Source organism: Marmota flaviventris, chromosome 2 (assembly GCF_047511675.1).
Source record: "Marmota flaviventris isolate mMarFla1 chromosome 2, mMarFla1.hap1, whole genome shotgun sequence".
In the NCBI taxonomy this organism is placed as follows: domain Eukaryota; kingdom Metazoa; phylum Chordata; class Mammalia; order Rodentia; family Sciuridae; genus Marmota; species Marmota flaviventris.
In genome coordinates, this window is record NC_092499.1 from 160,939,251 (window position 1) to 161,011,339 (window position 72,089).

At 45.5% G+C, this 72,089-nt stretch overlaps 2 long non-coding RNA genes across 2 annotated transcripts; one reads left to right on the forward strand and one right to left on the reverse strand.

Moving 5' to 3' along the window:
- Positions 1 to 3,127: 3,127 nt before the first annotated feature.
- LOC114080021 (uncharacterized) lies at positions 3,128 to 15,698 on the forward strand. Its single transcript, XR_003580561.2, has 6 exons — positions 3,128 to 3,548; positions 8,395 to 8,518; positions 10,250 to 10,356; positions 10,508 to 11,634; positions 12,703 to 12,842; positions 15,558 to 15,698. It is a non-coding gene; the product is annotated as an uncharacterized lncRNA (long non-coding RNA).
- A 9,510-nt stretch (positions 15,699 to 25,208) lies between these two features.
- Positions 25,209 to 30,922, reverse strand: LOC139704582 (uncharacterized). Its single transcript, XR_011706457.1, has 3 exons — positions 30,871 to 30,922; positions 29,409 to 29,577; positions 25,209 to 25,255 (listed from the first exon to the last, which is right to left on the reverse strand). It is a non-coding gene; the product is annotated as an uncharacterized lncRNA (long non-coding RNA).
- Between the last annotated feature and the right edge of the window lie 41,167 nt (positions 30,923 to 72,089).

Genomic DNA, 72,089 nt, shown 5'->3' on the forward strand with positions numbered 1-72,089 from the left:
GCCAGTGAGCATAAAGAGCCAGGACCAGGGCCTGACCTGAGGGAGAGGTCCTTCTGGCTCTGACATTTGGAACTGGTGCTATTATATTAATTATCTCACTTCCCTCTTCTTCCCTCTTTCTCCCCTTGTTTGCTCTCCACAGATGCTGCTTTCTTTCTCTTTTCCCACAAAGTGAGAACAACTGGGGGGAAATGTGACAGGGGCATTGTACAAAGTTTCTCCTTGCCCCAAGTCACTGTCCTCTGGCACTCAATAGGCATGTGACAAACATTTGTACCACACATGAAGGTACAAATTGGAAAATGCTCACTGAAGTGCGGGTAAGCTCAGAGGAGGACCCAAAGCTGGAGAGAGGCAGCCACAGCTGTGGAAGGGGATGAAGCTGCATCAAGGATGAAGGAAAAATAGTCTTTTCAAGTGAGACTCATACTGAGCTCATGTTGTGTACACAAAGACAGTAGGACTTATGTACTGAGCACCTGCTGTATATACGAAGGCAACAGGACAAGGAACCCAGTCTGCATAAGTTCAGAACCCAATAGGGGAGCAGAAGCTATTGAGTGAACCACCTCCCAGGTCTGGAGGCTCTAAATTCAGAGATGCTAGATGCCATGAGACCACATAGATGAGTCTGTGCCTGGCATGTAGTAGGTACTCAATTAAGTTCATTAAAGGAACATTCCTTGTAGTGGAAGGGTTTGAGGAGACTGTGGAGAATGGTTTGAATGGTTGAGAAGAACTTTAACCATTTGTGGAAGGAGTTTCTGGTTCAGCTCAATCCCAGGTTTATCTTGGGAGAGCTCAAATGCAAATGAGACTGAAGCTGCAGGTGCCCAGGATGGGGACAGATGGATGGGAAAGTGGATTTGAAAGCGAGGGCATGGGGTGTGAGGATGGGTGTCATTGTTTTTGTCGGCAGACAGCTCTTGGTACCCATCACGGTGTCTCATTCAAGGTGGGTTTCAGGATGTGGGAAGGCTGGTGGCAGGGACCCTGATTAGGGAAGAGCAGAATGAAGGTCTTCAGCTGCCTAACTGCAATTAGAGGGGTGAGGGGCCTTCTGAGAGTCTGAAGGATGCCCGCATACTGCGTGTGAGCCCAGAATGGCCATGGCTGGCTGGACACCCTGGAGTCCTGCAGGGACACTGTGGGCTGTTAGCCGGGCATCTCTTGTCTCCTTGGCTGCTCAGCCAGTCTGGCAGCCTCCTGGGAGACTCTGATGACTCGATCCTAGTGCCTGGCAGAGGAAGGGAGGCTGTGGGCCTACCAGGCCAGGCCACACAGACCAGCCTTTGTGCCGTGTGGCCTACGGGAGGTGTAGGCTGTCTGCACGCTCAGCGACTGTCAGGCTCCAACACAGGCGCTCTTTGTGGTGCCCAGGAGGCAGGAGGCGCGTGGGCGGGTGGGATGGCAGGAGGCACAGAGGCAGGTTCCTGTGGAGCAGCTCAGGGGTGACATGTTGGAGTGATGGCTACAAAGGAGATGTGAGGGGAAGGTGCAGGCTGGCGGGTGGGAGGTCCTGAGAGAAGTTTCCTTTGAGCCAGTGAGGGGATTCCATACAGCGGGCAGATTCCACTTCCAGACTCACCAGCTTGGCCTGAGCTGAAGGCCTCTTGCTAATTAAGCTACCCAGAACCCGGGTGGCTTGGAGTCATCTTCTGGGCCTTAAACATCTCAGGAGCCATTGTTTCACATGTGCAATCACAAATGTTGAGCATGTTTGCTCTGGTGAGATTCCTGGTCAGCTGATGGGGTCTATGGTTCCATTTTTCACTCAGGACCTGGCCTCTCAAGGCCCAGATTAACTCTTGCTCAACTTTTCCCGGCTTTGTTCCCAGCTATTTCTCTGATGGCAAAAGCTTCATAATTTGCTCAGCTGGTCTCACCATGCACCAGCCTGATAGTCTCAGGACCTGTGGAGTCACACAGGTCGTGTGCTCAGAAGGGTCCTACATTTGGCTTTATGATCTTCTGTTATCATCTTGAAATTCATAATACTTTTTTGAACAAGCATTCCCCCCATTTTTATTTTGCATTGAACCCCACAAACATTTGCTGGTTCTGTCGTGAGTCACAGCCCATGAGAGCCCTTGGCTTACCCTTCCATCTGTGAGGTCTCTTCCCTTCCTCCCCTCAGGCTCTGTCTGGAGCAGGCCTCTTAAGCATGCGGGGATAAGTGACTGTCCCCTCACCATCTCAAAAACATCAATTCACTTTGAAACCCACAAAATTACTTTTTAAAGATAAGCTCATTAAAATTATACATAGTTACTGTGAAAAAATTTAAATGATATAGAAAAATACCAAGCAGAAAGTAAAAAAAAAAAAGAAATCAACTTCTGTTATGGAGAGACCACCATTATTAGCATATTGGTGAACACTTTTATGGTGTTCTCTGTGTGTGTGTGTGTGTGTGTGTGTATCCATTTACCTACATGTAATTTTGTGTAAATGTATCACTATATATATTATATACGTATCTACATATATGTATATGTGTGTGTACATATTGTTATGGGTGTATGTGTGTGTGTACACATGCTTTATATTTACTTTTGGGCAGTTTAAAATCCAGAACAGGGCTGGGCTGTAGCTCAGTGGCAGAGCACTTGCCTGGCATGTGTGAGGCACTGGGTATGATCCTCAGCACCACATTAAAAATAAACAACTAATATACAGGCATGCTGTTCATCTACAACTACAAATTTTTTTTAAAAAAAATTCAGAACAGATAGATTTACCTTATGAATTTTAGACAGCTACATGGAATTCCATTTTGTTTATAAGTCATCATAAAAGACTTAACTAGTCCCCTGTAGATGCAAATTTTGGTTGTTGCCTAATTTTTATTCTTATTTATTTATTTGGAGATGGGATCTTTCTGAGTTGCCCAGCTGGTCTTGAACTCCTGGTCTCAAGTGTTCTCTTACCTCAGGCTCCAGATTAGACTCCAGGATTACCATGCCCAGCTAAACTTTTACTCTTCGTACTGTGTTTTAGTGCACCATTGTCACAGATTTTAAGCCATTTTTTTTTGTTTGTTTGAAAAAAAGTGAGATGCAACCATTATGTGAAGCCTTTTTTTTTTGCATTTTGTGAACATTTTTTTTAAAAGTTTCCAATATTGGTTAAAAATCATTTATTACTAAACTGTCTTTAGTGCAATTTAGGATGCATGAAATACTTGTGAATATACGTTAAGATTGAATAGTCCAAATCACTACACATCATTTCTTTGTGACAGTTTAGTGAACATTTTTCCTGTCTGGAAAAAAAAGCTAGTGCATTAGTTGTTATTGATTTGTGCATTATAGTTGAAATATTACACTTGAGAAAATTTATTACAGTGTTGTGAAGAATGGACTTACAAAATTTAATCTTCTGTGTCCGAAGACTCTGCTCCATTTTCATTTGTTATCTGATGTGCTGTTCTGAACAAACCACACACTGCAGCTGTCGGGAATACACTGACAATGCGCATGCGGGGAGAATTCTGCGTTCCTGGCTCACAGTGCGGGAGAAGACAAATGTGCTTCCGTGTGCCACTGGTGAGTGCATTGCTGCGCTGTTTACCTTTTAAGCAGCATGATGAACAGAATAATACCTTGCAATGATCATGCAATGAAAGTTCATTAACCAATTTTTGGACTGAAAAAAACAACAACAAGAACAAAAAATCAGGGTGCAACAATTATGCAGTGAAATATGGTAAACAATACCATGGTGAACATCTCTCACAATACATCCGCGTGTGTGTACGTGCGTGGGCAGTTCTGAGTTTCTCAGTTCCTTGTTGAACAGACAGATGAGCTGGTACATTATTATTATTATTATTATTATTTTGGGGTGGGTGGGTATGGGGATTGAATTTAAGGGCACTCAACCACTGAGCCACACCCCAGCCCTATTTTGTATTTTATTGAGAGACAGAGTCTCACTGAGTTGCTTAGGACCTTGCTTTTGCTGAGGCTGGCTTTGAACTCATGATCCTCCTGTCTCAGCCTCCCGAACCCTGGGATTACAGGAGTGCGCCACTGTGCCTGGTGGACTGGCACATTTTTAAAAATCTCCAAACAGTGGGCAAATCAGGGGCGTGTTTCAACTCCTGAGGTTTAAGTGGTTACTCCCAAAGCGGACTGCATTTTCAGTCTCTTCAGTATGTGTTGCTATCCCAGGGAATCTCTGGAGGCCAGGCCGACCTTCTGCCCACCTTCCCCACTGGCACCAGGAACACATTTCTTTCAATCAGTTCCCAGCAGGCACACACATAATTTTTTTCCTTCATGCTAGTCTTATTTGTTGGCTTCTGGCACTGGGTGTCCTCCGTGAGGAGGGACAATGCTATTCTCCACTTTGAGGAGACAGCTCAGTGTGTCCTGCACTTGATGGCACCTCACCACACTGTGACCTCCATTTCAGGCTCAATTTGTTCTGTTGCCCAAGCTGACCTTAACTCCTAGGCTCCAGCCATCTTCCTGCCTCAGCCTTCAACTAACTGGGACTTCACTTCCAGACCGATATTAAATTAGCACCCCAAGTTTAAAAACGGAGCTGTTGGTTTGTCTTTCTAATCTGATCTCATTCCGCCTTCCTTTTCTGAGTGAAGTGGTCCTATTAATGACATAGTAGCTCTGGCTGGAAGCCTGAGTCCTCCTTAATTTCTCTCCTATCCTTGTCTCCTACATCCAATTCATCGTCAGTCCCTATAGAGACCATCTCCAACTTGAATTAAAAAAAAAAAAACCTCATTGAGGTATGATTGACATGAAAAAAAATCTGCAGATATTTAATATATAGGGCTTGATGTGTTTGGAGATAAGTATGCAACTGTGAAACCAACTGCATTAGTCAGCTTTTCATCGCTGTGACCAAAATACCTGACAGGAACAACTTAGAGGAGAAAAAGTTTATTTAGGCTCACTGTTTCAGAGTTCTCCGTCCACAGAGAACTATTGACTGTATTGCTGACAGTACTGTTCTGGGCTCAAGGTGGGTAGCCCATCATGGTGGAAGAGCACTGCTCAGGTTATAGCAGCCATGAAGAGAAAAAGAGAAAGGGAGAAGGGGCCACAGGGAAGATGCACCCTTCCCAGGCACACCCCCAGTGACCACCTCCTCCAGCCACCCCCACCTGCCTACGGTTATTATGCAATTCATTCTTTCAAACTAGGATAGAGTGTGTGAGATCATAGCTGTCACAATCCAATCATTTCACCTCGGAACATTCCTGCATTAACATAGGAGCTTCCAGGGTTCAGACATCTCATATCCAAACCACAACACCAACAATCAGCACCATAATTTTTTTTTTTTTAAAAGAGAGAGTGAGAGAGAGAGAATTTTTTTTAATATTTATTTTTTAGTATTTGGCGGACACAACATCTTTGTTTGTATGTGGTGCTGAGGATCGAACCCGGGCCGCACGCATGCCAGGCGAGCGCGCTACCACTTGAGCCACATCCCCAGCCCATCAGCACCATAATTTTATTCACTGCTTTCAAATTTTCCTCTTGCCTCTTTTGTGTTTTTTCCTCCCCTTTCCTTCTTTCTATTCCTTTCCTGGTAAGAGCACGGAGCATTTGATCTTAGCAATTTTTTTTTTTTTGAAGTGAACAAAATAGTATTGCTCATCCATAGGCCCTATTTGTGTATTAGATCTCTAGAATTTACTCATCCTGCAGAACTGAAACCTTGCACCCTTTGAACAGCATCACCTCATTCCTCCTACCTTAGTCCCCAGCACTCTCCATTCTACTTTCTGCTTCCTTGGGTTCAACTATTTTAGAGTCCATGTGTAAGAGAGAGTTTGTGTATGGGTCTTTCTGAGTTTTGCTTATTTTACTTATTGTAATGCCCTTCAGCCTCATCTGCCCAGTTGCATATGGAAGGATTTCTATCTTTTTAAATGCAGAATAATGTTCCACTGTATGCATATGCCGCAATTTCTTTATCCATTTACCCATTGATGGACATCTAGGTGATTTCCATATCTTGGCTGCTGTGAATACTACTGCAGAGAGCATGAGCACGCAGATATCTCAAGATCCCAAATTCAATTCCTTCCAAGTTAAATCTGTCCCTTTCTTGTGATCCCCATTGCTACCACCCTAGCACATGGGACAGATGGGCATTTCCCTAATTCATGAGGGATATGTTTCAAGACCCCTAGAGGATGCTGGAAGCCATGGATAGTGGAACCAAATCCCATTTATACATACATGTGATAAAGTTTAAATCAGGCACAGTAAGAGATGAACAGAAGAGAACAATCATAGTCATATACTATAATAAAAGTTATATGCTGGACACAGTGACACACGCTTATAATTCCAATGACTTGGGAGGCTGAGACAGGAGGATTTCAAGTTCAAAGCCAGCCTCAGCAACTTATCAAGGCCCTAAGCAACTTAGCAAGACCCTGTCTCAAAAAAATAAATAAAAAATAATAAATAAATAAATAAATAAAAAGCTGGGGATGTGGCTCAGTGGTCAAGCAACCCTGAGTTCAATCCCTGGTATCCCTTCCCCCAAATAGTTATGTAAATGTGGTTTCTTTCTCAAAATATACATTGTGTGTGTGTGTGTGTGTGTGTGTGTAACTGAACCCAGGGCCTTGCACATGCTAGGCAATTGCTCTACCACTGAGCTATACCCCAGTCCCCCAAAATATTTAATTGTGCTGTATATATCACTCTTCTTCTTGTGATGATGTGACAATGCACAATGCCTATGTGATGAGATTGAAGTGAGGCCTTGTAAGGGTCCAGTGAACCCAAGCCTGGTGATAGTGGACAGTTGATCTGATATCTAACATGGCTACCAAGTGACCAGAGGGTGGACCAGAACGCACACAGGCGAGACACAGTGAGGACAAGCTGGTAAAGGGGTGATTCATGTTCCAGGTGGGAGGCAGCCGGACAGTGTGAGATTCCATCACAATACTCAGAATGGCACACGGTTAGGAATTGTTTCTTTCTGGAGTTTTCCATGTAATATTTTCCGACTATGGTTGATAGAGGGTAACTAAAACCTTAGAAATTGAAACCAAAGGTGGACCTCTTCCTTGTAGTAAGAATTATTTCTGGTTGAGCTGTAATTCAAATGAAAACTGGGCATTCTTTTTTTTTTTTTTTAAAAGTTTTGTGAGTCTGAGTCTCCTACCTCCATCTGACCTGACTCCTGTTGAGGAGGAGGGTCCAGCCCACGAGTCCCCAAGTGAACCAGGAGCCAGGTTGCCTTTCCTAGGTTCGGCTCCTGCAGCACTTGAGCCACATCCTCTGCAAGCCCCTGAGTTGTCTGCTCAGCCTGGACAGAGCTGGTGTGTGTCCTCCTCCCATCCCAGCTGCTGCCCGACACAGATGTGTCCAAGCTGATTGCCGTCAAGGGTTGATTTTTAAGGTTTGAGAGGACTGGTATTCCTGACAGTCCCAGCTGAGGGCCTAGTTCACTCAGTGCTGCCCAATAAACCAAGTGTTTCCTGTGGCCTCCCACTGACCCAGTACTGGGCCAGCAGGCGAGGGAGTGATCTGGCAGGAATTGTCCCTTCTCTCCTTTTGCCGGCTCCTTTATAAATTACTGCGTGTTAAATCAGTAAAGAGTTCTGTTTCAGGGCAGTGCTGGGGATTCTGAGGACAAAATCTGGCCTTGTGGCTGGTGGAGCAATGTGGGGGTGTGGATGCTTGTGTGCCGACTCCCCTCGCCCACGCAGGACAAAGTCCAGACTGCTGCCCCAGGCTCGCGGCAAGCCACCTAGCCTATCTGCCTGGCCTTGTTCCTCCTCTTTCTTCTTTGTCTTCCATGCAAACTCCTGCCCAGTTTGGAAGCAGAAAGACCTGATGGTTTGGGGTGGGGAGAACATCCCTCACTAGAAGTTGGCTCCTTGGGGAAGCACCCGCCACTCATTCTCAGTTCCTTGACTTCTTCATCTGCTAAACAGGGCTAAAGAATTCTGCCTGCTTCACTTGCAGAGCAAATGGAACCACCACGTGCCCCTGAGCTGAGGAAGGGGGTGCCTTCTGTTAATGCAGGCACCTCCCTTGCAACCTGGAAGTTTTCCTAACTGCCCCCATCATCTCAGAGCTGTTCCTGCTCCTGTTCCCAGAGCACTTTCCAATCTCTTCCCTTACTGCCTTCAGCGTGTTGCCCGATAACCATTTCTTTTTATGATTCTTTTTTTGCCACTGGAATCTGAGCTCCTTGCTCTGCAGGAAGCTGGGGTTTCCTCACAGGGTACCTGCACACGATTGGTGCTCAATAAATGCCTAATGAAAAAAACACCAGCTGTAGAATTTGACTGCCTTTGAGGAATCTAGAATAGACAGACAGGCTCCTCCAGCCTCCTACTCTTCTGTCCCCATTCTAAAACAAAACCTTACCTCCTGTCCCTGAAAACAGGGTCCTCCTTGGCCAACTAATTTTGGGGAAGAGTAAGACTGCACACTTAGTCTATCTGTTTGTACCTGATGTGGACCAGCCTTGATTTTACGCCAGGCCCTTTCCTTGTGAATAACTTGATGAGGTGGGTATTGTTCATATCTTTTCCATTTCACAGGTGGGGAAACTGAGCATTAGAAATTAAGTAACTTGCCTCAATTCACATAGTTACTATGCAGCACACACGGGATTTGAACCCAGACCCTTCTGCTCCCTCTGGGCTATACTGCTGGAGGGTTGAGAGCTTTAAAGGGACAAAGAGAATAGAGCTGGGACAGGGCAGTGAGGGTGTGTGGGTGTGGGTGTGTGCGAGTGAGCCTGTGGGTGTGCAGGGAGGAAGTGGTTGCAGAGAGGCTGGGGACTGGAGGGGGTTCTGGGGAGGTGGAGAAGGCAGAGAGAGGAGACCAGAAGCGGTGAGCTGGGCTCATGATGGTGGGGCTGGGGAGGAGAAGACCTAGGCCAGGAAATGGGGCTCGGTGGGCGCCACGTCAACCTTTCCTCCTGACCTGGGCGCAGAGCCAGGCCTCACTTTTGAAGCTAATGAGAAGCAGACGGAGGAGTGGGACGGGCTAGAGCCGGAAGGCTGCCTATGCTACGTGGCATCCTCCAGCAAGCTCCACGGCTCGCCAGGAGCTTGCTGCCAGCCAGCTGGAGGAACGGGCCAGGGCCCTGCAGCTGGATGGCAGTTCTCCTTCTGGTTTTACTCCAGCCCTGACTTGCCAGCCTAAGAGGGTGTATTTTATTAAAAGCTGGATTTAAATCTTAGCAGCATTGGTGAATGATACAGGATGTGCTCATGGAGATGCCAGTCACCCAGCAGAGGGTGTCCTTCCCCCGGGGTTTCCCTTTCCTTCCCTGGCACCTGAAGGGTCCTGCCCCAGGCTGAGTCCCCCTGGGGCAGCAGGTTACAAACTGCATCAGCTCTTCCAGGGACCGGGGTGGGTGGGTGGGTGGTACAGATGCTTTGAAGCAGGAAGGGCTGCTCTGAAGGGGTCGCTGTGGCTCAACCTCCTGCGAGGACATAGGGGGATGGGGTGGCAATTCCAGAAGGGCCAGGACTAGGTGTGCTGATGACAGTACCTTGCACCTGGCATTGTGTACCTGGTACATGCATAATGAACATCCTAGCTGCATAACACCACAGCTCTGCAAACAGGTTCTGGAATCAGCAGTGGGTGTGAATTTCAGCTCCAATACTTACTAGCTCAGGAGAGGGTTTTTAACCTCTTTTTTTTTTTTTTTTTTTTGGTACCAGGGATTGACCCCAAGGATGCTTTACCACTGAGTTACATCCCCAGCCCTTTTTATTTTTTTATTTTGAGACAGGGTCTCACTAAGTTGCTCAGTGCCTCACTAAAGTTGCTAAGGCTGTCCTTGAATTTGTGATCCTCCTGCCTTAGTCTCCCAAATTGCTGGGATTATAGGCATGCTTCACGGTGCCTGGCAGTGTTTAACATCTTTTTTTTAAAATATTTATTTTTTTCTAGTTGCAGTTGGACACAAAACCTTTATTTATTTTTATGTGGTGCTGAGGATTGAATCCAGGGCCTCACATGTGCTAGGCAAGCACTCTACCGCTGAGCCACAACCCCAGCCCAGTGTTTAACATCTTTAAGCTTCAATTTTTCTATCTTTAAGATGGGAATAACAAGGGTATTTACCATATGAAGGGGGCTGGGAAGATTATATCTAATATTTATGAGCACTTAATATGTGCCGGGCTGTTTCCAAGTCCCTGTTCCTCTCTTCTGTATCCTTGAGGCTCTGCGCTTCTGCTCCCCAAAATGTATAATATGGTATGTTTTCACCACTCCAGGGTCATAACACCTGACTGAAGTTGGATCTCTCTGGGTCAAATTCTACTCCATCCAGGTCCACCTGTCTGCTCCTGCGTGCTCAGCAAGGAGGAGGGTAATAGGAAAGGTACATCAAATTGTCCACTAGAAACAGATTGAAGGACAAGCATCTCCCAACGTCACCTTCAGACCATGATTTCTATATTATTTTTATTTTTTTTAAGAGAGAGAGAGAGAATTTTTAAAAAAATATTTATTTATTTATTTATTTATTTTAGTTTTCGGTGGACACAACATCTTTGTATGTGGTGCTGAGGATCGAACCCGGGCCGAACGCATGCCAGGCGAGCGAGCTACTGCTTGAGCCACATAACCCAGCCCCAACTATTTTTATTTTATCCTTTTAATTTCTCTTTCTCTGGGACTCTCAATAAGCTGAGAGTTACAATATTAAGCCACAAGGATATCCCAATTTACATTTCCAAACTGCCACCCGCCAGTTTCCTTCACAAACCCGATTTTCTGGGCAGATGGATCCCCTCTGCCAAAGGAACATGACAGGTTTCTTGCCGCCTCCAAACTTACAACTAATATTAATATATTAGTTAATAATACATTAACTAATGACGATTAGTTAATGACTAATCGTCATTAGTTAATGACGTAAATAAAATCTTTATATTTTCTTACGAGCTTTATAACTTTACAATTTTCCTCCAACTTCCTAATGTTATTTAATGTAAAAAATTGAATTAAAGTCACTGATTTGGTACACTGTTTCAGTTGGTGTTTTGGGGTGCAAGCAACAGAAATCAACTGTAGCTAATGTCAAGCTTTTAAGGTAAAAAAAGAAGAAGAAGAAGAAGAATCTATTGGAAGATTATTGAATGGCTTGCAGAATCCATAAAAAGTCCAAAGCTGTGGGCTTGGGAAGTGGATGAGAGCCATTGTGGTTTGGTGGCAGGACTACAAGCAAAGACATGCCACAAGAATGGGCTGGCGTGGAAACCACTTCTGGGCACTGTCATTGTTGGACATCACAGCTGATGGCCTCTGGCCACTCTCTCAGTCATTAGTTGCTGCTGCCACAAACTGAACACCAAATAGTTCTTGAGTTTTTTTCAAAATTTGTTCAAGATTTGAAATCCTGGACAAGATTATCCAATGGCCTGGGGCAAGGCCTATGTATGCCCTTGCCCTTGGCTTCCTGGAACCTAAATCCCACGGAGATCCAGAGTGGGCACACCTCCAAAATAGAAAAGGAGCTTCCAGAATGTGAAAACCATCTACCAGTTTTGTTTTGGTGGTACTGGAGAATCAAACCGAGGTCCTTGCATATGTGCCAGAGAGGCACCTTACCACTGAGCTACATCCCCAGCCCTCCAGTCTTTCTTAACAACTAATTGTGAGTTCTTTAAGTGCTATGCCATACATTCCTTGTTTAAATAATAAGGGGATCCACAAGGGACTCAGTTTACTAGACCTTGTAGAAATATTGTACAGGAGACCAAGGGAGAATATGGCATTAGAGAATGACCAAGCTGCATGTGGCAACAGAAGTCACTTGGAGCAATTCTCTTGAAGATGTCAGGTAGAGGAGCTGGAGGGTTCTGTGTGGTCAGTAAGATGGTCACAGGATTATGATAGTCTCATGGTATGATTTGGGGATTGTCCAAGAGATATTCATGAAACGGGGCATGCCCATGAACCCCAAATCCTGTTATTGTCGCCATCTGGAGGGAACAGTCATGGACTAATTTTAAATAGCATCTTGAAGAGCCTTTGGCCTTAGAGCCATTTCCCAGTGGCCTAGGCAGCTGGCTTCTCTTGCCAGGTGTGTTTTACTGATGTGGGAACTGGGATGTACAGTGTTCTGAGGATCAGTTTGCAAAACTGAAACCCTGCCCTTGAGAACTTTCTGGGAATCATAGCTGCAGAGAGATGTGAGCACAGAGCCAAGGGCAGTCTTCCGGCAGGCTCTGGAGACTCACCTACATCCCCTGGTATGCCCCTGCTGGTTTGGGGGAATTCATCAGCCTGTGGCTCCAATGTGTTCCTTCCAACAGGCCCTTTGGAGGAAAGCTGGCTCTGGTTGTCCCTTTGCTTGGACTATTGACCTCCACTCTCCCTCTCCTACTCCTCCTCTTTTTCTCACTCCATATCCTGATTGCTGGAAGGTAGGGACTTGTACCTGGGACCCAGGGGTCCAGGTGCAACTGCCAGGGTTCCATTCCCCCTCTCCACTTTCAGGGGAGCAAGGGTCCCATGCAGGCCTGGACTGGGTGTTCCCCAACAAGGGTGAATGGAAGGGTTTCTGGTAGACAGGCCATATGGTCCCCCCCACTCCCCACTGGAGTAGGCCCTTGGGGTTGGAGGAGGTGCCTTAGAAAAGCACAGGCAGGAAGTCAGGTGTCCTGGCTGAACATTATGGGGGTTTTCTCTTTTCCATTCATGCACCTTCTCTCAACTCCAGAGGGACACAGTCTGCTCCACTGCACCTGACTGGAACTGGAAGAGGAAAGGGAGGGATGGTAGGAAGAAGGTGATAACACTGCTGAGCTCTGACTAGTGTCCATGTTGCACTCTACTTAATCTTCATCAGCACTCAGTGAGGTAAGGATTAGTGCCCATTTTACAGATGGTGGTACTGAGGCTGAGAGAGCTAGAAGGTGAGAACTCAGACCCTTCCAGCTCAAAAGGGCACAGTCTTCTGAAGGTACAAGGATGAATCCTGTCTCTCCCTTATGACCCTCTCCAGCTCATCAGTTCTACTATCAGCAAATACCGCAAGTGTGGTTGACTCATTAGCAAAATTTAAAAAATAGAAAGAAAGAAAGAAAGAAAGGTGGCATTGAGATTTTTCTGTTTTATTTAAAAAATCCTTTGTAGACATTTATTTGCCCATTTGAAATGGACTTAGTTACAGTTTTTAGAAGTTCCCTTGAGGGGGGACTTTCATTTCCTTGTAGAGGTTTTCAGCTGGAGTAATGGTGATTGCCTCTTGCTTCTCTAGCTCAGCAAAGTGAGAGGAGTAGAGAGAGGACCCTGTGAAGGCTGCTGAGCTGGCTGGCACTTTGCTGCCCTAGGAGTCTACCATCCAAGTCCATGAGCACAGCCCTTTCCCACAAGGGACAGCAGCATGGTGGAGGGGGTATGCACACCTCAAAGACACACCCACCACTGTCATTCCACTGCTCTTTGAGCTGCTTCAAAGCCTCCATTTCTCCATCTGTAAAATGGGAATGATGCTCTAATCCACTTCCTGGGTTGGTTGTGAGGATTAAGATGACTGCCAGAAGAACTAGTCGGCAGGGATATACGGTGACGTTCCAGGCTTCTCAGAAGTTCCCTGGGGAAAGAGCCTCTGTTTTCAATAGAAACCTCATGCACTCTTTCATGTTGTGGGGGGCTCTCAAGTATTTTATTTTGAACAACCTAGTGAGGTATGGGAGGGATGTGTTACCTGAAACAATCTCCATCAGAGGTGATTCTGGCCATTAACCAAGGTCATCTGAAGAAACTGCTCAAAAGGAGGTATTAGAGTTTGAAGGTGTCCCCTCTAAAGTTTCTATTGAAACTTACCACCACTGTGTTGGTAGTAACAGGTGGGGCCTCCCCCACCTTCATGAATGGATTAGTGCTTATATGAAAGAGCTGGAAGGGTGGGCACAGTGGCGCATGCCTGTAATCCCAGTGACTTGGGAGGCTGAGGCAGGAGGATTGCAAGTTTGAGGTCAGCCTCAGCAAAACCCTATCTCAAAATAAAAAATAAATAAATAAAAGGCTGGGGATCTAGCCCAGTGGTAGCACACCCCTCCCTTCAATCCCCAGGAAAAACACACACACACACACACACACACACACGCTAAGAGCCCATATTCCAAGTGAGGACACAGCATTTTTCCCTTCTGGAGACACAGCAGTCAGGCACCATCTTGAAAGCACAGAGAGAAGGCCCTCTCCAGCACCTTGATCTTGGACTTCCAGCCTCCTGAACTGTAAGGGAATTAGTTTCTGCTCTTTCCAGCCTGGAGCATTTTGTTACAATAGCACAAACAGGCTGAGATAGGAGGCTAGGAAATTGAACCAGATTTGGAATGGATTCTGAAGGGTGTGGTGGCTCCACGAGGCTGCACTGGAGTGTGAACAAGTCTTTTAAGGACACTTAAGAAAGCCTTACCCTGGGTGGTTACATTATGGAGATCAAGCTTTGGCACCTCGGTGCTGAATGGGACAGCCAGCTGCCCTAATGTTATGCAAATAGGTGCTTGAGGCTTGGGATAAAAATTCCAGCAAAAGCGTCCTACAGATTCCAAAAATGCTGTATCACCAAGAATGGGGAAGGGAGGGAAGAAAATGTGCTGGGGGAAACAAAAATGACTCAAAAGGTGCCTTCAATGATGAGAAAAGATGAGCTGGAAGAGTTGGAATAACATCGATTGAGTGCAAAGAAAGCGACTTTTTCTAAATTAATGTTATCATCGCACATAACGTGATTATAAGCATATGGGGCAGGTCATAAAGGCTATAAGGAGATTTTATTTTTTAACTATTTCATCTGCTTTAGAAAAGATTATGTATTCCATTAGGTCACAAATCCTTTGGATCTTTTAAGTGGGGAAGCAGGGAATCTTCCTATTTTGGGGTTGTCTTATATTTGGATGTTGAAGCAGATGCTGTTGGTGTTTTTCCAGAATGCCTGATTCCCAGCTGCAAGCTTCTGTGACTTTGCCCCAGGGTTTCCTCTGGCTGCCTGCACTGGGGATGGCTGGAAGTGCCGGGGCTGTGATACACCCCGGGAACAGACTGCTCTTAGCCAATATCAGATGGGACTTGGGGTACAAATTCCCCAGTTCCCTTGTGGCTGGATGGGATGCTGCTGAGGTGTCTATTTTGCACTGGCTCCCAAGGTCCCCTGGGGGGATGGAGCTCCAGTGGCCTCAGCCATAGCTTACTCAATCCCACACCTTTCCCGGCTGTCCTCCATTCTCTGTCTCCCCTCCTAGTGATTCCAGGATCCCCTCTAAATAAAGTGGATTGACCAGAATCCTGGTCTCAGTCTGCTTCTGGGGAAGCCCCACCTATAACAGGAGAATGATAATTATGATCACTCTTATTTTCATTTTGATAAAGATCAGCAAAATGATCTTCACTCTCTGATCTCTGGTGGTGTACTACCTACTCTCTCTGTCCCCAGGGCTTGTGGGAAAATTTTGAGGTTTGGTCAGGTAAAGGGATGTCTGACTGTATATTTGTCTTAAAGCAATCTCAAAATGATTTAGTTTCTCTCTCTCTCTCTCTTTCTCTCCCAATTATGTGCTTGAGCAGCTAAGCCAAAAATTGGTCCATCCAGAGCAATTAAAAGCTTCCTTTGCCAGACCTTGGGGATTTCTGTCTGATCAATGAGAAAAACACCATAGTTGGAAAACAGCCGAAACCAAGAACAGAACAATCATGCCTTAGCTGTTCACATGCGCTAAAACACCATTAAAATTTGTTTTTAAAAGAACCTTTTATTTTACAGTATGGGTGTGTGTGTGTGTGTGTGTGTGTGTGTGTGTGTGTGTTGTGTGGATATTATGTAAGTGACCAGAAACTTCTCATTCAATTTTCCAGTCCTTTTGCCTTCAAACTGGAATTTGTACAAATTTCTATGGGACTCCACTTATAGGTTCATGCACCACGGTAAGGTAGTTAGTATTTTATTTATTGATTTACAATAAAATAAAAACAACAGAAATCATGTAACACATAGTTACAATGTTTCGGTCTTTGTGTTAAGAACTCCGTATGCACTATCTCTGCTGATTTAATGATACTAGGAAGAGGTCTCTGTTATTATCTCTAATTCATCATTGTAGCTCCTCAGGCTCAGAGAGGTTCAGTAATTTGTTTGAGATCACACAGGCAGGAAGTAGCAGAATAAGGCTATCAATCCAGGCAACCTGGCTTCAAAACCCAGATTCTTACAGATACTAACTTCCTTGGCTGACTTTATTGACTTTGCCACTTTGCCCTGAGTCAAAATTACCTCAAGGACTTGAAGTGGGCAGGTTTTGATTCTTATGCCATTTTTTTTTTTTCTGCTACTCTCACTTGTGGAGAGTTTAATAACTTGACTCTGCTACCTGTGGCTATGGAAGGGACCACAGCCACCGTGCTGATGAGCGCTTCCTGGGCCTGTTGTGTCCAGCTGCTATATAGTGAGTGTCCTTTAGCGCCTAGAAAATGCTTCTGTGTGTTCACAGCAATCCAGTTCTCACTGAAGCTGCTTCTGTCCTGGAAAGCAGAATACAACTTATCCAGAAAGGCAGGATGAGTACAGAAAACACAGAATGCTAGTCGAAGCCATACCAGAAGGCTCCTGGGGGCTGAAGGGACCCAGGAGTGGATAAAGGATAAGGGGAATCTCCAAGAACATTCTGGGATGCTGCTCAGTACCCTACCATGCCTAAGACAGTCCTCAGGAGCAAGAAGGCCCTGGTCCATGACAGGGGTGAGACTGAGTTTGAGAAAGTGGGGTCTGGAGGAAGGCTAGACGGGTTCACAGACTGCAGGCACCAGACGCAGTGACAGATTCTGTTTCTTCTCTCCTTTAAATTTCTTTCTCTAACAATCAAGAGAAGGGCACTCAATAATTATGGCCCAATCAAGTAATAGTTCTTCTTTTTTATAAAATAATTAATACATGCACTTGGTAAAAATTCAGTACAAAATGGTTCAGAAGTATACACAGGGGAAGTCATGATCTCGAATACCTGTGCATCATGGTCTCTGGCACCCCACTATATGGGGAACCACTGTTAATCTATATCGTGTGTGTGTGTGTGTGTGTGTGTGTGTGGAGGGGGTGGCTGGGATTTAACCTAGGGACTTGCACATGCTAGACAAGTGCTCTACCACTGAGCTGCATTCCCAGCTTGACCTGTTTCTTGAGTATCCTTCTGGACGGAGTTTTACAATCTCAGCATGAATGATTCTTTAGACCAGGCAATGCTTTGTCACGGGGTGTCCTGTGCAAGGCAGCATCCCTGGCCTCTCCCCACTAGATACTAGTAGCACCTCCCAGTTATGACACCTGGAAATGTCTCCAAACATTGACAGATGTCTCCTGGGAAGAGGGAGGCTTGATGGAGAACCACTGTTTTAGAGATATCCTTTGCTTATATTCACACATGTATTTGTGAAAATATGTTTTTTGCTTGTGGTGTTTAGCGCATAAGGTGCTCCATAAGTATTTATTGAAAGACTGAGTAACTGAGAATAAAAAATAGTAAATCAAATCCTACCTTAAATGCCTTGTGGGGTGGGGAGTCTAGGTAGCATATAGCCTAACACAAATACTGGATATGAAATATTTTTTTTTCCTGATTTTTACTCCTGTTTTGCTTTAAGGAAGTCCCGCCTCATTGAGCTTCCCAAGTGTTCTCATCCCCACCGCCTGAGAGCAGGGATGAATCCAGGTGTCTTAGCGCTCCACCCTCAGAAGCAGCTGGGCTGCTCCCAATTCATGATGGTGGCATTACTACTCGACATGTTGGGGTCTTTTTCTCCTCCCCCACTTACTCTGATCAGTACTGATGGGGTGGTGAGTATCAGAGATGTGCTTCGCGTGTCCCAAGGGACCCTCGTACCCCATCTGTCCTGCTCTGTCAACATCTGCTTTCATGACAGGCTGTGGCCTTGGTTCTGCAGAGAGTACCCTTTAGAAGAAGGTGAGGGCATTAGTTCAACTTGGGCAATCAGCCCAAAGTCCACTTTGTGTCATTCTGGGCAGCTTGCCCAGTTTCTTCCTGGAGTACAGCTGGCCTAGGATGGTCTCTGGATTTTCCACGTTTCCTGGAGTGGGTGGGTGAGGAGATGGTTGCTGGGTGGGTGACCTGTGCCAGCCACCATTAGGGCCTTCTGACAGTGGAGACTCTGCTGGGTGGGGGTGCTGCTTGTTTATCACTTCCTCTGGGCCCCGAGTGGGTGGGCATGGGGGCATAAAGCCTGCTTTCCTGTGGATACAGAACAGGGTTGAGGGGGCAGGACCTTGGGGAGCCTCCAGAAAATGAGGCAGAGTATGTGGCCAGGAAGTGTTAGCTGGGAGCTCTGCTGAGGCTAGGGCTGGGGGCCTCTCTGTATGGTGGCTTTAGGATAACCAGTCTTGTTAACATGGTGTCTCGGGGTTTCAAAGGCACATGCCCTGAAAGAGAGAGACCTGTAAAAATTTCATGGTCTTGTCTGAGAGGTCGAACCATGAGACTGCAGTCACCCAACATTTATAGCAGACTCTACCAGCTGAGATGGTCCCAGGTTTAGGGTGGAGGGACACAGATTCCACCTCTCTGTGGGGGGTACCTTGTTGTATGGTACAAAAGCAAGTGGGATGGGCGGTTGTAGCAGTTCTGGACAATGTCACCTGCCACAGGCCTCAATGGGTTTCAATCCTGGAGCACAGGAGGGAAACCAGGATCCCACCTCTGCAATCCAGAACTTCCTGCTGAGTATTCCATTTAAGCTTCTTTTGACAGCGAGGACAAGATTAAGACTGAATCCGTTCAAAGAACCCAGAAATGCTCTCTGCCCAAGTCTCTTCCCTGCTGTCCCACCAATGGAAAGGTTGGGACAAAGCAGGAAAGAGAACAGTATTCCTCCCTTATCTATGGCTTTTCTTTCTGCATTTTCAGCTACCTACAGTCAAGTCTGGTAAGAAAAGAGTAAATGGATTCCAGAAATAAACAAGTCATACATTTTAAATTGAGCATCATTCTTCTTCTTCTTCTTCTTTTTTTTTTTTTGGTAGGAGGGGTTGAACCCAGGGGTGCTTAATTACTGAGCCACATCTTCAGCAGCCCCCCCACTTAATTTTTTTTTTTTTTAATTTAGACAGGGTCTTGCTGAATTGCTTAGGGCCTCTCTAAGTTGCTGAGCCTGGCTTTGAACCTGGGATCCTCTTGCCTCAGCCTCCCAAACCATTGGGATTATAGGTGTGCACCACGACGCCCAGCTCTAAATTGAGCATCCTTCTGAGTAGCATAATAAAATCTCATGCCATCTGCTCTGTCACATGTGGGATAAACATCCTTTTGTCCAGTGGATCCATGCTAAATATTCCACCTTCCCATTAGTCACCCTCTCAGTAATCAGATCACTTATTGTAGTATTGCAACACTGTGTTCAAGTAATCCTTATTTTACTTAATAATGGCCCCAATGTGCCAGAGTAGTGATGCAGGCAATTTTACTATAGTATGTCATCATAATTGTTCTTTTCCATCATTAGTGTTTGTTAATTATTTCTTACCATGTCTAATTTATAAATCAAATTGTATCATCGGTATATATGTATAAGAAACAACAGAGCCAGGTGTGGTGGTATATACCCATAAGCCTAGTGACTCAGGAGGCACAGGCAGGAGGATCACAAGTTCAAGGCCAGCCTTGGTAACTTAGTGAGATATATCTCAAAAACAACAACAACAACAACAACAAAAACAACCCACAAAGGGCTGGGGATGTAGCTTTGTGGTAGAGCAGTCAGAGTTCCATCTCTGGTACCACAAAAACAAAACAGAACAAAACACAGTTTATATAGGGTGGGTACTGTCTGTGATTTCAGGCATCTGTCTATTGGGGGTCCTGGACTGTATCTGCTGTGGATGAGGGTGAGTTTACTGGGTCTATACTGTTAGACGGCAACTTTTGTCCATCTCTGAATCCAGGGGTGTTTTACCACTGAGCTACTATCCCCAACCCTTTTTTAAAATTTGAGACAGGGTCTCGATAAATTGGCTTACAGCCTTGTGAAGTCACTGAGGCTGGCCTTGAACTTGTGCTTTTCCTGCCTCAGCCTCCCCAGCTGCTGGGATTACAAGTGTGCACCATGCCTAACTTCCTGCACTCTTAGGACCACCCTCTTCTTTCTCCTTTACCATCAATCACAACTCCTTCTCAGGGAAAGTGATTGACATCTTTCAATATCTTGTGGATCTGGAAAACTCTGATCCCTTGCTCTTGTTGCCACCAGTAAACTTCAGTCTCTAAAGCATTCCAGTTCTGATCTTGTTTCTTCAGCTCTCAGTAGCACTGAAGAGGACCTGCCTTCATTCTTGGAGCCCTTTTCCAGACACCCCTGCATCTTCTTCTGACATTGGCTCTTTCTTCTTTTCCAGGGAGCACCCTTGGGTCCCTTCTTACTTAACCCCATGACTTCCTCTATCCCTTATGTAATCCATGACCCTTTTTCTTATCTCATGAGCTCTGAAATTCACATTTCTACCGTCCCATGACATAACCTGATCACCATCCATCTCAGATCCACTTGACCAAGTTCAACTTGTTATCTGCTTTCTCTGATGCCCTGTTCCTTCCACATCACTGAGAAGCACTATTCTATGGGTCACAGAACCAAACCAATCTACCAATTGATTACAATTCCTATCAAAATACCAATGGCATTCTTCACAGAAATAGAAAAGAAAAAAAAAAAAACTCCTAAAATTTATGTAGAACCACAAAAGACTCCCAATAGAGAAAGTGATCCTGTATCAAAAGGAACAAAATAGTAACCATTACAATATCTGACTTCAAAGCATATTCCAAAGCAATAATAAACAAAGCAGCAGGGTACAGATATAAAAATGAACACATAGACCAATGGAACAGAATAGAAAACCCAGAGATAAATCTACACCTCTGTAGTCAACTGATTATCAGTGAAGACATCAAACACATAGATTATAGAAATAATAGGGCTGGGATTGTGCCTCAGTGATAGAGTGCTTGCCTAGCATGCATTAAGCACTGGGTTCGATCCCCAACACCACATAAAAATACTAAATAGACAAAATAAAGGTATTGTGACCATCTACAACTAAAAATATTTTTTAAAATAGAATATTTCCTTCCTTCCTTTTTTTTTTTTGGGGGGGTGGGTGGGTACTAGGGATTGAACCCAGGGGTGCTTACTACTGAGCTACAACCCCAGCCCTTTTAAACTTTTTTTGAGATGAGATCTTGCTGAGGCTGTCCTTGAACTTGTGATCCTCTTGCATTTGTCTCCCAAGTACTTAGGATTATAGGCATGTGCCATAGTGTATGGTAAGGACAATTTTTTCCCATAAGTGGGTCTGGAAAATTGGATATCCATAAACAGAGAAAAGAAATTAGAACCCCATCTCTCACCATACACAAAAAATCAACTCAAAATGAGTTAAAAGCTTAAACATATGACCCCAAACTATGAAACTAATAGGAGAAAATGCAGGGAAAACACTACAAGGTATTGGTCTGATTTTTTTTTTTTTGGATGTGGCCTCAAAAGCATAGGCAACAGAGGCAAAAATAGACAAATGGATTACATCAAATTATAAAGTGTCATTACAAGCTGGATGTGGTGGCACACGCCTGTAATCCCAGTGGCTCAGGAGGCTGAGGTAGGAACATTGAGAGTTCAAAGCCAGCCTCAGCAAAAGTGAGGCACTAAGCAGCTCAGTGAGACCCTGTCTCTAAATAAAATACAAAATAGAGCTGGGGATGTGGCTCAGAAGTGGAGTGTCCCTGAGTTCAATCCCTGGTACCCAAAACAAACAAAACAAAACAAAAGTGTCATTACAGCAAAGGAAATCGTAGACAGAGTAAAGAGACAACTTGTGGAATGGGAGATGATGTTTGCTAACTATTTATCTGACAAGGGATTAAGTTCTAGAATATATAAGAAACTCAACAACCCACCACCAAAAAGCTTAATAATCCAATTAAACATGGGTGAATGACCTGACTACTCATTTCTCAAGAGGATATATGAATGGTCAATACACATATGAAAAAATTCTCAACATTGCTAATCATCAGGGAAATGTAAACCCAAACCACAACGAGAGATCACCTTGCCCCAGTTAGAATGGCTATTAGCAAAAAGACAAAAAACCAAACCAAACCAAAACAAAATGCCAGGCATGGTGGCATGCCCCTGAATCCCAGTGAGTAGGGAGGCTGAGGCAGGAGTGCACATTCAAGGCCAGCCTGGGCAATTTAGTAGGACCCTCAGTAACTTAGGTGAGACCCTGTCTCAAAAAAAAAAAAAAAAAAAAAAAAAAAGGACTATGGGGCCGGGGTTGTAGCTCAGTGGTAGAGCGCTTGCCTAGCACGTGTGAGGCACTGGGTTTGATTCTCAGCACTTCATATAAATAAGTAAAATAAAGGTTCATTGACAACTAAAAAATATTTTAAAAAATGGACTGGGGATGTAGCTCAGTGGTAAGACACCATGGATTCATTCCTTAGTACAAAAGAAAGAAAAACAAAAGACAAAAAAATTACAGATGCTGGTGAGGATGCAGAGAAAGGGGAATTCTCATACACTGTTGGTGGAAATGTAAATTAGTATAACTGCTATGGAAAAGAGTATGGAGCACCCTCTGAAAACTAGAAATAGAAATCCCATATGATCTAGCCATCTCACTACTGGGTATATATTCAAGAAAATTGAAATCATAATGTGGAAGAGACCTGTGCACTCATGTGTTTATTGCAGCACTATTCACAACTGTCAAGAGGTGCAACCAACCTAGGTGCCGTCAATGAATGAATGGATAAAGAAAATGTGGTCTATAAACATAGTGGAATATTATTCATCTGTAAAAAGCAACAAAATTCCATCATTTGCAGCAAAATAGAAGGAACTGGATGACATTTTGTCAAGTGAAATAAATCAGGCACAGAAAAACAAATACCATGTGTTCTCATTGATATTTGGAAACCAAAAAATTGATCTCCAAAAAGTAGAGAGTAAAGTAGTGGTTATCAGAGCCTGGGAAATGTGTGGGGGAGGAGGAATGAAGAAAAGATGGTTAATGGTACAAGGGTGCACTTGGAAGGGGGAATAACTTGTAATATTCTATAGCACAGTAGGATAACTATGGTTGGCAATTGAATATTTCAAATTAGCCAGTAGAGAAGATTTTGAATGTTCTAAACACAAAGAAATGATATATGTTCATGATGATGGAAATGCCAGTTACCCTCATCTTATCCTTATACATTGTATATAGGTATTGATATGTCTCAGTGTGTCTATGTGCTCTAATATACACGCTTATACACACACGCACACACTCACACACACATATATACATATATGTTGATATTGATATAGATTGATTGATTGATTGTTCTGGGGATTGAACTCAGAGGCACTTTACCATTGAGACATATTCCTAGCCCTTTTTATTTTTATTTTGAGACAGGGTCTCACTAAATTGCTGAGGCTGGCCTGAAACTTGCAATCCTCCTGCCTTAGCCTCCTGAGTCAATGAGGTTACAGGCATGTGCCACTGTGCCTGGCTCCAATACATATATATATATATATATATATATATGTATGTATTTTTTTGTTTGTTTGTTTGTTTTGGTACTAAAGATTGAACTCAGGGGCACTCCACCTCTGAGCCATATCCCCAGTCCTATTTTCTATTTTATTTATAGACAGGGTCTCACTGAGTTGCTTAGTGCCTCGCTTTTGCTGAGGTTGGCTTTGAACTCAAGATTCTTCTGTCTCAGCCTCCCAAGACGCTGGGATTACAGGCTTGCACCACCATGCCTGGCTCTGATATATTTTTTAAAAAATATGTCAAGGCAGAAACCTTGGAGCATTGCTAATGCATCTCTCTTGTATGAAGTCCTAGCAAGTCCAATGCCAGAACATCTTTGGAACACATTGATTGATTGATTGATTGATTCAGTCAGCAAACATTCATTGAATATATTTGATATCCTAGGCACTGTTCTGGAGGCTGAAGATATATCAGCAAGCTGAAAAAACTCTTGAAGTCTATAAGGAGAGAAAGAAAATAAGTTGATTAAAAGAAAAGAAACACATAGTAAGGCCCATGATGATAAGTGCTCTGACAATAAGGTGGGGGAGGGGTGGAGAGAGAGGAGTGGGTGGCTCTTTTATGTTGTGTAGATGGGGAGAGCTTTACTGTTCAGGTGACTTTTTTAGGGGGGGGGGGTACCCGGGATTGAACTCAGGGGCACTTGACCACTGAGCCACATCCCCAGCCCTATTTTGTATTTTATTCAGAGACAGAGTCTCACTGAGTTGCTTAGTGCCTCGCTTTTGATGAGGCTGGCTTTGAATTCAAGATCCTCCTGCCTCAGCCTCCAGAGCTGCTGATCAGGTGACATCTGAGTGGAGATCAAAAGGAAACACAGGTCAGCCAGGCAGATATTGGGCCTTTCTTCTGCATCCCATGGCCACAGCCCATCACTATTTCTCCCCTGAACCCTGGCACTTCCTTCCCATTGGCTTTTTGCCCCCACTCTCATCATTCCTTCTCCATTCCCTTTCAGTGTTTCCTGTTTTCAATAGGATACTGTTCAAACTCCCAACTATACACAATACAAGGGCAGTCACAACTCTCTCCAACCCTTTTCTCAGCTAAACCTGGGACAGAATTTGCTGGGGTGGACAGAATTCCAAGATGGCACCATGATGTTGGTGTTACCTCCGAATGACCCCCTCCTCTTAAGAGAGGGTAAATTCGGTGGCTTGCTTCCAGCAAGAAGCAAGAATATGGCATTCCCACCTTCTATGTATAAAATTCTGTTTTATCCGACTTTATCAAGATTCTGCCACCCTTGAAAAAAACAGCCATGTTGTAAATTGCCTATGGAGAGGACATGGCGGGGAGCCGCAGACGGTCCTAGGAGCTGAAGGCAGCCTCTAGCCAATAGCTGGGGTGAGGAAATGAATCCTGGGAAAAATCTGAATGAACTTGGAAGAAGATTCTTCCTTGTCAAGCCTCAGACAAAATCATAACCCCAGCTGACACCTTGTGCAGCCTGGAGAGTCCCTGAGCAGGGAACCCAGCCAGTCGCGCCCAGACCCTGACCCACCAAAGCTGAAATAATGCGTGTGTGTTATTTTCAGCCTCTGCATTTGTGTTGGGTTGTTACACACCGAGAAGAAACGCATACACTCACCCTTCATATCCTTCGTCAGACTGCCCCTGCTTCTGAATGAGTTTTCTTCTTCATGCCCTGCTGTGAACACAAATTCTATGTACACAAGGTCTCCAACCTTACCTTTTCTTTGTTTCTCCTTTAAAATCCCATCAAAATGTCCCCTTTTCCCTATATGCCATATAACCACCCTCCCAACCCCTAATCCATGGTCCCCACCTCTCCTCCACTCATGGTATTATTTGCATCACAGTCTCTCTCATATGCATATTTATATTTGGGGTGCTGAGGATGGAACTCAGGGCCTCGTGCATGCTACACAAGTGCTCTACCACTGAGCTGCACCCCCAATCCTAGTCCCTTCCTTATTCATCTTTCCATCTCAGGATCTAGTTCAGTGCCTGATTTCCAGAGTGTGGTGTGTTGTCTTTGGTGGGGTTGCTGGTATCCACAAATTCCTTAAAATTGCCGGGTGAATGTGGCTCAGGAACAATTTTTTTTTTCTGGGAGCATAGTTTCCAACAAACTCTCAAAGAGGCTTGGGGTCCTGGAAAGACTGATTGAAACAGGGTGTGGATGCCAGTTTGTTGAATGTAAGCCACTGGGTTATGGCCCACTACGGGGATGTTCGTTTTTAGCCTGCTGCTAATTGTGGCTTTGCTGGAGGAATTGGAAGCTCCCGCTGTGTTTTGCAGCAGAGCTGCCATTTGACAACTGTAAATGCACATTTACACAGATGCCCCAGGCTCCCACTAGGGGTGAATGGGGTCCAGCCTGGGGAAAGAGAGAGGAAGCAGGGTGGGCAAGGGTGCAGGGAAACCCAGCCCACTGCAAGAAGAACAGACAAAATGCAGTGTCTTTGGGGACAAAGTGTGCAGGAGGCACCTAGAAGCCTGGCTAATTCTGCCTGCTCCTTTTAATAGTGCCAGGTGCTAGGATAACTATTCTACTCTGCCAGCTCCCCTGGGCTCTAGAGGATGGCGTTTGGCAGTGCCAGTATATTTTTAGCCCTCCGGCAAGTGGAACAAAGTGCTCAGAGAGGTGCTGTTTCGCTCTCGGCTCTGGGCAACAGTGGCTGCTTTCTCAGAAGGGGAAGTTCCCTCTCTAGACACAGTGGAGCTAGGGTCCAACCCCCCACTTCCCTCTAAGGCTCTCTGACACAGGAACCTGGGAAAGAGATGTCTTCAGCATGGATGGGGGCATGATGTGTGCCCAGCGTGGTTGAGGGGAGACAACCAAGGAGGTAGTCTTTCACCGGGAGGGGACTTCACAAAGCCAGAAACTCCCCTACATGGAGGCTGGCTGCTGCTTCTTTTTCTTTTTTTGGTACTGGGGATTGAACTCAGGGGCGCTTAATCACTGAGTCACATCCCCAGCCCTTTTTTAGATTGTATTTAGAGACAAGGTCTCACTAAGTTGTTTAGGGCCTCCATAAGTTGCTGAGGCTGGCTTTGAACTCACGATCCTCCTGCCTCGGCCTCCTGAACTGCTGGGATTACAGGTGTGCACCACTGTGCCTGGCCTGGCTTCTTCTTGATGCTTTCTCTGGGGAAAAATCTTGAGTCTTAGGACTACCCAGGGTTAGAGGGCAAGCCAGGCAGCTCTAGGCCAGGGGCTAGTAGGATAAATGGGCCCCTAACCCCAGCCAGGAAAGTCCTGTCCCTGATGGCTGCAGAGAAGGGGAGATGCGGGTGAGAGTGGCAGGAAGCCACTTCCTGATGACCCAGGGATGAACACTCAAGGTCAGCCTTGAACATTGATCTGCTAAATATTTGCTTGGAACTCTGACCCAGTGAACTTCCTGTCCTCACCCCTTCCCCAGCTGCAACAGCACTGCCCCTTGATTCTGGACGGATGGGCATCACTTCCCAAAGCGGCCCTTTCCAGGCAGGTGTGACTGCCTCGTCCCAGCTGTGGGTGTGGGGGGTGGGCAGGCTGGGAGCTGGGACAGTTACCTCCACGGACTCTGTGTTTGACATGGCTACATCAGCAAAGTTGGTCTGAAGTGGTCAAGGTCCAGTAGTCACAGCTGCCCACGTAGAATCAAATTCCACAAGGATTAGGCTCCCTGGGCCCCCTTTCCACCAAAGCTGTCATAGAGCAGCTTTCTCAGAGCAGACAAATGGAGGCTGAGAGGGGCTTTGGCCAGGGCTTGGAAAGAATCTCTTTCACCTCCCATGTGAAGCAGGTGCTCACCTTGTGTGTGTGTGTGTGTGTGTGCACACGCATGTGCGTGCGCACACACACACACTACCCCATCACCCCATTTCCCCTGATTGCCTATCTAGGGTCAAATTCTGCATAGGATCGTTCCCTAAAGCCTGAGAGTTACTTTGCTCCATTTTCCTATGTGGGAAACCATGATTCCCAAAGATTACGCAATTTGTTCAAGCTCACACAGAGAGTTGGGGAGCTAGGTGTCAACTTTGGGGCTGCTGTACCCCAGAAGGAGACAAGATCATGCACCTGTTCTCTAGATTCTAGAGCAAGGGATGATATGAAGGCTGGGTAGAAGGTAGAGGGCAGAGCCACCACACCTGTGATAGCCCGGGTATTTTCCAGGATTTCTTGTGGGGAGAGGATGAAGCTGGACTTGCTGTCGTGGCCACACCACTCTATGTGTGCCTGATCTCGAAGCCAAGCAGGATCGGGCCTGGTTAGCACATGGATGCAGGGCTCTGGATACAAATCAATCAAACACCCCACCCCTCCCTCCAAAAAAAAAAAAAAAAAACAAGCTGACTCTTTTAAGTCACTGTTATTGGGGGTTTTCTGTCATTTAAAGTCAAACTGATACTAAACAAAATACCTGCAGTCACAGCCGTTCCTGCCAGGCTGGCTGCTGCTCTCAGAAGGTGCCTCTGACTCTGTGCTGTTCCCTCCAGCGTTAGCTGTACCTCTCTCTGGTCATGGCAATCCTTATTTTTCCTTCAAAGCCCAGCTACAAAGACCCCCTTCTCCTTGATGCCGTCCCTAATTTCTACCTCCTGGGAACTATGAATTCTTTTGTCTTCAAAATTTTCAGGCCCTCAGTTTACTTCATATATTAAAGTTATCTTGTCTGATTGCTGCTTTGCAATCGTTCTTGTCTGCCTGTTTGTCTTACTAGATTGGAGAAGGTAGTGTTTGTCTGGCCTACAGGCAGTGGGGTGCTGGTAACCAGCTCTCTGGGAGAAGAAGCACCTGTTTTGCAGTGCTTGCCCAGCCCCAGGGTGTAAATATTCCCACCGTGGTCACTTTCAAGCTATGATGGTTTAGCAACCAACTCATGAAATTGCTGAATATCTAACAGCTGGCTCTCATGAGGCAGTGCTAGGAGGCTCTGGCTTGCCACTGCTTATGGGTCTACCCACTGTGGCTGCTTAAGGTTTGAGCATAGTAGGTATGCAGCAAGCTACTGCCACAAAACCTTACTTGGATGGACTGTTCATTTTTTTTTTTTCTTTTTCTGAAGCTCTTACTTTGTTCCTAGAAGAGTTAGAATGGATCTCAGGGAAGATCACTTGCAAACCTGGTGACGATCCTTCTCCCCTCTCTATATTTATGCTTCTTAGCAACATGACTTTGTAGTCTCTCCCATCAAGAGCTGGGGATTATTTCCAGTCCTTCAGTCAGGACTGACCTTATGGTGTGTTTTAGCCATTGGAATATGATGGCAGTGACTTCTGCTTGTTTTGGGATCCTACAACTACAAGGTGTAAAGGCCAGGCTGTCCTGCTAAGAACGAGAGACCACATGGAGTAGAGGCTCACCAGCTAAGATGAGCCACCCTAGATCAGCCAGACCCAGCAAATCCAGCAGCAGGCCAAAGATCTGGGAGTGATCTTGCCGGGACCAAAAGCCTCACCCAGCTGAGCCCAACTCAAATTGCTAATTCGAGGAATCATGAGCTAAATAAAGAGTTAAATAAATCTAGCCTCTAAATTTTGGAGTGGTTTGTTATGCCACCGCAGAGGCTAACTGATATACCATGATTGCCTCTAAAAGAGCTTTGTATTTGTCTGGATTATCCATTGTCCATTTCTGGATGAGATTGCCCCTTGCTCCCTGTTGCCCCTCAACTATAACCAGGATGCCAGAGGTCCACATTATCACCCCCGTCCTGTCCAAGTATATGAGTTATGGTAGAGTCTTACCAGCCCTATACATAGCCTCTAGGAACCCAGAAGAGCGACTTTACTGACACACTGATGGGAGAGTTGGACAAGAGACAAGGAGTCTGGCTGCACACCTGAGTGAGTTGAGGTCTCCAAGCCTCTGACTTTGTGCCACGACATCACGGGGCTGAGAGCTTCCTTCTTCCTATGGATCAATGAAGATCTAGTTTCCTTTTCTGGAAAACGTCCATCCAGGATCAGAAAACTCACATGCCTGTTTTTTCTTTGTTATTCTTTCAAGCCCTGTAAAATAATTATTTAATTTATTTATTTATTTTTGGTGGGACAAGAAGATCCTAATTTATTGGGGTGAGACAACCATGTCTTCTACCAAACGAAATAAATTTCTACTTTCAGTTCCAGAGTAAAATCTCACCTGTAACCTGTTAAGGAGCTTGAGAAAAACCAAACCCAACCTCTTCTGCCGAAGAGGCTTGAACTCCTGAAACTCTGTAGTGGCAAAGAGGCATTCTAGAGAAGCAGAGAGGAAGCAGACACAGATTTGCTGCTGCACCTGGGGTGTTGTGTGGTTTTCTTTTATCCAGCTGTGTGACCTTGGGCAAGTCACCCAACCCCTCTGGGACTACATATGGTATGGGGCTGGACTAGAGAGCTCCACAATCCCTTCATGATATGGTATTTTTACTAGTTTAAAGGGGGAAAGCCAAAGACAGCCAGACCAGCTTCTAACATTAATCTGTGAACTCTTACCACTGGAGGTGTGTATGTATACTGACTTGGATCTATCACAATGCACCCATTGTGTGACATGAAGTGGTGACATCACACTCTAATGACTCCCAAAGACATTTGATCTTAGGACACCATTGGAACATACACATCCAACATTAGTCATTCCATCACTGAGGTATATCTTATTGACAAGTTGTGTGATCCTGGGCAGATTCTCCACCTATCTGATCTTACGTTTCTTCCTCTAAAACATAATGTCATGTGAAAATTTTATAATGTTTAATTCCTATAAATATTGATTGAAAACACAGATAATGATGCTACATAATGCATTACATGGAACGCACACAGAAGTCTGTTTGTTTGTTGTTGTTTTTTTAAATCTACTTATAACAAATTATGTTGGTCCAAAGGTCTCATTTGGCTCCAAGCAGCCGCACTACACCTCAGACCTTTTAGGATGTTTTCATTTTTCAGTTTCAGGATTTTGTATTCATATAACATTCAGTTATATGTGGACACCTGGGGCTCACTTCTTTCCTATAGTAATTTTTTTCTGAGTCTTATTGGAATGCCTTTGATGCTTATCTCAGAGGATTTTTAAAAGTATAAAATGAAAATCCACCTAAACCTCGAAGCTTGGTGCCTAAACCAGTAGATGTTTACCCAACGGTAGCTGCTGCTATTGTAATTTCCCCACAATGTTCGATGTTCACCCAGGCTAATGAGAAGTTTATTTCTCAGCTTCAGCGGGCAGGGACACTTGAGAACCGCTGTTCTGGGAAGGTCAAGTGTTGGGAATCTAGCCATCCGTGCTATCCAGATCACAAGTCATTTTCTCACCTATAGTCGCTCTCCTGCCCTCCTCTCCTCCTGGGAACAGGGTGGCAGAGACTTCTCCCCTTGTTTCTCACCCCTCTATTGCTGTATGGATCAAATACTCAAAGACGTCAGCTGAGACAATCTCCGGCCTTTAGGCAGGGGTGGAACACCTTCTCATTCCCACTGCCCAGCCGAGGCCAGTCGCCTGTCATTTCCTGTTCCCCTGGATCTCTCCCTCTCACTCTGCTGGGTTACCGGGACTGAGCTCTTCAGACTACATTTCCCAGGATCCCTTGCACGCCGCCTTCCTGGTTGGTTCAGCCAATGGGAGGCACTGGCAGGAGATGAGCGCTGGGAGGGAGGGAAAAGCCAGGGTACTTCTCCAGCCAGGTCAGCTCAGGTGATGATGTCTCGGCAGTCCGGTCACCCTGGCTCCTCCCTGGTTCCAGCTTCTTAACGTACCTTCCTTTCTTTTGTCCCTCCAGTCTTAGGGAAGTAGCAGTTTCTTGTGGCTGCTAATCCTTGGTTCGCTAAGTCTTCCTGTTTAGGTTTTCAGCTCTTCCATCGTCTTTGTCACTAGTTTACTGTATTAATTAATTGCTGAACTCCTTGACCTGGGTTTGTTTTTCTGATGGGGTCCTGACTGCTGCATCTACCATGGTCAGACATCTAAATGTACAGTCGACTGTATCCACGGGTTGCACATCTGTGGATTGAAAATGAAATTTACATCTATACTGAATATGCACAGATTTTTTTCTTGTCATTGTTCCATAAACCATGACAACTTTTTATGTAGCATTTGCATTGTATTAAGTGTTGTAAGTCATCTAGAAATGGTTTAAAGTAGATGGGAGGGTATGTGTAGTTTATATGCAAATACTGTACCGTTTTATATAAGGATTTTGGAATGTGTGGGGTGTCCTGGAACTAATCCCCTTCATATTCTGAGGGATGTATGTATGGGAGTGTTCTTGCCATGTAACTTCCACATGGCCATGACTTTGCAGAAGAATTTTCATGGAACTTTTTCCAGGGTAGCTTCCAAGTTGAATCTGTCCTAGAGGGCAAATGCTTCCTGTGGTTACTTGCTAGCAAAAATGGCCATATTTATCCCCTTCTGCATATCCTACCCCTTTATATTGTGACTGCTGCTCCTCCCATCAAGAAATGGAGTCTAGGGCTGGGGATGTGTGGCTCAAGCGGTAGAGCGCTCGCTTGACATGCATGCAACCTGGGTTCGATCCTCAGCACCACATACAAACAAAGATGTTGTGTCTGCTGACAACTAAAAAATAAATGTTAAAAAAATTAAAAAAAAAAAAAAAAAAAGAAATGGAGTCTATTTCCTCACCTCTTGAATCCACACCAGTCTGTGACTTGATAAGTAGAATCAAGCCTGTGCCTCAAGAGGCCCAGCATGTTTCCTTGTGCTCCCTTGGATACCTGCCCAGCTGGGATGTGGGCAAGCCTGGACTAGACTGATGGGATGAGAATACAAATCGAAAAGGAGCCATCCCAGCCCAGACGACCCTGGACCAGCTAGTCCTAGCCAAGCTGGTAGCTGCCTCTAGATGCATGGGGAGAGTCCAGCTGAGGATAGCTGAGCCCAGCCCAGATCAACAGAACCTTTCAGATCACTCACAGATGTAGGGGGTAATAGTAAACTGTTGTTATTTTAAACCACTAAGTTTTAGGATAGTTTATTATACAGTAGTAGCTGGCCTAACCCAAATGTAGATGATAGCAGGAGTTAGAGAATTCCACATTTGTTTCTGATGAATTTCTGATTCATAACATAGTCTATGTCCAGCAGTCCCCAGTGCCAGTGGGGACCTCCCCACTGGGAGGTGGTCCAGTCCAGCTGGGTCTAACCTCAGTGGCCAACTGAGGACAGGGTGTGTAGGTAGCTGAGTAATTAGACATGGTTGGTCAAGTTCAAAGTGTGATTGCTGGACATAGGGCTAAGATCCTATAGTGATTCTGGGTTTTCAGAGACTTTTTTGGGATAGGGCTACCCTCTTCACTCTGCTGCACTTAGTGAAAAAATGAGGCAGAGAAAGGTTGCTAGTTGCCTGCCCTCAATCCTTTTTCCCTATCTTGCCAATTACTAAGCCCCTCTGTTTACTAGATGTAGCGTAGGTTTACTTTACCTGGCTTCCCTTGATACAATGGCCAATCTAAAGAGAGATTACTGGATGGCTCAGATGGGAGGCATCTCCTTTGCTCTTTCCTTCCCTCCCACACTGAGCACGAACATATGGCAAACCTGCTCCATCTCTTACAGACAGCAGCCCCTTGGCCACCCTAGCAATGCTACCTACAGGGACCTGCTCAGTATCTTCTAGAAGAGGTTATGGGATCATCTAACTGGGCATGTTGTCTTGGCTTCATCAATTCCTTATAGCCTGCCCATAAGAGCCAGAGGGAAGCTCTGTAGGGCCTGAAGTCTCTCACCAGGGCAGCACTATGAATGGGCTGCCTGGTATTAGTGCAGACCTGCCTCTCTGGGGACATCAGAGCTACTTAATTTCTTAATGGGCCCATTCCTTATTTCTTGGACTATTGAGAATTCATTCCCTTTATCCAAGGAATGACAAATCGAGTTATTCCAAATTGATTTCCTGTCCCCACCCAATCTATAGCTGACAAGGTCTTTCTCTAAGGTCATCTTCTGGGGGATCCCTTTTGGAAGGTTACCTAACTGCAGAAGGAGACACCTCAGCCCATCCTTCCCAAGCAGGCCCCCCTCTTAGGTGCTCCAAAGCCACAGGCCTGTCACTTGCCCACTCCATTCATGTGACCCTATCCCTGCACCTGCAGGCACTGCGCCTGCCACCCACTTCCTGTTCGAGACCACCCTGGAGGCCCTCCCCTCCTCGCTGTCCCTCTCCCTTCCTGGGCCTTCTGCAGCTCAATATAGAAACTCGGAGCAGATGTTTTTGGTAAACCACTGGGCTGTGGCTAACCTGTGGGGGATGGTGTGGTGACTGTACATGTGTGTGAGGCATCCCCTTCCCTTCAGGCTTTTTCTTGGGCCATTTGGGCTCTCTGAAAGAGCAAGCTATGAATTCATTTATAGTGGCAGTGACTGGGAGAGCCATGGCAATAAATAATGGTGGCTAAGGACTTTGGGAATATGTCATCCTCCAAATCAGATTTTTCTCCAGTTACCTGTTAAGGTCAGAAGGCTCCATCTGCAGCACCAGTTATGAGGCCCTGAGCAGAGCTGAGAGTCACCCCACCCCTGCCATTAGAGAGGAGGAAACCAGGTGCAGAGAGGAACAAGGACCTGGCCCAAGCATTCTGACTCCCAGAGCTGGGTCTGTCTTCACAGGCTTCCTCCGGGAACTCTGTAAAACTGTAGTCACACCTTAGGGGCTATGTGACAGGCTGTGGATTCAGAGGGGGCTTCTGAGAGGCCCTTCTAGCTGCTGAGCTGCCAGGTGCTGATGGGCTGCTCAGTGCTCCAGAGGACAGGCAGGGCCTTCCACCCATGGTTAGTAAGAGAAGTGCTCTCTGGACCCACTCCTGAGATGGGTGCCTGTTCTGGGGCCAACACCTGATGACATCTCTGCTCTTGGGAGGCATCCCTACTGCTCAGAGCAGGCCAGTGAAACCTTGTAAGATGATTGTGCTAGGAAAAATATGGGAAATTCGTCTGTTTACACGGAGCTGGGGATCAAACACAGGGCCTGTGTACGCTTAGGCAGGTGCTCTACCACTGAGCCACACTCCCAGCTCCCAAGTCCCATTTTTAAAAGCAAAATAGAGTAATCCTGTCTGTACAATGTGCATAATGGTTGTATTTGTATACATATGTGATGTGTACATGTGTGGTGCCATGTGTGGATATGTATGTGCATTTGAAGGTGTTTAAAGGTATATTTTGTGTGTGTACGTGTGAGCAATATGTGTGTATGTGCATTGTGGCTGGGTCTGCTGTGAGAGCATGTGTGTATGCATGTGTGCATATATTAATGTGTTATGTGTGTACATATATGTACATTTATGCCACATATGTTTGAGTGTGTTTGTGAAGAACAGCTCAGGCTATGGCATTGTATTGGACCTCGTTTTGTCTCCCACCATGGAAGAAAGTGGCAGCACCATGATAAGCCATCTGTGCTGGCCAGTCTCTCCCTCCTTTCACCATCTTTTTTCTTCCTGCCAGCACCTTCTTTTAGGGACTGTTATGAGTTTATTGCTGCCTGAAGATGATCTGTCCTTTCAGGAGCAGAGCAGTGCATGCCCCTTGCAAAACAAACTAGCAAACCTAGAAGCGTGTGCGTGCGCACACACACACAAACTCATACACAAATAAAAATTGTCCTTTGTTGCTAAACCAACAGTCCTGGCCAAAGCTTAATAAATTCTCCAAGCTATGGCGGTGACTTAGGGCCAGAGGAGAAGGAAACACAAACACTCTCTTATCCCAAGGCTCTTGCTCCCTGGCCCCCATAGTCAAGTCTTTGGAACCCTCAAGGGTCCTGTGCCACCTTGTTATTGTCCTTGTTGAATTCTTCATGGTTAATAAGATACCCCAGGTGGCCAGGTAGGCTTAAGCTGTAGAGACGGTCACATGACCTGGGTTTAAGTGAGGTGTTCACTAACTTGAAAACTGCTTCACCTTGGTTGGTCTCTAACCCTCCCCAATCCTCAGTTTTCCTCTCTCTACAATAGAATAAAAATAACAATTGAAGAACACTTTTCAGGGTTAAAATTGTGCCTGTCCTTTTTCTATTTGCTCTCATATCCTTGTTTCCCCCTTTCTACTTTCTGCTTCCTAGCAGAGAGAGATATTTCCAAAATTCTTTCCTCTTAGACTTCTGGATAGGTTTGGTCAAATGAATGGAAGGCTGGAGGGTGGGTGGCCAAGAGAAGTCAGGCATCTCTCTCCATTGCTCTCTGCTTCAGGGGTGTCTCAGACAGTGGCTGCATCTTTGCTGTGGTACCAGGTCTGCTAATGGCTCTTGAACCATGGGCTCTGGTAACCCCTTCTTTCTCCCTTTGTCCCTTCTTATCCTGGGCCTGGTGATGGTAGTGATGACTGCTGGCTGTTACTGAACTCTAGGTCACCTTAACATTTTCAGCATGACCCCTCAGCAATTCAAACCTGCAAAACAAAATCCTTGTATTAAATTCCCTGGGTTGAAAGGCCTACTGTGTTTTGATCTTGAGCTAAGGCCCTAGCTGACAGAAATGATCTGCGTGGCAGTATCTGGTGCATAGGGGATAATCATCGTGTGGTGCTGTGGTCCACAGCTGTGGCTCCTTATGAGCTTGTAAGGATTTCACCGGCCAACTTCTCTCTCCCTCAAGTGAAGAGATCATGAATCCGCCTTCTTCCTTCTCTCTTTCTAAGCCATTTCTGGGTTCTTTTTGCTTTTTTAGTTGCATGGCCCAGGAGTAAGGGAAAGGACCTGGAAGGAGGCAGCTCTGAGTTTGAATCTCAGATTCACCATCAGTAGCTGGGTGGTCTGGAGCCCATCCACTCAATTCAGCTGCATTTGGGCTGGGAATGTAGCTCAGTGGAAGGAGCACTTTCCTAACACGTGCAAGGTCCTGGGTTCCATCCCCAGCACTGTAACACAAAAAGAAAATAACTCAGGTGCATGATCTAAAACCAGGGGATAATAATGGCTAATTAGTAGAGATGGCGTAAACAATAGCACATGATGGAAAGATTAAGCTTTTGCCTTTGTTGACTATTATGATTAATATCACCACCACAGCCCCTTCTTCTAAGGACTCTGGTTCTTTTTACTTGACTTTGGGTCAGTGGATATAAAAATGGCTCACCCTTGTTTCTTCCCAGTATCTCTTGATATGAAGAGCTCAAAGGTTGATAGGAAAGGTGGGCAAATTTGCAAAGGGGCTAAAATTAGCAACTCAGAATCTTTCCTTTCGATGGTGTCCTGAAAGCAACCAAGGATTGAGATCATCACTCAAAAGATGGGGACCTGGCCATGATGGAGAGTCAAGCCTGGCAAGGTCTCAGAAGTGCAGAGCCACAGGCTAGGGAGCCCCAGGGGAGGGGCCCAGTTTGGTACACATGCACCTGAGAGCAGTTTTCGGGCCAGTTATCTGTTTCTTCCTCAGAAGACATTTATTTTATTTTTTTTTTCTCAGAAGACATTTAGAAGTAGCTCTTGGAATTCACCCTGCCCCTTCCCTCTTCCTATATGCTTGCTTCCATCTGTCATGTCTTTCCATTTCTTATCCACCCAGAAAACTTCTACACATCCTTCAAAACACAGTCCAGTATCACCTCTGGGGACCTTTAGTGGCATCCCCAGACATCGTTGATTATACCATTCCCTGTACTTTCAAGCTCATAAGTGCTTCTGTTGTGGCAATAGCACACCCTCCTCTGTGTACTCCTAATAGCTTATATATCCTATCCTTCTATCTTGGCACCTGTCACATTCCTACAATAATAGCAATAGACACAATGATAGCTGGCAACTTCAATAGCAATTGTCGTAATGAGGAGACAGGTGTTCAAACCCATCACAACCTTGCTCTGGAGTATATGCTTTTAACCTCCCTCATTTTGCATGTGAACCTCTAGAGGAGAGACCTGATTATACCCTTTTTTATGTGTGTGTCCCTAAGAACTGGCAGGGTGCCTGACACCAAGTGGTTCCTTAAAAGCTAGATGAAATAAAAGAACATTCCATAACACTGATGTACCAAGGTTTGTCAAACCATTTCCCTTATATTGCTGTGAATATTTCCTGGCATCTCTCTTTTTGGGGTCTGGATTATTTTCTTTGGGTCAATTCCTGGGAGTGGACCGATTCGGTTCGAGGATGTGGCACTTCCTTACCCTGCCACGTCATCTTCCGCCACCAGCAGCAAAGAAGCGAATCGTTCCTGGCAACCTTGCAAACCCTGTTCTCACCTTGACCTTGACGTGGCTGTAATGCGAGGTGCCGCGAAGGCCCTGGGGCTGGCGGCTGCTCTGAGTCCTTTGGATCCAGCATCGGGGTTATCCGCGGCCAGCGAGCTGCACACGCCCGCCCCAGCGCGCGCAGCGCAGCCCCGCAGCCCTGCGGCTCTCGCCGCGCGCCCCCTCCCTCCTCCAGCTGCCTTGCTGGCAGCTGGATTCAGCCTGGGGGCGGGGACCAGATCCTGCATCCTCGCCTGACCACTCCACTGCCTCTGCTTCCTTATTTGGAGGGACAGGAGGTGGGGAAAGAAAAGGGTGGGTAGAGATGGCACAGGGAGAAAAATGTAGGGCAGAAGGAGGTGAGGAGGTGGGGAAATGGTGTCCCTGAGTGGGGGGAGGGCGGGTTAAACGTCAAGGCCCCCTTTGCATTGCTCCAGGGCTGGAACGCTACAGCTCTCCTGATTTCTGCAGACCGTCCCACAAATCCTTAGCTCACCCAAGGAAAGGCAAGCTCTTCGCGGTGGACCAGGGCTGGAGCTTCTCTCAGACCCCCCGCAGCTCTGTCCTCAGGGTCCCTTCCTGTGGCTCAACTGCACAGGACAGCAGGCAGAGGGTTGCAGTCACCCCTCATTTCCCCCGCATGGACCCCTCCTTTCCTCTGACTCCTCCGGTTTTCATTGGCCTTTTCCTCGTCTTCTCTGGACGTTTCCACTTGGACTACAAATACAAAACTGCCAGAGACCCCTACTTGGGCCAGGGACGCCCAGGTAAGACTAGAGACACAGGGAAGCACAGTCACCCAGTTTAATTCAAAGACATCTATTAAGGGTGTTCTAACTAGTGAAGAGCAATTTTAATCTGTTATGTTTTAGTGTTCTCAGATAAAATTCAGAATGCCCAGTGCAATTTGAATTTCAGACAGGCAGTGGGTAATATTTTATCCCATGCTTGATTTAATATAAGTTATAACAGCAATATTGCATAGGGCACAATAAAACTTATTCATTATTTGTCTGAAATTCAAATTGAATTAGGCATCCTGTATTTTTATTTGCTAAATTTGGCAAAGTTAATGTATTTCCTTTCTTTTCTTGAATTTTAAGCTCTTGGAATCCCCCCCACCCCCCGCAATATTCCCCCCAATTCTCTAGCCACTTTCCTTCTTTCACTTTTTTTGGTGGAAATTTTGCTCCTCAGAGAAATATTCTCTTTTTAATTTTCCTCCTCTCCTGGGTTTTATTTACTTTAGCTAAGTCACTCTGGGTCTCAATTTCAAAGTCTTTGATGTTATTACTAGAGACTGGGATTGAGGCTGTGTGAGCTTTTAGGAAGGTTTCTTCAGGACATTGGAAGGAAATTAAACCTCGGAAAATATGCTTGACATTTTTTTTTTCTTTCTTTCTAAAAAGAAAGTCTATGGGTCGAGCTCCGTTATGGTCATGGGAGCACGAACAGCAGAGTTAAGGCCAAAGAGCTCATTTCTCAAGCCGCCACCAGCTGTAGCCCAGCCAATGGGTGATTTATCTCCAGCTGCAGGGCCACTTTCTCAGGGTTTCCATCCTCAGCTGAACTTGCAGAAGGATCTGAGAAATCAAATAGACTGGGGCTTCCTATACTATAATATACACACAAATCACTAGGGGAGCTCTCTCTTTCTTTCTTTTCTTTTCTTTTTCCTCAGTACTGAGGATTGAACCCAGGGCCTTTTTATTTTAATTTGAGATGGGATCTAAGTTTCTGAGGCTGGTCTCAAATTTGTGATCCTCCTGCTTCAGCCTCTTGATAGCTGGGATTACAAGAAAGCACCTTTGCACCTGGCACTTGGGGAGCTTTCACAAGTTCCCCGCTCAGGCTGACCCAATATCATAACCCAGACTCTCTGGAGTTGGGACCCAGGACACAATTAAAGAAACAAACAAACAAACAAAACTCCCCTGATGATTCTAGTTTGAAACCCAGTGAACTATCCTGGTTGGAGGACAGTTGGGACAACTCTTGAGTTGTGTGATTCTCTTCTGTTGGTCATCTCTTGTGGATTGGATTTTTAATATGCCCCCAAAAGTTCATGTGTTAGGTAATGCAGCAATGCTCAGAGGTGAGATGATTGGATTATGAAGCCTCATTAGTGGATCGATCCATCTGACAGATTAATAATGTGAATGAATTACTGAGTGTTAACTGTAGGGAGGTGGAATGTGACTAAAGGAATTAGGTCATTGGGGGGCGTGCTCTTGGACTATATCTTGTCCCTGGGTCCTCTTTCTTGATCTCTGCCTCCCTGATGCTGTAAGCTGAGCAACTTGCCTCTGCCACACCCTTCTGCCATGATGTTCTACCTCAACTCAGCCCAGAGCAATAGAGTTGCTCAACCACGGACTAAATCTCTAAAACTGTGAGCCCAAAATAAACTTTTCTTCCTCCAACTCATTCTTGTATTTGGCCACACACAGATATTTTGGCCACACACAGCTGATTAACATCATCTCTACCCTCGGGTGCCCAGTTTCCCATAGAATTGACTAACTTCATAAATTACCCATTAGTGGCTTCCTTCTCTTCCTTGTTCCTCTCTCCCACCTTTCTGTGATGCTTCCTGAGATCACCTCCCAAGTCATCTACTTGTCCTTGAATCTGTCTGTCTGGGTCTGCTTTGGGCGATCTTAGTTTCATGGATTACTTTTGTCCACAGATGGCTTTCTGATTTAAATCACGAATTCTCTTAAAAGGTTGCTTGGAGAGTGGAAAACCCTAGTGTTAGGAGCTCTGTGGCTCAGACAGTCTGAGTTATTGTGGATATAGGCATTGTAGAATCATGGGTTGTGGCTCAATGGGGCTAGAATTTACTGAGACTGACATCTCAGTCAGGCTCCTGGGGCTAGGGTAATGTCAGACATTTATACTTCATTTTCAAAAAGAGTGCTTGCCTAGCATGCACGAGGCACTGGGTTTGATCCTCAGCATCACATAAATGTAAAATAAAGATATTGTGTCCACTTAAAACTAAAAAATAAATATTAAAAAAATGTAACTGGGTAGTTCCAAGCCTAGTTTCTTCACCTCTACACTGGGGCTAATAATGCTGCCTGTTAGTGTTGTTGAATAAAATAGCAGCTATTGAAGATAGAATTATTAACCTTATTTTCACTTCCCCACAGCAGCATTAATATTATATATCCATGCCATTCCCATACTGCTTGCTTATAGTCTTAGCTGTGTGTGACTTGTCATGACCAATAGGATGTTGGCAAGCTTGATGAAAGTAAAGGCTTGAGTGGGATTGTGCTATTAGGTTTGCTCTTGCATTCACGTTTTCCTTGATAGAGCATTTATTAAGTAGCTGCTGCCTCCAGAAGTATGGGGGACATACTAAATAGATTTGAACTTATCTTGTGGCCTGGAGTCAGGTCCACCTGAGCCCAACTTGGATCAGCCAAACTCCACTTAACCTGCAGATGTTGTCATATGTTGCTAAGTTTTGTTACACAGCTTTATTGTAAGATAGCTAACAGATACAATATTTATGAAAACATTCAACACAAGGCTTAACACATTCTATAAGTCCAGCATATGCCGGTGCCTCTCTGTCCCATGATAACATGAATGTGGGAAATGATTTCCTTGATTATTGTCCCTCAAATCAGATTTGTGGATCAAGATCTTGCAGCAAGACATCCCTTGTTGGGATGGAAGCTCCAGTTGGGAATAGGGTCCTGCCCTTGTACTTCTTCCTTCTTCAAGTGACTCTAGTACATCCCTGATCAGAGGTAAAGACCTTTGTTATCACAAACTCCTTTTCTGTAACAACTCCTTTCCAAGCTCCTCTTTCAAAACAAGCTCAAGTTCATCTCTTCCTAAGCATTCCTAGACCCCCCCAACCACAAAGACTTCCCTCATTTTCTATCACTCACTTAGCTCATGGCATTTGTATCATTTCACTTTATGCCCACCTTCAGCAGTGATAACTCTAATATAGCAGTGGACATTTTAAAATACCAATTGCATATCAGGCATGATGCTAAGAGCTTGACATACATATTTGTTTGAAAATCAATATAGCTGTGGAAGTTACCATTAATACTTCATTTGCAAATTGTCTAATGCTTTTGAGTTTTACATGAGTCAGTGTTTCAAAAACCCGATTAATTATAAAAATTATTTTAAAAAACAGTCAATGCATCCTTATGGTGTAGGTAAAAGGATATTCCAATTTTATGCATAAAAAATGTTTTGTCTCAGAGAGATTTGTTCACTATTTATAAGTGGCAGAGGAGTTACGTAGACCCAGGTCCATCTGATCCCAGACCCATATCTTCACTCCCATCCTATGTAGCCATTTTGGTCTTTCTAATTAGATTGTAATATCTTCAGGTGCAGATAAGATATTGGATGTATGTAGCAGGTACATTACACACTGGCATATGACCATTATTTGTCAGCTGGCTGGCCTAAGCTCAGGGATTAAGCAAAGGATGCTCATGTAAGGTGCAGGGTTGGCTTCCTTGTAGAAGCATCCAACAGCCTGGGCACACTCTGTGCTTCCCACTCTTAGCATCCATCAGCCCTACTCAATCAATGCCTGCCTTCTCTGTGCTTCTGCTCAGTCTTGGGAGATCCATACATTATCCCAAACCACACCATATCTCTGTGAGTCCTGGCAAGTGTCAGGATGCTTTTGATCGTAATGAACAGGAACCTGATTTGGGCTGTGGTGTCCTTTCCCTTCAATTCTCTCCCTCTGTCCTCTTCTGTAGATCTACTTTGTGACTTCCCCCAGATTTTAAGCTTGTGCATCCTCCATATTGTGTTTCCAGTTTCAGGATATTGGATCATCTTTGGACCACTCCCTGTGGCATTCCGTGGGAATTCCACTTACTAAATGATTTTGGTCTTGTTATTGTTGCCACCCACTATGGTAGTGGGGCTAGGATTTACCGAGACTGACATATCAGTCAGGACCCCGGGGCTAGGGTCATGTCAGACATACAACATTTTGGTGTCTGCAAAGTAGTAGGGGAGGGGTAGAAGGACATTTGGGAGCAACCCCAAGTCTAGATTGGGGGGTGGCATGCAGAGGAAGAGGTAGGGTGGGAGAGCAGATAGCCTGTAGGAGGAGTGTTGAGAGCCCAAGAGCCACATTTGGTGGCCCGTACGGGGAACGAACCCGCGACCTTGGCGTTATCAGCCACCAAGCCTTCTGGAATGTTACATAATTTTTTCTTTAGCCATTATTGCCAGAATTCCTATCTTCATCCCAGTGCTGGTGAAGACAAAGATAAAACCAATCTACAGCTTCTGCAATAGCCATCACTGAACTGCTTGCAGAACTTGCCTGGACTGTGTATCACTTGTATACATTGTGAACTCACCTGTATGCATTGTGAACTATCTGTTGGTGCAGCGACTTGTGGTAGTGTTGGGGTATGTTTGCTGATGATGTTATCGCCTTGAGGTCAGCTCATCCGATAACGGGTAAGGACCATATGTACTATTGGACAACCTAAGGCAGGCACGGTCCCTAAGCCACATGCTTGTTGTTTAAACAGAGAGGGGGAGATGTTGAGAGCCACAGCCGAAGGGGCCCCAGCAAACTTTCAGACTGCCAGCTGATGATTGGCTCACAGCGGCCCCAGCAACTTCTAGCTGATTGGCTCCTCTGTGGTGATGCTCATTGGGCTGTTTCCCTGCCCTTTCAGACTACAGAGCTGCTCACTGGGGGACTTTTTTTGGCTCCGCCCACATGACCCAGCCAATCGGCCTCAAGAGCAGGAGGAGTGGGGGAGGTTGAGAGGCTTGTGGGAAGCCGGTGGTGGCAGTTGGGCTCTGAGGGTTTTTCCTGAGGAGCTGTTTTGTTTGGCGTGTGTGGTTCTAAAAATAAAGTTAGTTTCTTTTGACAAGTGGCTCCTGAATTGTGCCCAGCCAGACTGCGGCAGAGGAGCCCAGGCATCCCAAGCTGATTCTCCAACGATATTATCTGACAGCTGTGTTCTGTGAGGCTGTATCAGCCCCTGGCAGAACTGTTCTTTCTCTCCCGGAGGGATGTTGTCCTCTGGTCTTGCCTGGGTCTCAGTATGTGTGGGGGTTCCAGAGTAGATCATGGAACAAAGACTCTTATGCCTGTGGTTTATTAAGGAAGTACTCCTAGGGGAAACTTGGAAGGGGAGACATAAGCAGGTCAGGGTAGCTAGGAACCCATGCTAAGGGTGATCTCAGGTGAAGTCCCACAGAGGGACAGATCCCATAGGGAGAGATCTGGGGTTTGAGAGACACCTCAAGAGTTATCCTGACTCTAGGCAAGGAAGCTGAGCTTTTTAGACTCTGAACCTATGAGTCATTGACCAAAGATTTTAGGCTAGGGAGGAGAATATTAATTTCTGGAAACCTTGGGCTCACTTGTCCCTCTAGCAAAGTGACTCCAGTAGTCCAAGGCAAGCTCTCCAAAGAAGAACCTCCAGTGCACAATGCAGGAAGCAAAAGCACGTCAGAGCTGGGAGGGGTCATGGACACACAAAAGGTAAAAGGGATCTCAGGGATGAGGCAAAGTACCCACATTGCCCACTCCAGGCTGGGGTACATGAGTCAACTCTCACCCATAAACCAGAGGTCTCTAGCTCTGGCCCTCAGCCCTGATTCTACCCACAGATGTGTTTTGCAAGCTGTGCTGACTGCTCACTGCTTTAAAACTTCTGAATTAGTTCTCAACATTTAAATCTCAAGTATTTTTTTTAACAGAAAAATTCAAATCTCTAACTCCTCTTGAGAAATCAGATTTTTTTTTTTTTTAAATCAGAGAGAGGCTCACATATCCATATGGCCACAGTTGGTAGATGCCACAGAGTCTGCTCAACCTGAACAATTACCTGGTGGCCCTGAAGCCATAGACCCCAATACTCTGTTATACCCCAAACATATGTGCATAATTTTTCTTGTAGGAGAGCAAAGAGGAAAGAAAGATATTTTTTGTTATCCATATGTCTGAAATGGAGGGGAAAAAAATACAAGGCCCAGGGATGGTTAATGTGGATATGAGATATGTCTGGGTCTGAAGAAAACAGCTCAAGGCGCCATTAGAAAGTCTCTGTCATGGTGCCTGATGGGCCCCTCCGGGCATGTGAGCTTTGTGCCTCCACCAGACTCTTGCTTTTCCACCAAGATCCAGCTGTTCTGCTCCCCCGTCCCATTTTTGTTAAAAGCAGCTGTTTTTCCCCTTCTAGCTCTCCAAGTGCTGATTTCATCTCTTTCCCGACAAAAGTTGGGAGCCAGGAGAAAAATGGTTTGGCAGAAAATCAACGCGCGGAGGGAGGAAGAGGCAACACAGAGAAAGCAGAGGCTATGCAGGATCTGAGACAGGGTCCTAAGCAGGATGGCTGGAGCCAGGTGCTGAAGACCCCAAGAGGCAAGAAGTCCCCATGGTCTAGGTGGGCTGTCCAGCTCTGGGGAACTGGCTCCTTGGAGTCGCTCTTTGCAGTTTTAGCTAGAGGTGGAGGCCTTTGTTCTTTTGCTTCATGGTTTTTCTCTTTGGTGTAGCCTGAGAGGGGTGGGGACAAGCCAGTGGGGAGAGGGAGGAGAGACACTGGGGGCCCACAGCAGCTGACTCCTCTTCCCTCAGCTGCATTCCGTCAGCACCTTTGAACACTTATGTTTTATGTTGGTTATGCTGGGATGAAAGGAGACTGAGAGATGAAATGAGGATGACTGAGGACTAGTCGGCTGGTCCACAAGGCACACTAGGGCCCCTAGGCCAGGAAGGGTGGCCCAGGTCAGGAGAAGCCAGAGCTGGTGTCCACATCCAGGCTGGACCTGCTTCACTTAGCCCCCTGGGTGTCTCACTTAGCCCCCACGACCACCCTTAACGACAGCGGCCCCCTGGTTCTTTTCATCAAAATCCACCTCCCTCAAATCCAGCTAAGCCAACATCTTTGACTAAGTTCTGGAAAAATTCCTTTCTTCTTAACTTTGCCAAAAAAGGGTTGAAATTTTCCAGAAGGATCACTTAACTAAGACACAGAGGGGAAAGCCCAGACGTGGAGGAACGGCTGAGTTTACAGAGGGCAGATGTCTGAGCCCAGTTTGACTAAACATCTCGGGAAAGACCGGCTTGGTGGGCATGGCGGAGGAGGTGTCTGTTCCTTAGAATTCCTTGACTCAGCCTGGCCTGGGATGAAGGCTGGTTGGGGCTTGTGGATAGAGATGGGGGCCTATATCGGGACCTCAGTGCATCTGAGGGACTGATCCCAGGTCTCCATCTGGGAAGGGGCTCTCCACCCTCCTGCTCTACCCTGGCTGAAACCAAGTCCCATCTCTAGCCTCTAGCCTTCTTGAGTCTTATCCTGGGCCTACCTCCATTAGTGGGGAAGGCCCTGAATTTTCTCATTTACCCTTCCCTAGAAGTTGCTGGCTCCTGGCTTAGGATGGACCCTGCCTCCCAACATCACCCCATCTCTCTATGCCTGTTCAGGTTTTCAAAGTGCCTTCACAGAGTTCAGGCTAGCTCTGCCCTGGAGCAGCTATGCTCTGCAGGGTCCTCAAATAGGTCAGAACAGGCTCCCTGGAGTGCTCATTTCCTGGACTGAACCACTTTTGGGGTCCCTTTTATGTTTGGTTTCTGGGTTGAGGGACTGAACTTATCCTTGGGGGCACCATGGCTGACCTACCCGAGTGTAATAGCGATAAAAATATTATTTTTAAAAATAGGTAATACATGTGCATGTTAATGTAATCAAACAAAAACATAAGTAGCTTCCATTCCTGTCTCCCTCTCTCTTCTCCAGAGGCAACCACTGTCTTGTGCATCTTCCAGGGACATTTTGCATAAATCATATTACATACATACATACATATATATAATGAAAAAAATTCTATATATAGTTATCCCTCAGTGTCCATGAAGGAATTATTCCAAGACCTCCTGAAGATACCAATATCCAAGGATGTTCAAATCTTTTATATAAAATTAGCATATAACTCACTCATATCTTCCCATACACTTTAAATCATCTCCAGATTACTTATAATGCCTGATGCAATGTAAATGCAATGTAAATAGTTGTTATACTGTATTGTTTAGAGCATAACGACAAGGAAAAAATGCACATGTTGAATACGTACGCAGTTTAAAAAATTTTTTTTTCCTAAACATTTTCAAGCTGCAGTTGGTTGAATCCAAGGATGCGGAACCCATGGATATGGAGAGCTGGCCGTATCCATTTTTTCCTAATGCTAATGCTTTTATGGTTTCAGTTTTAAGTTTCTGATCCATCTGGAATTTATTTGGTGTAAGGAGTAAGGTAGGGATTCAGTTTTAATTTTTCCCAGATGATGATGATCACCCTGTTGTCCCAATGAATTGGGATCTTTAGAATGATCCAGCTTTTCTCCACTGATTTAAATTATGCTCCTTAAAGATTTCTTTGGCACATATTTAACATGGGGGTAAAAGGAAGGCACAGCTATTGGATGCTAGCTTAGCCTCAGCTCTGTCTTTGCAGTACTGAGGATTGAACCCAGTGGTGCTCTACCACAGATCCACATTCCCAGCCCTTTTTCAAATTTTGAAGCAGGGTTTGCTAAGTTGTCCAGGCTGGGCTTGAACTTGCTATCCTCCTGCCTCAGCCTCCTGAGTTGCTGGGATTATAGGCCTGGGCCATTGCATCCTGCTCAGCTGTATCTTCTTGAATAGATCAGTTCAGGATACCAACTTGCAAACTCCTTGCAATGGAAGAGAACTTCTCTCTTCTCTCTTTAGCAGGCAGCCTGTTACTGCTCAGTCCTTTCTTTATCCACACAGTTACCCAAGTGATCCTTCCAGTCCCCTGCTCTTCATTCCCTTGTCCAAGGCCCTCTGGGAAATATGATTTTCTGTATCTCTTCATATTTCTGGGTTGTTGCCTGGTCAGTTTCCCCACTAATGCAGAGTTCTGTGGGCTACACTGGTGGGGTACCTGCTTGTACTCATCTCTATATCCAGGGTGTGAGATTGAGAGTCAGAGCACACTTTTCAGTGAATACCCCTTCTACTCTCTTTCAGGGAGGGAGAAAGATAGGCTTGGAGAGATTAAGCAACTTGCCCAAGGTCCCACTTTATGAGTAGCAGGTATAGGATTTGAATCCAGCTGTGACTCCAGAGCCTGAACTCTAACCATCCTAGGGTGCTGTCAGAGACAGGCAGTCTACATGGCTCATAGGTGCTCCACTGGCACTGAGAGAGGTTCAGGTGGCCTTAAAACAGTGGGGTCAAGTTCAAGGGTGTTGTCCTCTGCATTCCCAGTTCCCCCAGAGAGCCCCTGATACATGCTGTGCCTCTCTGCAGGTTCCACCCAGTAACCAGAACCCGACTCCCTGGGCCTTTGTATTCCTTTGGTTCCCATGGGTACCATAAACCATTCCTCTCCAGGGAGCCTGTCAACACCACTTGATGCAGGACACCCATGGATGTTAATGAATTTTGTTTTTCATTATCCCCAGTTTTAATAGGGAAGGCCACACAGTGGCCAGTCCAAGTTCTGGATTCCCTGGTGAAATGGATTGCTACCAGCATGGGATAGGAGTAAGCATCACCAGGATCTATCTGCCCTGGCTTCCAGCTCTTACCTTGCCCTGTCCCCTGCTCCCACAGGGCCAGGAATGCCCATTATGCATTCTGTCTTTAAAGGCCACCTGGAAAACTGTTTTCTCTTTTTCTAAATCTGAGCTTATTCAAAGAAAAATGAATTTGACTTGGCATATGAAAAAGGTCAGGACATTACACTGTTGGAAATGTTTATGTGCTTGAAAAGAATGAAGACCTCTCTCACAGTTAACTTCCTCAACCTCTTCACTGTGAGAGGTTCACCCATTCATGGAGTCCAAAGTGGATTTTAACTGGTCCTGTCCTCCCTGGGTGGTGACAGGTCAGCTGGCCACCAGGCTAAATTGGAGGGATTCATTTTTCATTAAAATATGAAGAACAACAATGGCCCTGGAATCTGCCAACACTCAGATTGTTTTTTCCATTGCAACTGTTTATAAATTATTTTTTATTTTATGTTAAGCTTAATTTTCCTTGATTTTCACTTTGAAAAATTTCGAAACTCTAGAAAAATTGCAAGAATAACAACTATTAAATTTACCAACAATTAATATGTTGCCACTTTGGCTATCTCCTTCCATATAAACAGATATGGTTAAAATAAAAAAGTCAGTAATATTTCCCTTCCCTCTTCTCTCTCCAATCCTCTTTCTTTCCCCCTTTTCCTTTTTTTCCCTTTTTTTCTTAAATATTTGAGAAGAAGTTGCTGACATCTGACATTTTGCCCAGATGTTTCTGCATGTGTTTTCTAAGATCATGAACATCCTTTCTCATAAGAACAAAACCGCTGGGCGTGGTGGTGCACGCCTGTGCGACTTGGGAGGCTGAGGCGGGAGAATCACAAGTTTGAGGCCAGCTTCAGCAAGACCCCGTCTCAAGATAAAAATTAAAAGGGCTGGGAGTGTAGCTCAGTGATAGTGTACCCCTGGGTTCAATCCCCAGTGCCAAGAAAAATAAAAAAGAAAAAAAAAAAAACCTTTATCACATTCAATGAATTCCTATAGTATCTCTTCATGACCCATATTACAATTTTGCCAGTTACCCCCATACTCTGGTTTGGATATGAGGTGTTCTGCAAAAGCTCCTGTGTCAATGCAGGCATGTTCAGAGGTGAAATGATCAAATTATGAGAACTGTAACCTAAGCAGTCCATCCGAGTCCTAGGATGGACTGGGTGGTAAGAGCAGGCAGGTGGGTGTGGCTGGAGGAGGCGGGTCATGCCCTTCCAAAAGGAATGAAAATGTATCTCAATAGTCTCCCTCCTTCCTCTGTCTGCCAGTGGGAGACCCAGTTTTCTTCTTGGGAGGCAAACTCTGTTGCCAGTTTCTGTCTCCTTCCACAATAACATGTTCAATGGTGACTCTCCTGCGTCTAACTGAATGGTTAGGGTGTGTCCCACGTGCCACCTCCTGGCCTAGAAACCTTGTAAAGCCCTCTAACATCTTATCTGGCCACCAGGATCTGGTGCTGTGGCCTGGCCCACTTCGGGGACTCACCTCATTCTACCTGTTACTGGCATCCTAGGCCAGAGGCCTGACTCTGGGGATCCAACAACCAAACAGAAAAGGTAATAGTGAAAAGCAGGAAGAGAACTTTAACCACCGTAGCTACACTGGGCAGACAAGGGGACCCCACATCCTTAGCTCTGTCTTCCAGGGATTGACAAGACTTTAAGATTTTATAGAAGGGCATGAATGAGGTCAAGGACTTGGGGGTTTGCACAACTGGAGGCTTCTTCCAGCTGCTGAAGCAGGTGATCTTGATCAGGTGTGATCTGTCCATCATGATCCCAGGATTGGTCAGGCAGAGCCTTATCAGTGGTAAGAAAGTTCCTTTCTTGGACTCGTCACAAGGTGTTTATCAGATCAGACCTTGTTCCAGGACTCCAAAGTGACTCGGAGCAAAGGAGACAGATGCAAAACAAAGGCAGAGATGCCAAGTCTTTCTTCCTGCATTTATCCAGCCATTGGACCTTCACAGGTGAAAGTGAAGAGCCAAGTCCTTGCAATGTATCCTCTTGTCTGGAGAGGCCTGGTCACGATGGTCCTTTCCATTCTCCTCCTTTGCCTGTGCCTTTCCCTGTCTCCGGAACACTCTTGCTCCCCTTTGCTCAACGGTCTTTGGGTGGTCCTGCTTGTCTTTCTCCTGGAAGCATCCCCCAATCTCAGGCAGGGTCACCTCACCTGCTAAGGCCTTTTCAGGACACCCTGTTCCCTTTCCTGGCTCCAGGAGGGAGGAACTGCTTCTAATTTGGGCACAAAGTGCAGTGCCTGGTGCTTAACAGACTTTCAGTAAATATTTGTGGAGAGAGTAAATGCTTTGGTGAATCCTTTGCATCACAGCAGGAAGGCTCAGAGCCAGGGGTGGAGGTGGGGCTGGGGGTGGAGGGAACCCCAGGGCTGGCTGCCGAAGAAGGTTCTCTGTAAAGGTCCAGCAAAAGCAGGTCGAGTCTTGGGTCAAGATTAAGAAGCCGGACATCCCAGTGGTGGATGGTGATGAGCAATGGGGCCTGTTGGACATTAGCTGGTGGCTCCTGCTCCACTGGGCCTGAGCTCCCCAGGGACAAAGCACATTCCTTAGGAGGGAAGGTGGGGAGGGGGGACCAGAGCAGGCATCTGGTCACGAACAAGGGACCCAACCAAATAGGGAGGAAGAGTGGAGTCTCCCAGGTGGGCTTGGGGCTTGGGTGTGGCTGGTTGTTTTGCAAAATTACAGAATCAATGTGCAGAGAGGATTGGTTATTGGTCAGGGTTGTCCCATTGCAGAAACCTCACAGAGAGTTGGAGGCCTAGAAAGGCTAAGAAAAGTCCCAGGAGCCAGATTAGGCCACAGAAGGTGTATACTATGGGTTTGACCCCACTGAGTTCTACAGTGTCTCTTGGGTCAGGAAAGGCTGTTTAAGGGAGGAGCAGGGAAATCTCTGCAGACAAGGAGGTTGCAGATGTTTGGCCCAAAGCCAGAGGGAAAAGCCAAGTTTATCCGCAGCACCCCAGCTGCCCCCCACCGCCACAGTTCACCTAAAGCCACTGTAGACTGTAAGGCAGAGAACTACACTCTCAGAAAAGAGAAGAATTCCAACAGGGAATAGTGCAAAAGGTGGTTTTGTTTTATTTTGTAACTTTAGGTTTTTCTGCAACTTTCCAATTTTTTTTTCTACTGTGAATACCAATTATTTTTATACTTTTATGAGAGAAAAAATAAAACCTTTTCAAAGATTCTGTACACGAGCCCTGAAAATACCATTTCCAAATCCTGACTACTAGTTGGAATCATCTAGGGAGCTTTAAAAATATGGATTCCTAGGTCCTACCCCAAGTGATTGAGATTTAATTGGTTGGAGGTGTGGCCTCTTCTGGTGATTAGAATGTACAGCCAGGTTGAGAGCCACTGCCCTAAAAGAGTATGCACAGGTTCAAAGAGAGAGATATACTGTTCGTCAATATCCATACCCAGGAAGGCCATATCCAGTTGTATGAGTTGCATATTGCATAACTCCAGGGGACACCATTTACATAATCTGTAATGTGAAGAGTATCTCATTGCATTTGACTCAGCTATCCCACTCCTTGATTTATAACCAAAGGACTTAAAATCGGCATACTACAGTGACCACGTCAATGTTCATAGAAGCTCAATTCACAATAGCTAAACTATGGAACCATTTTAGGTGCCCTTCAGCAGATGAACAGATAAAGAAAATATATCACATATGTGATGGAATATTACTCAGCTTTAAAGAAGAATGAAATTATGGCCTTTGCCAGTAAAATGGATGGAGATAGAGAATATCATGCTAAGCAAAATAAGCCAATCCCAAAAAATCAAAGAGAATGTTTTCTCTCATAAGCAGATGCTAATTCTCAATAGGGCAGGGGGAGGCTAGGGAAGAATAGAGTTACTTTACATTAGGTAGAGGGGAGTGAAAGGAAGGGAGAGGGTATGGGGATAGGAAGGATAGTAGAAAGAAACAGACATTATTACCTTATATACATATATGACTGCATGACTGATATGATTCTACAATGTGTGCAATCAGAAAAATGAGAAATGATACCCCACTTATGTATGCTATATCAAAGTGCATAAATGTATTCTATTGTACTGGATGAGTAATTAGAACAAATAAAAATTATGTTTTTTTTAAAAAGGGTACCTCACTGGAGTTGTACAAGGTGACAACTTTATAAGTATGGGTATGTAATTCATATATTCACAGATACATAATTTAAATACCAATTGTATCTGTTAACTCCAACCCTTTAGAGGAGGATAACGTGACATTCATTAGGGTGCACAGATCATTTTAGAAGACTGTTCGTGTCATCTGAGATTTTAAAATCTGGTGAAGCCCAGGACCCAGATAAACAATATCCAGTGCCAAGGTGACCACTGTTGTCAGGAAGAGTGCAAAAGGTGTGAGCAGAACTGGGCACAGAGGTCTGAGACGAGGAGAGGGTTGGGATGTGTGCAGAAGCACAGTGTGAATGACAAGTCAGCATCCAGCAATTGGTCAAGGTGTGGCTGTTGGGAGTCCCATGGGGGAAAATAAGGCAGCATCATGTGGGGGTTCTTTAACCTTGGTCGTGAGGCTTCGTGTCTGCCACTCCTCCCATTCAGAGAGGGAACTGAATTCCCTGACTTGAATCTGGGCTGGACATATTTTATAGCTATCACCTAGTAGCACTGTGGTGCTGAACCTGGGAACCACGGGCTTCCCAGGAGAGCATCCATGAGTTCCTTAAAGTGAGGTGCGTAAATGTGCATGGGTATTAAGCTCCCATTTCCTGGGAGAATCCAGAGCTTTTGTTAGATTCTCAAAGAAATGTGAATCCAGTTGTTGATTGGACTCTACCTTGTCTGTCTGTCCCCCTGAACCGAGCCACACTCTGCTCCATGCCCCGGTGCCCCAGCTGGCTTTCCCACATGCAGGCAGAATCAGTGGTCCTCACACACTTGGCCTCTGCCTGAGTCTGGCCAGTGGAATCCCTGGCAGGAGTCAGAGGAGAAGAGGAGAATGAGGAAGGGCACTTATCCTGCAGCTCCTGTGGCTGCAGCTGCATCTCAGCTGAGGGACCCGACTCCCTCAAGGTGGCCTTCTTCACGGGATTCTCTGATTCTGCTAACCACTTCTCCAGGGGGCTTCTGGCCCAGGGCTGACAACGGCTCAGTTGTTTTTAGCCCCAGGACACTGTTGTATCTTGTGATCCCACCCAAGCCTTTGTAAATAATTCCTTCAATAACCCAAAATCGGCTGGTCATGGTGGCGCAGTGCCTGTAATCCTAGTAACTGGGAAGGCTGAGACAGGAGGATTGCAAGTTGGAGGCCATCCTGGGTAACTTATGGAAGCTCTAAGCAACTTGGCGAGACCCTGTCTCTAAATAAAAAGTTAAAAGGACTGGGGATGTAGGTCAGTGGAAAAGTGACCCTTGAACCACTACCAAATAAATTAGTTAAGTATTTGAAAAGTAAAAGTAACCCAACCATCCCAATTTGACTGTGGCATTTGTTTCCCCTTGAGACTCTAATGATCCTGTTCCTTGGTCGTAACCCCTCTGGTAGAGAAGTTGTGTGCCGGGAATCTTGGGGGTGTGCTCTTGGGCAAAAGGAAAAGTTGAGCAAGAGTCTGAGCTAAACCTTGGGAAGTCTGAAGCTGGAATATGACCTTTAGAGTTATCCCAAATCCAGGCAAGGGGTCCAGGCCTTCAATCATACCCCCAAACTTTAACCAGTCATCAGATGCCAGGAGAGGCAAAGTGGATCTCTTTGGGTGAGGGCAATTCCCAGGAAGCACTGCCTGGTGGTGGCCATAGGCCAGCCTCTCAGTGAGGGGGAGGCTTGATCTCCAAGGGGAATGGGGTAAGGATGGTGGGGGTGCCCCACGGAACCCACTGCAGACCTGACCTTAGCCTGGGCAACTAGACTGCATTTTTTTTTTTTTTTTAGGAACCTGGGACAATGTCTAGTCCAGAGTAGGAGTCTAACAAATATTTGTTGAATGAATAAATTGAATAACACTGAGCTTCCTTGACAGATGAAAATTTGTAACCTCAGAGTGCTTATGTATCATGGCTACTTTTTATTTTTAAAATTTTGTTTTGAAATTCTTTCCCACTAACTGCAAACATAAAAATAGGATCACCACCTACCCCCCACTCCAGATTTCCCAATTGTTAACACTTGGCTTCTCTTTCTCTCTTGTCCACACGTACACATATGCTGGACCTATTAATATTAATATATGAAACACCAGAGAATATTGGAGACTTCTGCCACTTTGCCTCTAAATACTTCAGTGTCTATCTCCTAAACACAAGAACATCTTCTTTGTTTTGTTTTTATTAGTGCATTATAAGAAGTGTCTTCTTTTTTTTAATTTTTAGTTGTAGATAGACACAATGCCTTTATTTTATATATTTATTTATTTTTATGTGGTGCTGAGGACCGAACCCAGTGCCTCACACGTGCTAGGCAAGTGCTCTGCCACTGAGCCACAACCCCAGCCCAAGAAGTGTCTTCTTATGTAAACTCAGCACAGTTTATCAAATTTGAGAGAAAGGACACTGACTCAGAGCTATCATCCAGTGTCCCCATTGCCCTGCTAGTCCCTGTAAAATCCCGTATAGAAACCTCCTCTGATCCCAAATCACGCATTAAGCTCAGCTGTCCTGTCACCTTTCTTTGTCCTTTACAACCTTGGCATTTGGAAGACCTCAGACCTATTATTTTGAAAAATAGTCTTCAGTTTGCATTCATCCTGCCTTTCCACAGGATCATATTAAGGCTACATAGGGCTTTAGCAGGAATATGACCCCTGCGGATCACTCCATCTCCAGACCTTGCAAGTTCAAAGTACACAGCGTGGCTTTTTTACACTCCTCATATCCTCAGGGAGGAGCCGCTGTACCCAGTTTCTAAGCTTATGTCAAGGTCCAAGAGTTCAGTGCCCAATCAAGGTCTCACACTTAATGACTGACATCCAGGTGTCTTTAACTGCAGCTCAGAATCTTTTGTACCACACTTGGGGAGATGGGTGAGGGTGGCAAACACTTGTCCCTGTGCCTCAGCCTCCAGAGCCTTTGCACCTGGCTTCCTGAGCCAGCCCTTTGCTGTTTTCTCCCCCTTGTAGTGCTGGACATGGAACTCAGGGCCTTGTGCAGGCTAGGCACATGCTCTACACTGGGCTACACCTCCAGCCCTCCTTTGCTGGGTTAACTGCCTCTGCAGAGGCAAACCTGAGGAAGCTAGAGGTTGGCGAGGTTAAATTGATTTTCAAAAGACTAGAGCATGTAGGTGCAAGGGCAGCCAAGTTGTAGATCTTTGTGGAAGTGTGGGTGGAACTTGGACTTGAGACTGATACACAAGGCAGGCGCCTGCAGCAGCAGACAGAATTGCTGGGGGAGAGGTGAGGGGCTGTGCCACACGACCTGGGTGAGCTCTCTTTATGCTGCTCCAGTCTGGAGAGGAACTCTGCAGAACCCTAGAATTCCAAATTCAAACCTGGCCTCCCAGGTCTTATGAAAGGATATAGGTCAAGGTGGGAACCTGGAACATATTGTATTGAACAGTTCATTTATTTGATTTATGATGTTTAAATACTAAGTATGTGGACCACTATTCAGGTCCCTGACCCAGGTCTGCTCATACAGCTCACCAGGGGCTGAGCCAGGGCCAGAGTCCAGAACTGGCCGACACTAGAGCAACTAGCATAGCATCCCTCTGAGCTTCTGGCTCATGGAGGAGTGGAGACGGGGAAAGGACAGGTTAATTGGAGAAGGAATGTTCATGCTTTGAAGAGTGCTATCAAGAGTGTTAGACCATCTCAAATTCATTCCCAATTTGCAGAGCTGGGCAAACTGCTGGGATGCTAGATTTGGGGGGATCTGGCTGCACAGAGGGGCAGGTAATGGAGCCATCTTGGAGTGTCTTCAGGGCATCCTCCTGACTCATCGAGGAGAAGCTATTGACAAAGCTGAGGCAAGGAGGAGGCGGAGAGGAGCCTGTGCTGGCTTGGGCTCCTCCCTGGATTTTTCTGACCCAAGAACTATACCCCACACTGCAGGCTGCAGTTTCAATTCCAAGCTTAGGATGCTCTTTGTCTCATTGCTGGCTGGCAAAGGATCTGGATGGCACGGGCTGGAGCACAGACCAGTGGAGACAGTGTTGCTGGGTTGCTTGTCAGCAAAGCAAGTATCTCCAGACCAAAGGAAAAATTCAGAAGATATTTGCTTGTAATTTAAAGAAAGACTCAAAGACAGACAGAAACTCTGGGTGTGGGAAATTCTTTTTCAATTCAGTGGGATTTTTTGAAGTGGGGAGTGACAGGGGGCTGTGCATTTGGAACCCCAAGTTTCTCCAGCTTTCTGGGGAGCTGAGTGGCAGTAAGCCTTTTCCCCTCAGGCTGTTGCCTCTCTGGCCAAGACCACGTTTCCTGAGATGGACTTGAGTTCATCTTTGTCCTCTCTTATTGGGAAATTCTGAGAGCATGAGGTAAACCGCATGTGGGCGGGAAGGAATGGGCAGGCTAGAGTTGCCAGGGTTTCCTCTCCTGGGAAGGAGCCTGCTGCCTGCAGACCGTGGAGACAGAGCCTCCTTGGAGAGGGCACCAGGGGCATCCGTGGTGCTTCTGAGTTCGTGTTTCTTGACTTTCTGATCACTGTGAGTGCCAATTTGACCCTGCAACTGGGTTTCTCCTAATTCAGAGGAGGGTGATGAGCATGAGGAAGACCAGTTGCATCGTGGCTCAGCTGCAGAGACCCTGATCGGTGCCCTGACAGAGGGGATGGTGGGGAGACCCCACTGCTGGCTGCATCCACGGGCAGCTGGGGAGAAGCTCTCATTTTCTAATTCTCAGCCTTAAAGAAAAGACATCATTGAACCCAAACTAGCCACAGCAGGGCATGAGGAAAAGCCACTCATGGGACAAACCCTCTTCCCTACAGGGGAGCTGGGGTTGCTTGACTTCCATTTGGATTGGATGGGCCAACAGAGCAGGCCTCCCTCCCGCTGTAAGGGTGCAGGAATTCTGTGGAACTGTGCCACAATTTTTTTTTCCTAGAGGGAGCCCACCCAGGGAGAGTGATTTGGGGATCCCAATTTTGGCCTCTTGGGGGACAGGGATGGTGTGGGGCATCGGCTTGGAAGGAGGGGTTGTGTTTCTGGCTGTTTCCTAATGATCCCAGTGGAAGTCAAGTAAGTGACTTGGAGGATGGTGTGGTGGAAGATTCAGAGAAGTTTTGAGATGACACTCTTGGTCTGGGGATATAGAAGTGACAATCTTGCCATTGTTGGAGAGGACAGCTTAGCTATGAGAAACTCAGACTCAGGGCAAATTTTTTCTATAGTATCTGTCACCTTCAAAATCACCATTTCCTCCCCTCTTCCCTTTTCAGCCATTTATAGAGTCTGTATTAGTTCCCTAAGGCTGCTGTAACAAATTACCATAAGCTGGGTGCTTTACAACAACAGAGATTTATTTTCTCATGATTCTGGAGTCCAGAAGTCCAGAAGCAAGTTATTGGCAGGTTCATGCTCCCTCCAAAGGCTCCTGGGAGAAGCCTCTCTGACCTCTTCCAGCTTCTGGTGGCTCCAGACATCTTGTGACTGCATCAATCTATTCTTTGCCTCTATTGTCCCCGGGCCGGCTCCTCTTCCCATATCTGTGCTTCTCCTCTGAAAATCTCTTGTAGGGACACTTGTGCTTAGATTTAGGGCCCATCTGGATAATCCAAGATGATCTCATTCTGACATCTTTTTTTTTTAATGTTGTTTTGTAGTTGTAGATGGACACAATACCTTTATTTTTTATTTATTTATGTGTGGTGCTGAGGATTGAACCCAGGGCCTCAGACGTGTGAGGCAAGCGCTTTACCACTGAGCCACAACGCCAGTCAGACATCTTTAATTTCATTATATCTGCAAGACTCCATTTTTTTTTTTTCTGAGTAAGGTCACATTCACAGGCTCTGGGATTTAGGACATGAATTTATTTCTTTAGATAGGAGGTGGGGAGGCATAGCCAACCCACCAAGAGTTTCTGTAAACAAGGCACCAAGCTGGGTCCTGGATGCTAACATGTAGACAGCATTCAACTGCAAGTGAAGCCCCTTGGATTCCAGTCTTGACTGCAAAGATGACCTTTGGGCTTTGGTCTACTCATCTGTAGAATGGTGAGTGGGTTCCATGTCTCCTCCTTCTAGCACATTCCCAGTGCCCAATCCCTCAGCAACTCTGGTGGTGATTTTGGTCTACTCCAGAGTTTTATAAGCATATGTATATATACACACACATACATACTTTATTGTAGTGAAATACACCTTGCCCTCCATATCAGTGGGTTCTGTATCCATGGATTCAACCCACCTCTGATAGAAAATATACAGGAAAAAAATCATGTCTGCACTAAACATGTACAGACTTCTTTTTCTTGTCATAATTACTTAACCAATATAGTATAACAACTATTTACATGGCATTTACATTGTATGAAGTATTATAAGTAATCTGGAGATAATTTTAAGCATACTGGCCTATATGCATAGGTTATATGAAAATTCTTTGCCATTTTACAAGAGGGACTTGAGCCTCTGAGGATTCTGGTATCTGTTGAGGGGAATCCTGGAACCAGTCCCCATGAATATCAAGGATGACCGTACATTTCACACAAGATGCACCATTTTTACCATTTTAAAGTGCAGCTTCAGTGGCATTAAATACACTTACATCGTTACTTAACCGTCACTACCACCCGTATTATGTTTTACAAAGACAAAGACAAAACAGGGGGACTCGTTCCCAGTCTCTGGACCCTCACGGTGTCCTTACAGAAGATGCCTCCACCACACAGTCCACCATTCACGCTGGCTTTATGGAGATGAAAGGAGAAGGATCTCAGAAAGGGAGACAGGACTGCGGTGAACCCCAGGGAACAGCCCAGCCCCTGTGTGACCCCGTATGCTAGACAAGGATGACAATTCCCCAGCATCTTCTCTGCAGGCTCTGCCCTGACTTGTTGCCATGTCATCCCCTTGCTCTCCACACAAGTTCTTACTTTTCCTCTAGACCAGTGGATCTCAAAGTCTGGTGTCTGTGCAGCAGTGTCAGCATCACCTGGGAGCTTGGTAGAAGTCAATGACCCAATCTCCACTCCACACCCCCTGTGTGAGTCAGGGTTCCATGACTGTAACAAATACCAGCTAGAATAAATTTATAAAGATAAATGGTTTATTTTGGCTCATGGAAGTTTCAGCCATGATCCATTGGCTTCATTGTTTTGGGGCCTGTGGCAAAGCAGCATGTCAAGGGGAAGGAGTATGGCAGAGCAAAGAGCCACTTTCCTCATGACCAGGATGCAAAGGAGAGACAGGAAGAAGATGCTGGGGCCCCACTATCTCCTTTCAGGGCACCCCCCATGACCACAAAGCCTACTCGGCTCCACCTCTTAGAGTTTCCACCAGCTCCAAAGAGCACCAAGCTGAGGACTCAGCCTTCAACACGTGGGTCTTTGAGGGACATTCAAGATCCAAACTCTGGTGCCCACTGAATCAGAAATGAGAGATGGGCTCAATATCTGCATTTTTGCAGGTAATTCTGATCCATTTGCTGAAGTGAGAAAAGCACTGCTGTGGATCTGCAGAGACATCATGCTTCTCTTAGAACTCACTACCTCCTCCACAAAACAACAACTGTTACGGTTCTAAGCTCCATGGTTAAATAAACCAAGGATGCCGACAGACTAGGTATGATCAGGCAGGTCACTGGTGCCAATTAACTGCCAGAGAACACATCTTACCTTGGGTTTGTTTATCCTGCTGATGTTTGAGGAAATGTAATTAGTTGCCAGTATTATAGAAATAATAACTCTCATCTAGAAATTCAGATTTCAATATTTTTTGGAAAAAAAAGTTGGCATGTCTGGCATTCTTGACACACCACATTCCCAGGTGAGCATGAACTGGGGCCAAGCGTGGATCACCCTGATTCAATAATGTAGGACTCTCCACTTAATCCCAGATCTCATTCCTCCTCAAGGCAAGAAGTGAGGTCCCTCATTTACATAACTGCATTGGTTACTATAGAAATTTTGAGTTTTCCAGTCCTATGTAAATGGGGGTCACAGACTAGAGCCCACAGAGAAGATTAATTTTGTGTCAACTTGGCTAGGTCATGGTACATGGATATTTGGTCCAATATTAGTCTGGGAGTTGCTGTGAAGGAATTTTTAAAAAATTAATATGTAAACCAGTTTTGTTTGAGTAAAGTGAATTGTCCTCCACAAAGTAGGTGGGCCCTATCCAATCAGTTGATGGCATTAAGAAAGAAGACCAACTTACCAGAGGAAAAGGAAATTCTGACTACAGTCTGCCTTCAGACTAGAACCAAAACATTACCTATTCCCTGGATCTTCAGTCTGCTTTTTCCTCTTTCTTTCCTTCTTTCTTTCTTTCTTTTTTTTCAGTACTGGGAATTAGATCTAAGGATGCTTTACCACTGAGATTTATCTACACACACACACACACACACACCACTGTACACATGCCCCCCCCCACACACACTTTAGTTCATGACAGGATTCCGCTAAATTTCCAAGGCTGACTTTGAACTTGTAATCCTCCTGAGTAGGTAGGATCACAGGTGTGTACCACCATGCCCGACTTAGCATGCATATTTTGGACTTAGCATCTTCCATGATTGTGTGAGCCAATTCCTTAAAATTTCTCTTTCTTAACATATAATAATATAATCTAACCTAGTATATTTAAAGTATACATAGGCTATTGTAGATATCCCTGGACTATTTGGGGACCAAGAGGAACATGAATTCTTCTTTTGTTTTCTGGAAGCTCTTAGGGATATATTCTTATTGAAACTATGTCCCCAGAGCTGGAGACTGAGAAGATGAGTGGCAAGTATAAGATTTGAACCCAGAGTAAACCACAGTAGCCAAGGTTAACAGCACTGGTAATAAAACAGGACCATTTGAACCCTTTGATATGATGACACCTCATTTTACTGATATTCTTGCCCCAAATGCATTTTCTTATTCCAATCATGAGAAACATTGAAAAAACTCCAAACTTAGGGATCTAACTAACAAGTACTCTTCGAAAGTGTGGCAGTCGCTCAAGACAAGGAAGACTGAGGCTCTGCCACAGACTAAGAAATTAATAACTAAATGCAGTGTGAGATCATGGATAAAATTCTGCAACACAGAAAAAGGAAACCTGGGTGAAAGTTTAAACAGTGTCTTCAGTTTAGTTAACTAGTGTTCATTTAAATTCACCAATTTCTTCTTTTTAAAATTTATTTTTAGTTGTAGATGGACACACACCTTTATTTTATTTATTTATTTTTTATGTGGTGCTGAGGATCGAACCCAGTGCCTCACACGTGCTAAGCAAGTGCTCTACCACTGAGCTACAACTCCAGTTACCAATTTCTTGATAACTGGATTGTGGTTAGGTAAGATATTAACAGTAGGAAAAACAGGATGAAGAATATAAGGGAACTCTCAGTACTATTTTTGCAATTTTCCCCTAAATCTAAAGTTGAGCCAATTTCAAATGAGAAGTTAAAATCCAAAACAGCTCAATAAGCTAGGCACTGAGCTACCTGGCTCTGTCTCTTGTGCCGAATGTACCCTGGAAAGGAGGCACAGAGCCTGGACAATCAGGTAAACACAAGCTGCCGTGTTTCTCTGGTGACATGAAGCCTCTTTCTCAGATACCACACACCTCACCTGGCTCTTTGGGCTCAAAGGCAGTTTGTGCCACTGATCAGCTGCCTTGGACGGCTGTCTGGGGCAGGCTGCTAGGCTGAAAGGAGCTGTGTATACTGTCTAGAAAAGTCAACCAGGAATCAGACATAACAGTTTGGTTCCACAGGAAGAGGAAGCCCGTGGTCCACAGATTCAGCCTTTGGGGCTTCTACGAGCATTTGTGGATGAAGCTTCCGCTCAGAAATGGGTTGATTGTGAATGTTTTTCCAGAAGCACCAAAATGCAGCCCGTGAAGACATTTTTAAGTTCTTACTTAAAAACAGTGAGATGGCTGTTCTCCTTGGTTTTGGGAGGGGAAGGGGCTGGGCTGAGGACCTGCCAGGATGATGTGGTCTATTTATGAGTGGCCAGCCTGGTGTACCATGAAGGTCAGGGATGGGGGGGCCAATTCTTCCAAAATCATTCGTTTTCTGTTGTAAAATAAAAACCATGTCCTATGTATAAGGAGGCTGCAAAAATAATGAGCAGTGTTATAATGTAAAAATAATAATCCATAAAAATCAGCAATGATGTTTATATCATTATTAGTATTTGAGTATTTATGATATGCCAGACACTGACCAAGGTTTTCTTGGAATTAAATCCCATTTAATCTTTGGCATTGCCTCCTGGGTCAGCACGATCGTCATCACTCCCTTACCTGGTGGAGCCGTCGGAGTGAGGAAGTAATGTGCTCAAGCCCCCCTAGCTCTCGGGTGGCCAGAAGATGATGTGAACCCAGAGTCCGATTTCAGAGCTCATGTTCATAAGCATTGTACCAGCCTGTCCTGTTATCCCATGGACTTCACCCTGAGTTCCCCAAATGGCAGAAGACAGTGGAATCTCTGGGTGTCAAGAAATAGGAGGACTTGCATTGCACCAGGCAGTCCTTGGGTCACAGGCTGCCAGGAAAGGGTAGAAGGCAGAGTGGGGGGCATCCCTGTGTGGTGAGGAGATGGAGCATTGGCAGCCTGCTGTCTCCTCCTGTGTGGGGAATGGAGACGGGATTGCAGCCCCTCTACCCTCCCTCCCCCTCCTCTCCCCAATACCATTCCCACACCTCACCCCAGGCCACAGCATGTTTGTTTGGCACCCGAGACTTCTGGTCTCTGGTGAGCTCTGGATGCTCATCTTGGCTCCTGAGGCGTCTCCCTAATTTGACACAGGACTGAGGATGAACTGGTGAGACTAGGCTCCGAGGATTGGGTCCCCAGTGGCTGCTATTTCTGCCTCTGTCAGGAATCTGAGCCTCTTGTGGGTGAGCATGGTCTCCCCAGGGAGACAAGTATGTCCCTTTCTTGCTCCTTTCAAACCCCCAGGACTATTATTTGGAAGAAGGGAGAAGATTCCATGATGTGATTATCAATTTGAGTGTCTAACAAGTACAAATAGTAGTAATACTGGGATTAAACCCGGGGAGCTTTACCATTGAGTTACAGCCCCAGTCCTTTTAAAATTTCTTATTTTGAGACAGGGTCTTGCAAAGTTGCTTAGGGCCTTGCTAATTGGTAGAGACTGGTCTCAAACTTGTGATCCTCCTGCCTTAGCCTCCTAAGTTGCTGTGATTACAGATGTGAGCCACTGAGCTCCACTTTCTGTAAGATTTAAAGAACATGTTCCCCACTCCCATCTTTTTTACACATTTTTCACTTGATTCTAGAACTTTCTTGTGTTGCTTTACTCTTGGGTTCTCTCAGAATCCAACCTAAGATGAATTGTTTGGGGCTTTAGTCTTGGGTTCGGTTCTTCTAGAGGCAGGGGTTGACACAAGAATTTTGAGGGTAAAAAGCTTATTTGGGAGGTGATTCCTAGGATGCAGGGGAAGGCAGCTTGTAAAGAGTGTGGAATTGACCTGGTTGCTACAGTGGGCAACTGAGGTTCTGGCACATTGGGGACTCTAAAGGGTGTGGGGGGTTTGTTCTATTGCATACTGTTGACACTACTGTGTGTGGGTGAGGTGGCTCAGATGAAGTGCATGGCCAGAGGCACAGGGGTACTCTACCATAAGCCCTAAGATTGAAATAGATTGTTTGAGGCACTCAATGAGGACGGGAACCAGGGAGGCAGTAGAAAGAGGACTCAGAAAGGTGCTTTAGAGTGGATTGGGGAAACAGAACTGGATTGAGTCAAGAGGTTTATTATAACTCATCACAAGCCCCCTCCATTCCAGGCAAATCCTCCTGTGGACTTGGTGTGCCTTGGGGGAAACCACCGCAGGTCTCTGTGCATGCTGTGAGCCTGAGACTGGAGCTGAGAGGACACAGAGCCTCAGTAGGTCTGTGGGTCCTGGTTGGAGATTGGCGGCCACAGAGCCAACTTGGTGGTGTATCTCGGGGTCCTCACTGTGTCTAGCTGCTCCTTCTCTTTTTATCCTGTGGATAGTACCAAGCCATTTTAAAACCACTATTTCCTAAAATAGTGTTGTTTAAAGAAACAAGACACACCACCTCTTCCTCTGCTATTTTTTTTTTAAAGCAGCTGGTCAACAGTGGAGCAGAAGTTTCTTCCAGCTTTGTTGGGGGAGGGGGAGGTCTGATGCTTGTAAGGGTATGGCGTCTCCAGATCTCCTGCACCCTGGGGACTGCTTCCCCATAGGCACTTCTCTCACATATCCCAGACCCAGTAGGTGGCATTTAAGAATTTTTACTTCCTCCTCAGGGAAGGTGTTATTGTAGAAATAAGAGGACACTTTTGCAAATGGTCAAATTTCTTGCATTATCTAGGGGTGACCCCTGTGGTCCCATAAGCTGTCAGAATAGTGCTGCCTAATATAACCTTCTGTGAGGATGTCAAAGTCCTGTGTGCATCTGTGTAAAGTCCTGTGTGCACCAGGGCAGCCACATGTGGCTACTGAGCACTTGCAATGGTGGATTGAATTTTTAATTTCATTTAAATTGAATTAATTTAAATTTGAAAAGCTATGCACAGCTACATGCAGTTTGTAGGTGAAGAAAATCCTGAACTTGGGTGCCTCTAGGAAGAGGCTGAGTTTGGGGTAGAGGGATATGCAGAGTTATATGAGTGTCCCTGACACGGGATGCACACAGGCTGGAGTGCAGAAAGAAACCATCGACTAATTTCTTTCTCTCCAACTTAGATCTTTCTAGGATCAAGTCCAAGTTGTGCGGGTTCACACCCTGCCCTTTGCCTATGATGATGATCTTGACCCTGGTCATCAGAGCAAGCAGGAAGAACGAGTCATTTAGTATCTGCCTGCATCAGGAGTAGCATCAGGAGGCACAAGTGGCCTCCTGTGCCCTCTGTGGCACCCGGCTGGGGGGTGTGCTATTTACTCCCATTACCCAAAGGAGGAAACTGTGGCTCAGTGAATTCACCCTCTGCTCTGTCTGAGCTTCACAGTGCACAAGTGGCCAAGTCAGGATTCTAACCCAGGTCCACTGAGTCCCGGGATTCCTGGACGCTTGGAGTTGTGCTTTGTCCCTAGAAGTCTGTGACGTTACCCTGAACTTTCTCCCACATGCTTTATCCCAGTTCCCCGGGTGATTTTGAGAGTCAGTGGGATCCAGTGGCTGGGATGCCCCAGAGAGGAGAGGTCAGCGTGGGAAGCCCTGCTGTCTCTGGTCCTGTGACGAGAGACTCGTGATCATTCACATTTCCAGTCTCGACCACCCCCCCTCCCCGCTGCCCACGAGCCTCCTGTTAAAAATAACAAAGAATGAACTGGAGCTCCACACTCAAAAGGACGGCATGTGTTTTTCATTTGCTTCTTTCTCTTCCCTGATTCTCTAGAAGCGGATTAAATATGAAAAAGTACTTCCTGACTGAGGGGCTGGGAGTCACTGGGAGGGTGGTTCAACACAGAGATTACTCTCCAGAGAATTTTTAAAAAGCCACTTATTTTTTTTTAACTCTCAATTATAAATTCACACATTCCTTAAAAAAAAAAACTTGGAAAACACAGATGAATACAAAGAAAAAAATGTATTGTCAATCTTCACATTGGTTGGTGTATTTCTTTGCAGCTTTTTTTTTTTCCATGCATAAAAATATGTTTTTGTTTGTTCTCTGTGGTTAGGGCTATAGATTTTAAGGGGATTATAGATCTTGGTGGGAGGATTCAAATCCTCCCTGAGGTCAAAGGAATAATTTAAATCACTGTTTTTCAAAACTTCTGGAGTAAAGAACCAAAGTTTTTGAAATTCCCATCACTGAACACAGGAGACCAGGACCCAGCAGGCTCTGGGCTGGGTACCACATGGGTTTTCGCTCACCCCACCTGAGTTGTGTCATGGGACACTTACTGGGGAGCCACAGCAATGTCAAATTGCTCTTAAAGTTTCTAAACACCCAGGTTACTTCTATACCGATTCCTTCATATAGCTCTGGTCTGAACTGGGCTTGGCAAACTACAATCTCACCCACCACCCGATTTCAGCTAAGGATGGATTTCACATTTTTAAGGGGTGGTATTGGAAGAAGGAAATTATTTCATAAATTTTTTACACAAAACTTGACTTTTAAAAATTCAAACGTGGAAAATCTTTGAAATCCAGTATAAAAAGTTTTGACTGAAACACAGCTATGCTCATTCACGTATGCATCTTGGATGGCTGAGTTCTCTATCCAAAACAGAGTTGAGTCCTTGTGACAGAGATCATCCTGGCTCACAAAGCCTAAAATATTTACCGTTGGGCTCTTTACAGAAAAAAGTTTGCTGACCCCTGATCTAGATCAATGGTTTCCAACTTTGTTGCTTCTCAGAACCACCAGAGAACTTTAAATATATATATTTATATATAGTGTGTATATATATATATATATATATATATATATATATATATATATATATAAAATCTTTCCAGGGACTGTGTGCTTTTTAAAGTCAGCTCCATGGGGGGGGGGGCAGGTGATTCTCAAGGTCAAGGACTCTGGGAATCAAGCCCGGTGTACCTCAAGGCTGAGATCCTAAGGCTGGTCCTGCAGCTCTGAGCTGTCCCCTTTGACACAAAGCCCCTGTGTGTTGAGCTGCTCCAGATGCGGGCTCTCTAACCACATTCCTGGCTGGTCTAGCCCTTCCCAGCACATAGCTGGGATTCACAAGCTGTGGCCTGGAGCTCTCTCTGCTTCAGCTCAGCTCTCTGCAGCCGCCCCCCCCCCCCCCCCCCCCCCGGGGCTTCCCTGCTGTCACCCTCCGCCCAGGCCTCTTCCACGCCTCCTCCCCAGCCTTGGGTTTCTAGAATTCTTGGTCGGCCTCTGGAGCTGCTGCAGAGGAGCAGCCCAGGCCTGTGGCCTTGCGGGGCAGCCAGGCCTCGCCTCGTCTGGGCCCCACGTCTCCCCCACTCTCGGTTTATGTTTCTGGCACCAGAACCGGAGTCCCGAGCCAACTGCACACATGGCCTGAGCCAGTTCTATGGGGGAGTTGAGGAGAGAGCTGGGAGTGATGATAGAGTCTGCAGACCTCCTGCTTGTGCGTGCGTGTCCTCTTTCCTCCGCACTCCTCCATCTTGACATTTCTGACTCCTTCCCTCCTCACCCCGCCCCCTCCTTCTCCCCTTCTCCCCCTGCATTTTCTCCTTCCTTGGCATTCTTTCCCCTCCAGCCCTGTATTTTCTAGAAAGTCAGGCCCACCGCTTCCAGGCAGAGCCCAGCCACACCTCCTCCAGAATGGATTCCGTCAGGTCCAGCTTCTTTGCTGATAGCAGCGGGGGGCCTTTGAGCTGGTAATACGTGCAGAGTTTATTGGGTAAAACACATGCAGGCCCTCTCCTCAAAGAGCTCACAGTTTATGGGACAGCCAGACGAGGCACAGGCAGTTTTAAGTGTGTGTGTTGTTGTTGCAAAATTAAATAAATACAATTTGAATTTTTATTTTTAATGGACACATAATAATTGTGCACATTTCATGGGGTACCATGTGATGTTCTGATATAGGTTTGCATTGTAGGATGATTATATCAAACTAACATGTCCATCAGCTCATTCATTTATGACTTTTTTTTTGTAGTGAGAATATTTGAAAGTTATTCTTTCCGCAGTTTTGAAATGTACACTGTGTTGTTATTAACCACGGTCATCATGCTTGCAATATATCTTGAAAGCATTCCTCTCGTCTAACTGGAACTTCGTATGACTTGGTCAACTTTTTTCCCCCACCCCCACTGTCATCCTTGTGGGTAGTCAGCATTTTACTCTCTATTATTATAGGTTCAACTTTGTAAGGTTCTACATGTCAGTGAAATCATGTGGCATTTGTCTTTCTGTGCCTGGCTTATTGCACTTAGCATAATATCATCTATGTTCACCTATGTCATTGCAAATGGCAGGATCTTCTTTTTAAAGGCTACATAGTATTCTGTCATGTATATTTAACCACATTTTCTTTATTCCCATGTTGATGGACACCTAAGTTGATTCTATATCTTGGCTATTGTAAGTAGTGCTGCAATGAACATGGGGGTGCAGATAGCTCTTCACATACATACTGATTTTAATTCATCTGTGTATGTATACACACAAGTGGGATTTTTTTTGGATCATATGTTAGTTCTATTTTTAGGCATTTTGAGGAAACTCCACGCTGTTCCCCATAATGGCTATAACTAATATACATTCCCACATATGGGGCTGCAGGCAATTTTAATAGTGTCCTAAAGGGTGACATGGGGTAAGAACAGAGTACTAGGTTCGGCAGTACCCAATAACACCCCAGCCTGACTGTGGGGAATCAGGGGTGTGGCTGGGAGGAAGTCACCAGCTTTGCACAGCGGGAGCTGGAGCAAAGTCAGGTTCAAGTGAAAAAGGCAGGTGCATGCAGAAGCCTCTGGACATGCCCCCTCTTAGATCCATGGACACTCCATTAAAACCCAAGGAAGGTTCTAAAGGGAAGGAGCTTGTGATCTGATACACACTTCAGAAAACTCACTGTGGGTAGACCTGTAAAGACCAGTCTAAACACAGGAAAGACCCTCTAATCCAAAGGATGAGACCTGAATGACAGCAGAGGAGAGGGGCTGGAGAGTATGTGGTGATGTTGAGCAAAACTTAGGACTTGGGGATTAGAAGTAAGGCATGAGGGAGAGGCATGAATGAAGAATGATGCTGAGTTTCTGGTGTGGCTATCTAAACGATGGTGTATTAATCAGTTACTTCTCTGATATTGCTGCATAACAAACAATCCCTGCACTCTCAGTGGTTTGTGTCATGAGTCTAATATAGCTTCTGGAGTTTGAGTCATCATGTGAACTGCAGACTGGAAGAAGGAAGTAAAGCAAAAAGGGCATTTTTTTCCTTAATGGAGACAGGTCCTTTTGAAGCAGGTTTTCTGGAAGCCCCATGCAACACTGAGGCTTACATTTCACTATCGAGATTAGGAAATGGTGTTAGCTGGATACACTGCTTCCCTGAGTAAAATCATGGTTACAATATTGTGTGGCTTGGATTTGGCTTGAGCGTGTCTCCCACAGGTTGGTGTGTTGGAAGGTAGAGCTGGTGAGGTGGGAGACTAAGAGGAGGGGCCTGTTGGAGATTATTAGGTCAGTGGAGGCTCAAACCTCATGAATGGATTAAAGCTGGTCTCATGGAGTGGATGAGTTCTCAAGAGATTAAGTTGTTATGAAGCATATTTGTCTATCAGGTCTCCCTCTTGCTTCACGTCTTGCCCAGGTGATTTCTTTGGTACATTCCCTCCACTGTGATGTCATCCACCATGAGGCCTACTCCAGAGTCACACAGATGGCAGCATCATGCTCTTAAATTTCCAGAACACAGAGCAAAATAAACCTGTTTTCTTTATGAAGCACCTGGCCTGAGATATTTGGTTACAGCAACATAAAACAGATGAATATAGTGATCAAGTCACAAAGGAAAAAATGTATTTTGAAAGGCAACCAGAAATTCCACCACACTCTCAAAAAAGAAAAAAAAATTATTTTTCTAAAACAAAGAAGCATAATATAGCTGTTGTCTGCATTAGACTCAGGGAACCTGGACTTAATTCCCAAGCCCTCTATTATTTGCTATACCATTTGGGCAAAGTTGTAAAACCCCTCTGAGCCTATAGCTGCCTCTTCTTCAAAATGGACTATAGATCATATTTGTCTTCCTGCCTTATCAAAATGACCTAGTGGGACCATGAATTCTATGAATTATAGTACACTATTATGGTTTGGATCTGAAATATTTCCCCCAAACTCAAGTATTGAAGGCTGAGTCCCCAGTGCAGCAGTGCTCAGAAGTGGGGCCCTTGGAAGGTGATTGACTCATGAAAGTCCTGACTTCATCAATGGAAGAAAGTTACTGCAGGCGGCACACCTGTGACGGGCATATTTATTCCCCAGGTTCTCCCCCACCTGCCTTTCTCTGCTTCCTGGCTGCAATGAGGTGAGAAGCCCTGCTCTACCATGTGCTCAGCGCCATGATGTTCCGCCTTACCACAGACCCAGAAACAATAGAGCCAGGTGACCATGGACTGAAACCTCTGAAACCATGAATCAAAATAAATCTTTCCTCTTCCAAGTTGATTTTCTCAGTTATTTTGTCACAGTGACAGAAAGATGACTAACATACACTATACAAAAATTAGTAATCTCTGTAGTAAAACTGAAACATAGCAAATACCTACTTGGACTAGAAGGGACCACTGTATGGGTAGCTTCTACCTAGACAATTGTCCCTGCCCCTGAAGTAGTACTTCCTGATGGTGGCTTGGATTTGGCTTGAGCATTGAGTTCTTCCACAGAACTCCATATGTGGGTTGAGCTAACCTTGTTAGGGAGATTTCTATCCCTGTGACAAAATACCCAAGGAAATCAACTTAAAAGGAAGAATAGTTTATTTTGGCTCACAGTTTCAGAAGTTTCAGTCCATGGCTGCCTGACTCTCTAGGCCTAGGGTGGCACAGTATGGGAGTGCAAAGAAAGCTTTTTCAGTTCATGGGAGCTGGGAAATGAAAGAGAAGAGGAAGGGGACAGGGATTCAATATCTCCTTCTAGGCATGCCCCCAATAACCTAACTTCCTCTCATGAGGCCCCACCCCCTAAAGGTTTCACCACAGGCCAATGCATGGACCTTTGGGGGACATTCCAGAGGTCATCCTCTTCCCTTAGAGACAGTATTATTTTAGGAAAATGTTTACCTGTAGATGATTTCTCTTGATCCAGTGGTTCTCACTCAGCTGATCAGCTGACTCAGTTGTATAGCAGACAATTACTGCAAATCAACAACTCACTACTACCCCTCATGGTTCCGGCAGTTTCCTGGGCTTAGCAAGACACTGTTCACTTGGGGTCTCTCATATGGCAATTGTTGGATGTCCACTGGGACTGGAGTCATCTAAAGGCTGTACTGGGCTGGATCTCCAAGAAGCCTCCCACCCATGGTTGGCCGCTGAAGTTAGGAAATTTGTTGGGCTCTGTGACTTGGACTTTTCACAGCAAAGCAGCTGCTTTCTGGTCTGGAAGTTCCCAAAAGCAAATGTTTCAGGAGGAAGAAAGAAGAAACTGCCACTTTTCTTATAAGCCAGGCTGAAACTGGCATGTGTCACTTCTGCTTAGTGTCAAGAGGTCAGAACAGACTTCCCCCTCCATGGGGAACTCCATGCCAGGTAGGAAGAGTGGGAACAATGGCAACATTTTGGCTACCACATCTACCTCGGCTGTGCATTGAAATCACCTGAGTGATACAGCGCTGAGGCCAGGTGATCAGGAGTGCAGCCTGGGCATCTGGAATATTTAAAAGCTCCCAAGGTGGTTCTGAGGTGCAGCCATGATCAAGAACCATTGGCTTGATCAACTCGGGGGAAAAAAAGAAATCACAAGATCCAGGGAGGGAAAGAACGCAAGGCCAGGTCCCCGAGACCTAGGAGGTTATTCATCACACGTTTAGGATGCTATGTTAACTCCACCTCCACGCCCATGTCAATCAGCTTTCTATCACCATAATGAAATAGCTGAGGTAATTTACTTATAAAGGGAAAAGGTCTGTTTTGGTCCAAGTTTTGGAGTTTCTAGACTGGGTGGAGCCATTGCTTTTGGGCCTCTGGTGGGTGTCAGATGGCAATGGTGGGTGG